Here is a 63,921-nt window from a genome sequence, read left to right as displayed (position 1 = left end):
TTACTCTTCACTCTCCCCCTCTCAGCATCTGTCTTCATTCTTTCTTCATTCTCTTTTCATGCAGGAATCTTGAGTCTGATTTTGGATCACAGTTAAGTCTAATTCAGCGTTTTGGTTTCCCACTCAACAGAAACTCCCCAGGGGATTCCTAACTATGACCAACCTTAGGAGACGCTGCCTTCCAGTGGCCAAACTAAAAACTACACATTATCCCGTAACAATACCAATTTATCTGTATTTGTCAGTTCTTTATGGTAAATCCTTTTCAGTACATGATAAATTTAGAAAATCAAATTTTTTTAAAAACTTAAATCAAATTTTAACTATTCCCTAGTCGATTTCCACTTAAAAAAACTCAAAAACTGCAATTGGGAAATTATTCGAACGCCCATTGACTTTAATGCATTTGGACCAAATAGTCGCGTGTATAAAAATTGACGCTTGCGTCAAAATTGACACACATCAAAATTATTTTGACGCCCATTGACTTCAATGCGTTTTGTGAATTTTTCGCCATTTCACGGATTTTGCAGTAAATTACAGGACAGGTTCGCCCATCAATATACCATCTGAAGGGGTGGCCTCTGGTACGGTGATCCTCTTTTTGGGTAAAAAGGTCCCTTGCTATTTGTCTATAATGTCCTCTAATGTATTTGTAAATAGAAATCATGTTTTCCTCGCAAGCGCCTTTGCTTCACAGTATATCTCTGCACTCTCTCCAGCTCATCCTTCTTATGGACTGGAGTCCAAAACTGCCCCCATACTCCAGATGAGGCCTCACCAGTGACCTATAAAGAGGCAGAATTATGTTTCATCCCTTGAGTTAATGCCCTTTTTTTTGCTTTAGTAGCCACTTAGTGACTCTGCCTAGAGTTGTACTGTCTGCTATCCATCAAAATCCCCAAAATCCATCGCAATTAAGGATACAACTCAAACACCACAATTTAAGTGTACTTATAATTTACAGTAGGGGGTACATTATCCCTTATAATATATGTGCTACTTAAGGCTCTCTGGCCCTGCAGCCTTGAGTCTTTATAAGATCATGAAACTCCTCAATGAATTCTAATATCCTTACCCAACCCTAACCTTAATATTTTACAACAGGGGTTAAAATGTTCCCTACTTATTCGTTTTTAGCATTCAGACTATTTATGGTGGAAATGAAACAGCAGTTTCCCAATGTTCTAGTAACCAAAATAAACTAACTGCCAGATTTAATCCCATTGTTCTCAAAAACCTGGCTGTATTTGGTTTGGCATATTGCCATATATATTCTTTTTGTGACTTCTTGCTGAATATGGCAGAACATGCCAAAAGAGGAACAGGAACAGAGATCTACAGCAGATTCTTGTCACATGCTGAGCTATTTGGGTAAATGAAGAAGTGCTGGATCACAGTTCGGCTGGGGCTTGAAATGCCAGCGACAGCCGTATATTTTTAAGACATGCTTGTTGATTTTCTCCTTCAATTTTAAGGGAAAATTACAGAAAATGTACAGTTTGGTGATGCCTTTTATTGGCTAACTCATTCAAACTCATGAGAAAGTCTAACACCCTAGAATGTGGCCTGAACAGAGACAGGAGTTTTATGTCCAGCTATGACTTTAGCTAAGGGATATGACACCTAGAAGAAAACACAGCTGAGGACAATCTACAACTTAAAAGACACTTTAGTTAATTTGACTGTCACCTCACAACATGGTGCTGACTGTACTAGTGTTGGCTTCCTTGGCTAAAGCTAAAGTGCTCACCCTAGGGGGCTTATCAATATCTGGGCTGAAGTATTGTCTTATCTTTACAGGTCACAATTCCTATTTGTAGTTTATTTGTTACAATCTGGTATGGACGTGTGAAGTGGATAAGTTCTGGTTTCATATGTTTATACCACTCAGTGGAACCCTTACCTGTATCTTTACTTTTCTCTTGTCCAATTCCTAATTTGCGCTGTTTTGTTAACCTTCCCCTATTCTATCTTGTCTAGTTCAAACTATGTGACCTGACTGAATCCAGACCCCTGGACTATTTACAGTGCAATCCATCTCATCTCTATTGGCCATTAATCAATGTAGGGTGCTTGGTATTCCTATAGTTTCCTATAGTTTCAAGCAGGTGTGACTGGTAGAAACCACCCTGCAGTTTTCTCAATTCATGGATTCATGTGATAGAAGCCCTGATAGAGTCACATCAATCGTGCTGGGAATTTTTTACATTTCCCGTCAGTGTATTTGTATTGTACAGATGCTCAGAGCCGAGTACCCATGGCCGTCCCTTTATTAGAACCATTCCGTCTCCCAGTGTTCATGTAGCTTGGTGCCCATATAAACATACATTCATTTTATGTCTTTCTTTATTTTTCTAATAAAAGTACAAGATTTACACACAGTTGTACAAAATTTCCCAGCACAGTATCCTTGACCTGTCACATTTATGTCCAACATGACAAAGAGAATTACTATGAGTCCTGGCATGACACTTTTTTATTAAAGTCCGAATGCTAAAAACTTTAAAAATTCTAGTTTTCTTTACTACAAAATCCAAATTTTTAGTGGGAATTTTTTTTTTGAGATTTATTAAACCCCGAGGATGCAAAAGGTCTGAATCTAAAAAAATCCATCTCAGATCTGCCGAGGTTGTATATAAGTCAGTGGGAGAGGTCCCTATCCTATTTAGAAGTTTCTGTGGTCTGCAGTGAAATTAGCCCAAAAATCCAACTATTTGGGGTTTTTAAAGCAAAAAAATTCAGACTTTGTGGGAAAAAACGTACGATTTGGGAATAAACTCAGAAAAAATAATTTTTTGCTCGATTGTATTGACTTTTTCCCTGATTCAATTATATTGTGCTTTTTTAAATAATCAATAAGGTCAAATTGTGGATTCTCATTTGGTCGGACTTTTTTTAAATAAAATATCAAAAAAATTTGGATTTTAAGAAATAACCCCCTTGTTATAGGAACCAGATAATATGGAAAATGGTCTTTTTTGAAGAAGGTAAAGGTAAAGTAGCTCCTAATTCCACTTGAAATTTTTAAAATACAGAGTTGGCAAGAAAAAAAACAAAATCAAATAGGTTCAAAATGACAATATACAAACGGAGATCTGAAATACTGTACAAAGCAGAAGCACCTTTCAGCAGTGCAGAACTACAGATGAGGCGGTGGCTGAAGTCCTATGACAGAGTCAATGATATAGAGTTTCTGATGGCGTCACACAAACACTGACAACTAGAGACAGTCCTGGATTTTTTCTATACATGCCGCTAATTCCATTTCCCTCAAGACTTTGCAAACTGCATCTCTTTTTGCACCACAGCGTCCCACCCTTTCCTTCCAAGTCAGAAGCATGTCGTATTGCGCATCCCTGTAGCGCCGGTTATCTGTTTCCGATCTCTCAATGTCATTATCACTGAGGCCCAGACGCCTGGCAAACTCCTTCCAGCGGGGCATAGGGATGCTGTCAACTAGTGTGTAAAGTTCCACTGGATCTACAGGCAAAAAAAACAAAAATGAGTTTCATTAGGAGACGGTACTTAATAAGCGACAGTAATTACCCTTATCCGTATAAATGTGGTCACATATGGTCCAATATTGCCTGACAACTCCTGACCAAGTCTAAAGCTTATTGGCCCATGTAGGGGCCAGAATGAGGGATTCCCTGTCTGATATTTTATTGACCAAACACAATTGGGCCTCTCTCAATGGGTCTGCACAGAGCCTCCATTTGATGTAGAGGCTGGATTAATCCCATGTGGCCCATCATCCTCTGTTTATTTGTTGACCATATCAAATGAGAAAATATTAGAATCCATGGCCTACTCATAACTACCTCATATATCTCCCCCTAATAAATCCTCCTTTTGACTCAAATAGTGCTTTCGTATAATGCCTTCTATTGCCTCATATGATTCCTCCCCCTAACTCATTGTATTGCCTCATGTAATCCTTACCCATAATCTCTACTACTGTGTTACTCTTCCTACTCCTGTTGCCTGCTATAATTCATTCCTAGAACTTCTTCTACTGCCTTATGAATAAAACACCATGTTAATGACGTCTTTGAGCTCATTTAACCACTCACTGTATCACCAACATGACCTAAAGGTTAAAGGGGTTGTTCACCTTTAAATTAACTGTTAGTATGATATAGAGAGTGATATTCTGAGGCAATTTGCAAGTAGTAATAATAATAATAAATCTGTAGCCTTACAAAGCCTTTGTTTTTAAATGGGGTCAGTGACCCCCATTTGAAAGCTGCAAAGAGTCTGAAGAAGAAACTATGGAAAATAAAAAATAAAGACCAATTAAAAAGTTGCTTAGAACTGGCCATTGTATAACATACTAAAAGTTAATGTAAAGGTGAACCACCCCTTTAAGTGATCAGCCTTTGATGTTGGACCTCATGCTAGAGACCCTGGTTTGATTCCCTGTGGCAACTTCTTGTGACCTTGGACAAGTCTCCAGGTGTCCCAGTATATTTATTGTGTGTATAATGGCTCTATTGCTTGCTTTGAGTCCCATGGGTGAAAAGATCTATTTAAATGTTTCCTTATATATATATATTTATTTATTTATTTATTTATTTTCTACCTGCTCCTATTGATTGATTGGAACTCCTCTTGTTCCCTTATTTTACCCTTCTATTAACTTACCCTTGCCTTCCATGTGACTCCTCCTCTATGACCAATCCATATACACCTTCGCTAAATATCCTTTTATTTTCCTTTTAAAATTCCTCCCTGTATAATTCTACTTAATTCTGTCTCTGAAAAAGATCTACAATTCTATCCACTTACCCTGAAAACACTGGTGGCGAGTTTCTTGAGTGACATCAGGCAATGGGAGCGACTTACAGAGAGCCCCCTCAGTCACCTGCACACACTCCCCCATATGGATTATGTTTCCTGATATCGAATTCACCGGCTCGGAGCCCTCGGTTTTATTAAGCTATAAATAAAAAGCATGTAATATTAGATCCTGCCACTTTAGTCTGTAATCAGCAGCTAGGGCTCCCATCATCAGGCTGCCCGAAGATGATTATAAGCATCACCATTAAAAAATAAATCCACTATACTTCATATATTCACTTCTATATTTTCTTTTTTTATTTTTATGTTTAATTGTTTATTGTGAGTTCCTCAACCTAACTCTTTTCTAGCTGAAAGTAACATACGCACATGCTGTGAGTCACTGACAGATTTCAGCTGCTCTGACTGACTGACCCCAGCAATTGTCAAGGAATTACTGAAAGATCATGGTTGTTTATATGAAGTAGAAGGTAGAAATAAAGATTGAATATCTATCAGCAGGGCTACCATCAGGAGTGTTATACAAAGTTCATTGGGACCCCTTGAGCAGTACTACGAGTATGGGACTTATCCAGAATGCTCGGTATCTGGGGTTTTCTGTAATTTGGATCTTCATACCTTAAATCTACTAGAAGATCATGTAAACATTAAATAAACCCAATAGGTTGGTTTTGCTTCCAATAAGGATTAATTATATCTTAGTTTGGATCAAGTACAAGATACTGTTTTTTTATTACAGAGAAAAAGAAAATAATTTTTTAAAAATTTAATTATTTCATTCTAATAGAGGGAGTGGGACTTTCCTTAATTCTTAACTTTCTGGATAACGGGTTTCCGGATAAAGGATCCCCTACCTGTATTTCATTATTTTTGGGGGGCACATACAATGCTTTGGCATCTACATTTGTACCTCTTGTACCCCCTTGATAGTTACATAGATACAACCTAAATCCATAAAACAATATGGAAGACACAAGTAGATTACTCACCAATGGAGATTCACTTTGAGACTTTGGATCTACAATAAAAAAAAATGGAGTCTGTAAGAGGAAGGAAAGTTATGGCTCATGTAGTATGAAAACATTATCACAGCAAAGATAAAAGAAATTCCAGTTACTAAAGCTTTAATGTACTTGATATTAAAGGGTTGTTCATCTGCACCCTAAATTATAATGTAGAGAGCGTTATTCTGAGACAATTTGCAATTGTTCTTCATTTTCTATTATTTGTGTTTTATGAATTGTTTAGCTTTTTCTTTTTGTTGTTGGAATTTCAGCAGCTATCTGGTCGCTAGGGTCCACATTATCAAATAAATAGAAGGGGATCTGCATAGACAGGTAAGTACCAATAACAAATTGTAGCATCACAGATCAAGTCAATAGTGGAAAGCAAATAATTCAAAAACTATAAAAATGAAGACAATCAAAAAGAATTGGCCACTTTATAACATAGTAAACATTAACTTAAAGGTGAACACTATGTAAATTGGAAGATTGACAACAATGTAGTCAACTTTTTGCAACACGTGAGATATATTGACTAAGGCCCGTGGATCTTGGGAGCTACTTCTATGTAACAGAAAGGGATGAGGGATCATGTACAAAGTGGCTGTAGATGGTCCATTATCGAAATGGGCAGAGGTCTTAAAGATGCTTTTAGAGTTCTTTTGAACTTGAGGGTGAGACCTGAACTTGAAAAAGTGATAGTCCTGCAGATGGGGAACTTTTGGATATTTTTTAAATTTTCTTGCTGTCTCTTTCTCACTGTAGCAATTTGAATGCTCATAGGCCTCAATATCTACATGCACATCAGCATCAGTTTGGAAGGAAATGTTTCTATCGCGCCACTCACTAGATAATTCTCTGTAGGTGTATTTGCACTTATGATATGATAAATGGGAGCAAATAAGACTCTGGTAGAAAAACTAATTTACAAAAGTGAACATGCACAAATAATTTACCTGTCATGTTACTTGGTGGTGGCACCTTGTAAGTATTCCAAATGCACTTCTTCAAATTACTGCGAACGATGAAAAGTGTTACACCAGCCAAACATATGACAGATAGGAGTCCCAGCAACGCATACAGCCAGTAATGGTTTTCTGGAACACAAAGGGCACTAAACTCAGCCTTGAGAAGGCCACAAAGGGTAAGTCAGTACAACACAAAGTAGAGAACCTGCTATGTAACACACATGCATTTACAGATGTAGGCTTGATTTGTAACCTACAAAGGGCTATGGTATATTGACACCTTGGGGCAGATTCATGAGAATTTTTTAAAACTCCCATAAACTCGAAATTCGATCAATCAAAATTTGATTCGAATTTATTCTCCGAAAAAAACTCAAATGTCAGGATCCTGCAAACAACTTCAAATTGATGCCTGGACGTCTCCCATTGACTAAAACAGCAATTCAGTAGGTTTTAGGTGGCCAATAGTCGAATTCGAGTTCTAAATGGGTCAGAATATGATAAATCTCAAAAATCGAATTTGGCGATAAAAAAAAAATTTGGAAATTCAAATTTTCAATTTGACCCTTGATAAATCTGCCCCTGGGGTATTGATGCCATTCATTAGAGAACAAGAAAAGCCATAGATACTACACTATTTTCATCACCTAAACAAAGCAGAGCAGTGCAGTGGGGTTGATGGGCAACATCTTCTGTAGCTTAATCTTCTCCTGCTCGGGATCACTGAGCATGGGAAGTTTATATCAGCCCAGACCTGGCTTTAACTGTGCACTCTCTATGGGCTACTGTCTTTTATCTATAGATTTCAGTCTCCTTAAAATGTTTTTGTGTTCAAGCACTTTCTTTGTAGTTCCATATAGTTGTGCTACGTGACATTCGGCTGTAATTAATGATGCCTGTTGATTCTAAAGAAGCTACTGGAGCTACTGTCATATTAACCATGGTAGAAATTCCAGGTTTCTCCCTCAAATCAAAGCAGTTAAAAACCCGGTACACAGTGGACCATTTATGAAGGTCATTTTTCCATGTTTATTTCCGGTCAGTTCAAATTTGCAAATTCAGCAGTGCCCTGTGTAGTAGAGGAAAAGCACGGCACCCAAATGAGACGTTCCAGAAGACATACCTTGAGGTGGATTTACAAGCCCTGATGCAGGAGGACAGTGCTGCCGACAGGTTGGATCGTTGCATCTAATAACAAATGATAAATGGTAAGAATACAGTGCAATGTGCTGCTACAGCTTTAAAAGTTACTTAGAGAGGGTTTAGAGCCAAATGAGTAGATCCTATTAAAATGAGGTAAGATGGACCACTTTCTGCTTGCTTCTACCTCTACAACCACCCTGTTTTCCTGTTCCAAATCATGGTTTAAAGGGGTATTGTATACAATTATAGTCATTTAAAGGGGGCATGATCTGCAAAATTAGGGTCCACTCTATGGTAGTGGTCTCGCTGTGCTCTTACAAGGAGAGATAAAAGTAGATTTTAGCAAGGTCCAGTAACTCAATCAAACAACTGGTTGCTTTGAATACTTAGTGGATTCAACAAATACAGAATTGCCATGAAAGATTTGGCCAGCTACAGAAGATGTAGTGAAGATGCAACTGCCGGGTACTTCCCCTTCGTTTCCCCACAGAGTTCCCCACCCACTACCCTTACAGCAGGCAGTCTGTACATCTGATATATTTTCTGTGTTCAGCACTTTAATTAATTAATTCCCCCACTAGAGTCACATGACTGGTATGTTGAATGGGACAAAGTCTTGTTTGTGTTGCATGAAAGTCTGCAGAAACCAAATGTCAATATGGGATACATTATATCTCTTCAGACTAATTTGTCTGCTCCCTGTTTCATCAAACCACAAAAAATTATACATGAAAACTCCACAGATGTGTTTATTTTGGCCCTGTCCAAGAATAATAGAAGTCATGGAACAAAAAGGGTCTCACTTTCCTCTGGCCATTTTCTCCATAAAGAAGAGCTCACTCAGCTCAGTGTTTGGGGGGTATTGAGAGTTGCAATCAACCACAGGTAGGGTTTGCCATAGTGGCCTTAGAATAATTGTATCTTCTGTGTCAATGAAACACCCTACAACTCCTGATTCCTGATTACCTTCTTCTGTTGTACCTTGTATGAAGGGGTCTCCAATCTTTTTTACGCATGAGCAACATTTAAATTAAAAAAGGTTGGAGAGCAACATGATCATGCAAAAAGTTCTTAGTGGTACAAAATATGGGATGTAATTGGCAATTGGTAGCCCTTTGTGGACTGGCAGCCTACAAGAGGATCTGTGTGACACCTGTTTTTTTTTTATGCAACCAGAACTTGCATCCAAGCCTGGAATTTAAAAATAAGCACCCCCAAGGGGTTGGAGAGCAAAGTGTTGCTCAAGAGCCTCTTGCTGGGGATCACTAATCTAGAGGAACATTTGCAACATCTGGAAAGAGCTTCTGTAGCAGAAAGGTGTCGCTGTCAAGAACAGTTAATCTACATGTTTTTGACCACAAGCTCAAGGTTACACATTTATACTCACATATCACAAGAAAGGCATTTCCTGCTTCCTCGATCAAAGTAAAACCCAAAGTGACATGTGCAGATAGTGTCATTGTAACCGTTACCTGCCCCAGATAAAAAAGACAGAATATGTCAGCCTGAAAAGAGAGTCTGCACTCATGAGGTCAGAAATTGGAGGTAATAGAATACCCAGTAATTTGGGGTCAGTTTTGGTTGTACTAACATGGTGCAGTCTGCAATACCTAGTTCTACTACTGACTCCTTGCTTTGTTTTCTGCTTCTGTGCCAAACCAACTCAAAAACTCCTTACATAGGGTCGGAATAGTAACTGAATGTAGCGATATTAGCCATGGATTAGACTTAGAGTACTTACACTATAAGTGGATGTGGTGGATACCCCTTCTAATTGTTGAGATTGACTATTTAAAACAAGGTGGCACTATACCTTGCAATGACAATTCCATGCTTCCTACATTGTGTTAATAGTTCAAGAAGGTCCCTTCACTTTCAGCAAGGTAATCAGTCTGTGCACAAAGTAAGGTCCAAACAGAATCGATTAACCCATTCGGACAATTTTGGGATGCCCTGGAACCCTGACTGTGAACTAGGTCTGATACCCACCACCAGCGCTCAACCTCACTAATGCTCTTGTGGCTAAATGGAAGCAAATCCCACCAGCAATGTTCCAACATCAAGTGGGAACCTTCCCAGAAGAGTAAGTATAGTTATAGCAGCAAATGGATGGAAAACTGCATATTAATCTCCCTTGGTTTGGGAATAAGACAGTAGACAGGCAGGTCTGCACATACTTTTGGCCATATATGCAGCTACAGATAGATAAAGGGCATAAATACATCTTTTTTACATTTTTAAATCATGGCTCCCATCAATCCCATTTGACAAACTAGAACAATTTAGGCTAAACCTTACCTAATCAAAACCTTATCTACAAGGTTGATGTATCGCACCCTACAACAGAGACACAGGAGATTTTGAGGGCAGTGCTCCATTAAGAATGAAGTCCCAGAGATAAGAAGGAACACATAAAGAGAGTGAATGTTACTTACATGGGACACTCACAGTTCCATTCAAGCAGTGGCTGCAGTTCTTGCATATGAAAGTACTGGCAACCTTGAATTGGAACTGACCCGGATGACATCCACACACAGTATCCTTATCCTGGGTGCAATTCTTTACAATCACATGCCCATGTTCTGCAACAAAACCATGCATGTAAATAAGATAAGGCCTAATAGGTTGGTCATGTAAAGTTATTGTATAACAGGTGAGTGTGAAGTTACCACATGGAGTGCTTTTTAAAGGAGAAGGAAAGACATATTTACTTGGGGGTGCCAAACGTTAGGTGCCCCCAAGTGATTGTATCTACTTATCTGACACCCTGGGCCGGTGCTCCTATCAGGAGACAACTGCACCGGTCCAGGGTTTCTTCCAGTGAGCACCATGGTGCGATCGGCTCCCTTCTTCTTCAAATTTCCCGGGGCAGACACATGCACAGTAGAACGACATAACCAACTTCTTTGTTGAAGTTCGGCTTTTCTTCTCACTACTGTGCATGATCACCCACGCAAAGAAGGAAGCCGATTGCTCTTTGGTGCTCGCTAGAAGAACCCCCGGACCGGTGCAGTTTTCTGCTGATAGGAGCGCCGACAAGGGGTGTCAGGTAAATATATACAATCACTTGGGGGTACCTAACTTTTGGCACCCCAAATGAATATGCCATTCCTTCTCCTTTAAGATAAGTCAATACTTCAATTCAAATGGATCTGTGCAATGAGATTATTACGGTGTGGGCGTACTTTAAACTGGAAGCTTTGTATAGGTGCAATACTACATTAAGTTGGGCTTGCTAATGTAAACTCGAAACACCCCTAAAATAAAAGCCATATTATTGCTCTACATAAAAAAAAATAACTCCTTGGAGGAGAGCAGAACTTGCTAATGTTAGAATCCATTGACTTCCCAGGACTCACATTAAGTCTGATTTATGTAACTACTTGCCTTCTCTGGGGAAAACAGCCCCTAAATGACTGATACTGCATACATCATACCAACATCTCACATTATCAGTCGGGCAGCAATGCTAACAATAACCTCTAGTAAGACTCCATTTATTTGCTTTGAACAGGCAGAAATATGATCCGGTCATACTCACGGGAAGTGCATGGAGAGCACCTTCTGCACCTTGTTATGCTGTTGGATACCTCAGTAAAGGTGCCAGTTCTGCAAGGACGACACTGTGTTACTTGGTTCTTTTCAGGACAATGCACTGTCCTATAGAAACCTGTAACAAACAGAGAGAGTGCACCATTTGATAAAGTCCCCTAAAAATCCCATAGAAATGAACAGAGAGTGTTGGGAATTCACTCTGGCAGACTCTAAATTCACTCTTTGACAAACATGCCACCAAGGGTTCTCCAGCTCTGACCAGGCATCAATCATTCTATTCCATCGCTTATCCTAGCTTGGGGAGTCTGCTCTGAATTCTCAGTCATCCAAGGCGACAATCTGTGAAAAGTTTTTCAAAACACAATGGTGACTATGGGGAACTTGTGAAACCAATTTGAACCAGTCTCAGATCTGATGAACCTTTGATATTTATTTTTGATATGACAGTTTACCTTTAACTGTAAGGAGCATGCCCATGCCTAAATTAAGGTGATGGTTACTATGCCCTAACCGCAGTTCTTTGATGTAGGATGAATGGTTGTGATAGCTAGGAACATGTAAATATTTTGCTTTACACAATATTAACTGCTGTTACACCCGCTGTAAAAGGCAAGATCCATCATACATTGGGAATAAATCCAGAGTTATTTTGGTTCCAAGCCTTGTCACGATGTCCTCTTATAACTTTTAACATAAGCCATGGACATTAAAAGGTAGATCCCTGTGTTAACAGATGAAGGGGTTATACTGTTGTTAAAGAACAGGGAAAATGCCACAGGTTTATGGGTTATGTCTTACTGTCCCTCAACTCCCACAGAAGATTATTCCCATGGGTGCTCTCTGTGCATTCAATGATTAGTGTATGGTAGTCTACACCAACACCATCACTGTCATGTTCTTCTGAAGTCCAAGACTGTATGTATTCACCTCTGGTCTGGAGACACCCAAAGCCATCAAGAGTCATGTTCTGGCTCCAAGAGAAATATTGAGATGCTCCAACTAGAATGGATACTGTGCCCACTACTAAAGCCCCACAATAGTCCTCCCTAGGATACATTAATGTAATCACCCAAACTACACAGGTACCAAAATCCTTTTCCTGCATCCCTGTTTTGGTTTTGTTCTCTTTCCTGTACTCAACTGGATTAATAGGGCGTCCCACTTCATTCATCTTTGCCTCTGGACCGGAATGTCCCCATTGCCCAGCACAGGAAAGAGAACAGTACTAGGGATGTAGCGAACTGCCGATTTGGTGTTCGCGAACGCCGTTTGCGAACACCGGCAAAAAATGCAAACGTTCGCGGACAGTTCGCGAACTTCGAACACCCGCTGAAATCGTTCGAATCGAACGATCGAAGGATTTAATCGTTCGATCGAAAGATTTTCATTCGAATCGAACGATCGAAGTCATTCGATTGAAGGATTTTCATTCGATCGAATGCTTACAATCCTTCGAACGAATGGAAATCGTTCGATTTTTAGCGGTCGAAGGAATTCGAATGGTCGAATGGTCGAACGATTTGTATTCGAATCGAACGCGAACTCAAAATGCAAACGTTCCCAAACGTTCGCGAACATCTGGCGGACGCGAACGGTCGAAGTTCGCGCGAACTAGTTCGCGGGCGAACAGTTCGCTACATCCCTAAACAGTACTGGGGTAAGATGGATTTATTTACACAGAGGGGAAATTACCAAGATGACAAATAATGACCTATTTAAAGGAAGTGGTATGGTGGGACATATTGTAGCTCAATGTCTACATTCTAGATACACTTTGCTCCATCTGTAGATTATATGCTGTCATTTAGCTTTTTGGCACTGGGAGCAAGTTCTATTAGTACAATCCCAGTATAAAATAGGACGCATTATGATAAAAGTCCCACAGCAATTAGGTGACAGATTTGGTTGAAGCCTTAGAGCTGTTATGTAAATAGCACTACAGTAACAGATGTTCTCGGTCCTTTTATAGCTTGGGCTGCCAAAAATAACTCAACACATGGACCTGCTCTAATAACTAAGCACTTCACATAAGTGCTGTGTGCTACACAAATATAGAAACCAATGCATTGTGCAGCCCTGCAACATGTTGCCTTTGTAGGTGTTTGATTTGAAAAGGATGAGATGGCAAGGCTGCTCTCAGCCACAGAAAAGCTGTATCAGGATTACAGTAAAAGCCACAACTTGACTGACGGGAAACCTAAGAAGATGAACCTTCCTTTCATTAACCAGAGGCAGGAAGCTCATTCTACACATCTCTCTGGTATTAATACATATTTTAGAACGTTGATTGAGGGTATGTTCCAAGCCCATTCTGGAATGGTACTTAGGATTCTTGTTAACAATACTTAATTCTTTCTGGAAACAGCATTAACTGATCATACACTGATAGATCTGAGAATTTAAAGGATAACTAAACCTTTAAAACAAGTGAATGTAAAATAGATGAGAGTGTTATTCTAAGAACTTTCGCAATTTACATTCATTATTTATTTTCTTTTAATTCCAAGATATTAAGGGATACATATGCTGTTAATATGGATGAAATTTGTTCCAACAGCGCCACCTGCTGGTCATTTTCCCACCATTCTGACCACAAAGTAGTCAAGGAAGTTGTCAGGAGAAAGAAAGAGGCTGCTCTGATGTTCTTCTGCTTAGGAAAACAATTAGAAACCTTCTTCAAATCGTTCCTAAGCAGAAGAACATTGCAAAAGTGCTAAGAATAGCCCCCTCGTCAGTTTTACATTCACTTATTTTAAAGGTTTACTTATCCTTTAAATTAACATGATGATAATGATGCTGAATAACCCTGCTACCATCTAGTTTAAAGGATAAAGAGCCATCAAGACCTGAACATTGCATTCATGGTCTTAACACATTGTGTCCAGTAAAGGATAGTCACCTAATGAGCAAGAGGTCTTTCCATCTCTTCTCCAAGGAGTCACTCACCTGCCAAACACTTCTTGCAGCAATGATTCAGCTCTGGGTGTTTGTATTCATCATCCGCACACTTCTCCTCTTCTGTGACATTCTCCAGGTGGGACCTTCTCTGTCGATTCAGAAGTGATGTAATTCCCACAGGTTCTCCTTTGACCAGTATTGCTGCTGGTAATGGGACGTCGATAGAATAGCTGGGAATAACCCCGAGCCATAACACCTGCATGGAGAAAAATGGACAATTTGTTGAGATGTGAAGACTTGGATTTTAGAGACACTGTGAAGGTGGGGTTTACCCACTTGAGTCTTTGAAGGATTGTGGTCTGGAGGGCAAAGACTATGTCTTTGTTTTGGATGACGTTTATTGATGTGCAAAGACAAGCAATGGTTACAACATTTATACTTCTGGTTGGGTCACTGTGGGGGGTGGGGGCTTTGTTTTATGAAAGTCTTTGGATGAGCAATTATGGCTGCTTCCACTAATAATAAATCCAACCTTGCAGCTTGAATGCTCTAATTGTATAAATCTTGTATTGGGTTTGATGTGGGCACTATGGATGCATCTACACATATTGCAATGATCTTAAACATTTTAATGACAAAGGTACAATCCTTGTTGTCAATCCCCAAACAGGGCACCAATGATACTCAATTAGGGCAAGGGTCAGTTGTGTGCAGGTTGCCAGTGTGTCTTTAAGAAACTGAAATATTATGTATTAATCCGAGCTCTGACTTTCTCATCGAATGAATGGATGGCATTGCAACTGGATTTGGAATATTTGGTTTGAGTAATACCGGGCCCTGGGCCAATTAAGCTCAATAGCACGAGGATGAGCTAAACCACTAACATGCCAATAAAAGCTGCTCTATAAATACAGTTAATGGAACATGAGGCAAAGTGTTGGACTACAGACGGATCAGTCAATAGCACTGACCTTGGTATTTAAAAATACATTTTGAAAATCTCTGCCCTTATTGAAGTTATGTGTACTAATATTATTATATATAGAGGCTACAGTTCGTTAAAGTCACAGCCAATAAGCCCATAACACGTTCTACAAAATTTACAACTGTATGAAAAGTGGATCTCTGGCAGCAACATCTTCACCCATGTAATGGGGAAATATACAGGCAAATAAACATGAAGTCAATGGAAGTTTCTACAGGAATTTGTTTTCCCAGAATATAAATAAATCATAATACGGTGAGGGTCACGGGGTGGGGGCTGCCGGGAGTAGCGTATCCCGAGGGAAGAGTGGGAACATGCAACAATGCTAATGACTAATGAGAACAGATTTCAGAATTTCAGTATCCGTTCAGGTGAGTGTCAGTCAGGGCAGAGTCTTGTTACCCTTTAATGCCATGTTGGATTCTACCCCTCTACCCCCTGTACCCTGAGATTGCAACACATGGAGTTATCCCAGTAACAATAACAGATGCTATATTAAATACAAGGAACTATGCAAATGTCTGTGCAGAATTAGGGATATGGACTACAGCAGTGATCAAATACCAGTGTCTCAGGAGCAATATGTTGTTCAGCAACTTCTTGGATGTTGTGGCCTAAAAACAGAAGCTTTGTTTTGAATTCCAGGCTTTGAGGCAAGATTGGTTGTATAAATACCAGGTGTACTGCCAAACAGAACCTCATGTAGGCTGCCTGTTCACATAGTGGCTACCAAATGGCCAATTGCAACACTTATTTAGCACCCCTGAACATTTTTTCATGCTTGTGTTGCTCCCTAGCTCTATTTATATCAGAATGTTGCTCACGGGTAACAAAAAAAGGTTGGGAATCCCTGGTCTTGTGTGTCTTGATCCCCACCATTACTTCATATGCCATTTGAAATGCCACCTCTTGCCCCAAATTGCTTTCCATGCCCTTGATTAGTAAGAGCCTCAGGTTGCCCAGGGTCCATAATAATCTCAAATGATATCTATAAGTGATCTGGGAGAGATCAGGGGAGAATATAGGAGTGTTTTTATTGCCTCCACAAGTAGTAAGGTATGTGTGTCTCAGTCCTTACCAGTGGTGGAACTAGAAGTTACTGGGCCACAGAGTGAAATCATTTTAGGGCTCCTAAATATTGGGGATGAAGAAATTCTTAATAAACATATATTGAACATAGTTATCCGCCATTGCCCCACTGGGCCTCCTATAGTTCCTGAGCCTCACAGCAGCTGCTGGGTCTGCTTCTATAGTTCTATAGTCCTGCTTTATAGTAACACCTCTTGTCCTATATGTGACATAGAGTGGAATCTATTTTGCACCAGGAAATATTCCATTAAAACCATACACAGTATTCTCACAAACTTTGGGAGTGTAAGTGCAGAGGGAGTGGGAGCCGTGGGGCACGGGACAAGTCCTTGCACTTGACAAACCCAGGCTTAGTCATCTCATTATACAGGAATGATAAGGAAATTAGATATGCGAGCAGGTTAATTCTTCAAGTCTATTGTATAATTGTGTAACTCCCACAATCAAAAGACTTGGAGATCCATGTGCCCCATGAAGACATATAGAAAGGAGGATCATCCTCTAGAAACAAAACTTTCCCTGATCTCAGTTACCCCCACATCTAAAGAGTTTTACAGATTTTATGGGTTATTATAATACAATTCTGGTTACACATCAGTGGAGTCGGTGGGATATAAACAGTAGCCAGTTAATAACAGTGACCATATAGACAATTAAAAGAATGCATTAAGCCTGGCCTTTATACTTGCCTGTGGCATAAGCACTGGGCTGCCTTGCACCTGATTGCACTTTTGCCAGGTTGTTAAGGTGCCCAGTGCAGACTGCAGAAACAATTGCCCCAAGCACAGCAGGTAAGTGCATGAGCCCGAAGGAATACATTTTTGTGCACTTTACTACTCTTGCACTTGCATTCGGGGCAATGGAAAATGCGCCCTTTACACTTTGCACCTTGCCCTGCCCCACTCTCCCCCTGCGGCCCCCCATGACTATTTTCAGAAATGTCTCTTCTGTTTACAGATATTGTTACACAGTGCCTTTGTGTATTAGTACAGCCATAATGATGGTGAAGGAACCCATGGGCCAAACTATCACATCGGTTTTGCACTCCAAACTTGTTTGGTTGATTGCCTCAATAAAAGTTTCTTCAGAACATCTCTCAAGTTCAGAAGATGGTGGTCCAGCCTGATCATGATCAGTGTTTATTTGAAAAATGAATAGCTAAAATCACTTTGAAATGTGAAGAACATAAATCTGTTGTACATAAAGCAGAAGTCACCGTCCCAAAACGTTTCTCATACACCCCCTGTAGTGATTGTGTCACGTTCTGCAGCTCAGGAAATGTTTCTTCTGCTTTCTCTTTCCTGTAAATCCGGCCAATTTCTCTCCCCTTCCCCCTGGGTTCCCTTGGCTGGGATGTAATAACACAGACAGGAAACTTGTGAGTGCTGCTTATTATCGACCCGTTTTTCCTTTAATCATTTCCCCCTTGAACAGAATTATTAGCCAACCTCGAGACCCTTGAAAAAGGGACACCCACTATGAGTAGTGCCTTCGGAAAATTGCATAGAACCTGACAGGCGGTAACATAATTTGCAACTCTATCTATTTTTTTTATCCTCATTAAATGAATTAATGTGTGACATCACAGAGCATTGTGTATGAATTTATATGTAATGTGTATAACACTAATCAACCTAACCACCTGCTGTCCATCACTTCGCCTCCTATGGCTACTTGCTCTGGAGACATGGGAGGAGATCAAGTGGAAAATAATGGAAAAATGGGAGGAGAATGGGAGGATGGAGATATAAAGGAGAAGGGTAGCAGAACTAGGGGAAGAGAAAGACATGGGAAGATATCAAGTGGGAAGATATGGAGACATGGGAGGAGAACAAGGGGAAGAGAAAGGATACATATGAGAGTAATAGAGACATGGGAGGAGAACAAGGGGAAGATAAAGGATACATATGGGGGTAATAGAGACATGGGAGGAGAACAAGGGGAAGAGAAAGGACACATATGAGGGTAATAGAGACATGGGAGGAGAACAAGGGGAAGAGAAAGGACACATATGAGGGTAATAGAGACATGGGAGGAGAACAAGGGGAAGAGAAAGGATACATATGAGGGTAATAGAGACATGGGAGGAGAACAAGGGGAAGAGAAAGGATACATATGAGGGTAATAGAGACATGGGAGGAAAACAAGGGGAAGCACTGAAGGCATGGGAGGAGATTAAGGAGACAGGAGGAGAACAAGTGGAAGAGAAAGACATGGGAAGATATCAAGTGGAAGGATATTGAGACATGGAAGGAGAAGAAGGGGAAGACAAAGGATACAATATACATGTGAGGGTAATAGAGACATGGGAGGAGAACAAGGGGGAAGCTTTGAAGGCATGGAGGAGATAAAGGAGAAAGGTATGGAGACATGGGAGGAGAACAAGGAGAGGGGAAACAGAGAGAGTGGAAAGAAAGAACAGAATAGAGGTCGAGATATGGTTACAGATACAAGGGACCCTCCTTTCCTTGCAGATTCTCACTGGGCCCCTGAAAGCTGTAAATTATATAATATACTAAGTACCGTACTACTAAAACCTATAAAGATATTAGAAGTCTCATTATATATTTATGAATTACAGTGGGGGGGGTATATCATTCAATATATATATATATATATATATATATATATATATATATATATATATATATATATATATAGTGAGAGAGAGAGAGAGAGAGAGAGAGAGAGAGAGAGAGAAAGAGAGAGAGAGAGAGAGAGAGAGAGAGAGAGAGAGAGAGAGAGAGAGAGAGAGAGAATCAAATGAGACATGAGTCAGATGCTTTCAGATTAGGATCCCTTCTTCTATCATTTGAACCCTTTGTGCAAATATATTAACCCAATTTACCTGTGTTGGCACTACTCTTAAAGGCATATTTATAAATACATTGTACCAGGATTGTAATCTTGTCTCTTTAATATCTTATAGTAATAATGATGATCAAGTGCCCACGTCTAGCTATTTTTTTTTCATGTAAGATTTAATTTCTAAATACATTTTTCATGCATTAATTTACCCACATGTTCAAGGTTCTAAATCATGAAGAAGCATTGAAGAATCCGGTGCATTTTGGGGGATCACTAACTCACAGCGCAGAATCTGGATTCCGTGTGTGGTCCCTATTACGTGAATGCAGAGCCAATTCTACCTTGTTCTGTGGCATTTGTGGTTCACCCCAAGAGCAGTTGCTACAGATGCTTAAAAAATGTTGTGTGGGCAAGGGGTTAATCACGTTATCGACACCACGGTGGAGTCAGTGTTTCCCGTGACTAATATTGCAAAAGTGAAATTTCTCACCTTGGTGGTTAACAGGATGGTCACGTATACAACTAATGTCCATTCCAAGCCACTGATGCCCCCGAGTGGAAAGAGAAGAATAGTTCAGTGTTTAAAGGAAATACACTGTTTGTTCTGTTCAATGGAAGTGCTTTTAAAGGAGAAGTAAAGCCTAACAAAAGAACATGGCAAGAGATGCTGTATACTGAACATACTAAACCAGCCCAGAGGTCCCAGAGTCCTATGACAGTAATTATCCAGGCCTTTAAAGTTGTCCCCGTCTTGGATCTTGTTAGGCCATCCTGTGAGTGTCGGTGGCACTGCACATGCTCAGTGTGCTCTAGGCTGCTGATGAGAAGCCAAGCTTTAGATACAAAGATCTTAACTGATCAAGGACTGAGGTGGCATTGGGCTGGTACAGAAACCAAAAACATAAGGTGTAGCATTTCTACTACCTCAGTAGACCATGCAGGTTTAGGTTAGTCTCTGTTAGACTGACACTTTGCAACACCTGGAGTAAACAAGTGCACAGTTTGCTCCATGTCTGGTAACCATAAGCAACCAATCAGATGTTTGATCACTGGACCTTGAGCAACCAAAGCACAATATTCCTATTCGTCCAGTGTATGTCCTGAAGCTATAGTCCCTGAAATGCCCTTTTCTTTATTGACTTCAATCAAGACACTGAAAGATTCAAGCAGTGTTTCCCTGACTTATAGTCATGAGTTGGAAAAGTGCTAAGTTACAAATATAGTAGCTTTGGGGTCTTCTAAACTTGGACCACTGAAATGTATGGATTCCACTAGGACCTTTGCAACAAAAGTAACCTCAGATCCTACAGTATGTAACTATACAAGGATGACAGTGGGGGGTCATTTATCAACACTGGACAAATTTGCCCATGGGCAGTAACCCATGGCAACTAATCAAATTGCTGCATTCATTGTTCTACTTGCAGCTGGCTTCAAAAAGCTAATCACTGATTGGTTGCTATAGGTAACTGCCCATGGGCAAATTTGCCCAGTGTTAATAAATGAGCCCCAGTGTTTCTTTAATGGGCTGGTTTACCTTTAAGTTACATTTTTGTATGTTATAGAATAGCTTATTCTAAGAAATTTTTAAGTTGGTCTTCATTGTATTTTGTATAGTTTTTAAATTATTATCCATCTTATTTTGACTCTTCCAAGCTTTCCAATGGGGGGTCACTGACCTCATCTAAAAAAACAAATACTCTGTAAGGCTACAATGTTATATTGTTATTGCTACTTTGTATTAATCATCTTTCTATTCAGGCCTCTCCTATTCATATCCCAGTCTCTTATTCAATTCAATGCATGGTTGTTAGGGGAATTGCAACCCTAGCAACCCGATTGCTGAAATTGCAAACTGGAGAGCTGCTGAATAAAAAGCCAAATAACTCAAAAACCACAAATAATAAAGAATGAAAACCAGTTGCAAATATCCCTCTCTATATCATACTACAGTTAAATGAAAGTTGAACAATCCTGTTACCTTATAAAAAACCAAAGGGGCCTCGTGTATCTGATCAGATCACTCACCTCTACTTCTGCGGGTGCAGAAAGTCTGCCATAATGGGGGAGTGGTTACAATTTAGGCAGGTTATGATTAAAATGGTTAAAAACAATATTTATGGTCTGCTGTTATTGTTGGTATTTATCATGTGAATATAAATAATCGAACCATTTCTATGTTGGTTCCTGAGTTTTACCTATAGAATTTGAATGGGTTTTTGGAAGGGGGTGATTGGTCCCACGGGGTGTGCACTTGACATTATAAAGCAGTCATCCAGATAAGATCAACCACAACACACACATGTCACATCTCAGTGTGAGTCACACAGGCTGCGCTCCACCGACTGAAGCACCGAGGCGCAACTCTAACCACCAAAATATCAAGTGAGGGAGATAAAACAACCACGGCCCGACACAATCTCATACCAGATACCGGATCTCCTTTGACTGTCGTTTAAATGTATCTTCTATAAACAAGTTTGGCTTTTTGTGCTCATATTCCTCCAGGTGCCACAGTTGTCCCCATAGAGGCAACACATATTCCCATCAGAGTCAGACCGATGCGGATGAGAATTGTTCATTTTTTTTCTTATTTATTTGATAGAAAGGAAAAAACTAATTTTATACACAGTCAGCATGGGGAGAACACTTTATTTTGCAGACTAAAGAGAAGCCCGATAACGGCAAAAATATCAAAGCAGTCGAATAAGAACTTTATCTTCAACATTTGCATTGACTGCAACAAGGTTTCTGTATTTGTTGTATTTGCAGGTGAATCTGTTCACTGTGTAGTCTGACTACTAACAGCCCTATGTTGTCACCAATGATGAGAGACCCCCTCCATATGATGCAAAAATTCCTCCTTCTTAATGAGTTACAAAATCTAAAAATTCCATTTTTTTTTCATAGAGTGGCATGCCACATATAATTAGTTCTTATTTGTGAACAAACCCCATCAGATCATTACAGAGGAGACCCAATTCAGCAAATTTGGATATTCTGTGAATATTTGTGCTTTGCAGCCTGTGTAATAAATGTAGCTGGAAAAAACTGGAACGTTATTCCGTGTTGGACTGGGACACCAGGGGCCCACCGAAAAGCCTTAGGCCAAGGGTCCGCCCAAAAACCTTAGTAGTCTCAGTACTATTATTCTTCATCTCCTCACTCAACCTCTATTCCCCTAGTTTCTTTACATACTATAATCTATTATTCCATCTATTTAGTCTATTTGTTCTCATAGAAATAGGGAATGGCCATGAAATAGGCCAAATATTTAGCAGCATGAGGGGCCACTGACACCTGGACCCACCGGGAGTTTTCCTGGTATCCCAGTGGTCCAGTCCAACACTGGGATTATTACCTGCTCTCTCTCTCTCATTTCCCTACAGAAATAGGGATTGGTAGCACTAGATAGGTACCTAATATATAGAGACAAGAGGAAAGTGTTGGAAGGGTTACTGTCTGCTCTCTCTCATTTCCCTACAGAAATAGGGATTGGTAACACTAGATAGGTACCTAATATATAGAGACAAGAGGAAAGTGTTGGAAGGGTTACTGTCTGCTCTCTCTCATTTCCCTACAGAAATAGGGATTGGTAACACTAGATAGGTACCTAATATATAGAGACAAGAGGAAAGTGTTGGAAGGGTTACTGTCTGCTCTCTCTCATTTCCCTACAGAAATAGGGATTGGTAGCACTAGATAGGTACCTAATATATAGAGACAAGAGGAAAGTGTTGGAAGGGTTACTGTCTGCTCTCTCTCATTTCCCTACAGAAATAGGGATTGGTAACACTAGATAGGTACCTAATATATAGAGACAAGAGGAAAGTGTTGGAAGGGTTACTGTCTGCTCTCTCATTTCCCTACAGAAATAGGGATTGGTAACACTAGATAGGTACCTAATATATAGGGACAGAGACAAGAGGAAAGTGTTGGAAGGGTTACTGTCTGCTCTCTCTCATTTCCTACAGAAACAGGAATTGGCAGCACTACATAAACATCTCGTTTTGGGTTATTAAATTTGCATTCCTTTATTCTTTCAAGCATATCAAGGATTATCCTGCCTGACTACAAAGATTTAACTTGTAAAAATAAACAATGAAATGGTATTTCATAGGATATAACTGTGGATGAATCCATTTTCCTACCCTTTGCTATTGGGTTGAGTGCACAGAAAGGCTTTTTGGTAGCTCCTATGTGGAATGGCAGCCTACAAGAGGCTCTACTTGGCACTATACTTAGTTTTTATGAAATTAAAACTCGCTTCCAAGCCTGAAATTCGAAAATAAGCCCCTGCTTTGAGGACCCTGAGAGCAACATCCAAGAGGTTGGAGAGCAACATGTTGCTCACGAGCTACTGGTTGGGGATCACTGGCCTAGATGAAGACAAATAGAGCCCAAGGCAACCGCACCCCAAGCACAACCTTGAGTAGGAAACCATGAAATACTTTAGGTGATATCACAATACTCAGTCCCACTCTGGCAGAACAGGGGCATCAACTGGAGAAGTGTCTGGATCCTAAACACCAGACATGTGATTGCATACCTCCCCAGTGGTCCAAATTTAGGTGGGACCCCAATCAACCCAATATCACCCTCATGGTGGGCATATCAGTAAAAGTTCTGCTTGTTTGGTGACCCTGCCAAACGAGTAGATCTTTAAATTTATGGACAGTGTAAGATCACAAAAAGGTTGGGCCTAAGCAGAAAGTGGGTGGGTTTTGAGCAGATCTGGGGCTTGCCTGGGTTTAGTAGGGCAGGGATTACAATGTCCCTACATTTGGTTTTAATTTGCTTGAGGAATGCCATTGGCCACTGACATCCTTGTGCCGAGAGAACTGCAATCCAACCATCCACATTTAAGCTCAAAATGTCATACCATCCTGTTTTTCAGCAATGGTTTCACTCCAGTGTTGCCCCCCAAGCCTTAAACCAAACCTCTAGCCTTTAATAGTAATTCATTGTGTTTTAGCCCAAGGGAAGAACCCCCATTAAGTCCAAACATCAGTGGGTTTCTCATTATTCGAAGCCTTTTTCTTTTGCACCAACAGCTGGAGGTCCTGCTCTACCTCTACCATCATCATCCACCAGGCTCTAGGCAAGTAAAGGAGGAAGAAGATGAGGGGAGACTAAAATGAAGTGGGAAGAAGAAATATGAAAAGGGGGAATAAAAATATGACATAGGGGTAGATAACTGAATTGAGAAAGCCAGTTGGGTGACTGATGAAATGTTTTCAAGAAAAAACACAGCAATTCAAGTTGATTTGACTTATTTCTACAGATATACCATGACCTGCATGAATGAGAATCTGAAAGAATCTGAAGGTAGGGAACCAGCAACCGGTTGGCAGTTATCCCCATGCTCCAGAACTAGGATAATGCATGTGACTGCACGCACCTTTGTCATGCTCTGATCTTGGGCCAAATACCTAAACATGTTAAACCCAATCTGGTCCTGAACGGGTGTCATAAGTGGCCAAACAGACACTCAAAGTCAACCTGACCAAACAAGCTCTGTGACGTTCTAAACCTGAAATGACAAAGTGACTTCACTGCCAAAACATGAGGATGTTTTGTAACAAAAGAAGATGCACATACCTAACATACCTGCAAGTTCAACGTAGGCTCTGGGTATGTGGGTTTTTATACAATTTGCATAATTATAGGCACCTTCTACAATGAAGTATGAGGATTAATTAAAGGCTTCTGTCTCCTCTTTAGTGAAGGTAAATCCCTGGTGGTGCAATGTCAGGCAAGCACAGCAGCACACAGTCATGAGAACATAAGGACAGATTATTAGGATCTAGGCTGGGCAGGGGCACAACATGGACATTTCCATGGAGCAGAAGCCAATAAACTGGCATTTAAAAACCTGAACTCAAACCAAAAAAGTTGCTCAGTGGAGTTGGGCAATTTCCTGTTACTGGAAGTCTCCCAAGAAACTAAATGCTAATGTAGACAGACCTCTTATAAGTCCCCCAGTGTCCTGTACAACCACAAAATGCTGGCTTGGAGGACCTCAAAGACGTGCTGTACCCTCAGTAATAACTTGGGAGATTTCATCATTACTGAAAACATTTCTATTTCCTTGCTGAGCTTTTTTATCTCAATCACTAGTATCTGTGCAGCCACTGGGACAGAATGTTCTGTTATACAGATAGCTAGAATCTCAGCTGCCATAAAGCAGGACAGGACTGCTGCTTACAATGGGGATCAGATAGGATCTGTGCAGCCACTGGGACAGAATGCTCTGTTATACAGATAGCTAGAATCTCAGCTGCCATAAAGCAGGACAGGACTGCTGCTTACAATGGGGATCAGATAGGATCTGTGCAGCCACTGGGACAGAATGCTCTGTTATACAGATAGCTAGAATCTCAGCTGCCATAAAGCAGGACAGGACTGCTGCTTACAATGGGGATCAGATAGGATCTGTGCAGCCACTGGGACAGAATGTTCTGTTATACAGATAGCTAGAATCTCAGCTGCCATAAAGCAGGACAGGACTGCTGCTTACAATGGGGATCAGATAGGATCTGTGCAGCCACTAGGACAGAATGCTCTGTTATACAGATAGCTAGAATCGCAGCTGCCATAAAGCAGGACAGGACTGCTGCTTACAATGGGGATCAGATAGGATCTGTGCAGCCACTGGGACAGAATGTTCTGTTATACAGATAGCTAGAATCTCAGCTGCCATAAAGCAGGACAGGACTGCTGCTTACAATGGGGATCAGATAGGATCTGTGCAGCCACTGGGACAGAATGCTCTGTTATACAGATAGCTAGAATCTCAGCTGCCATAAAGCAGGGCAGTACTGCTGCTTACAATGGGGATCAGATAGGATCTGTGCAGCCACTGGGACAGAATGTTCTGTTATACAGATAGCTAGAATCTCAGCTGCCATAAAGCAGGACAGGACTGCTGCTTATAATGGGGATCAGATAGGATCTGTGCAGCCACTGGGACAGAAGGCTCTGTTATACAGATAGCTAGAATCTCAGCCATAAAGCAAGCAAGGACTGCTGTTAGAGATCTTATTTATTACACTATCCTACGCAAGCACACAAATATTTTTATTTTCAAGGCACTCCAGTCACACTGGCACTGGGAATTCCTGGTACCCCTCAGATCTGCTAATCTGACTGCTGTTTTTATCTCTGACTTCAACTATTTCTCAATCTACCAACATTTGAAATAATGTCAGGATTTAACCCCTTGTGTGCCAGACCACTTTGCTCTTTCCATGTGTTGTGTGGCAAGAAAAACACAATGCAGGACGGATCAAATTGAATCTCAGTGCTGGCGGCATGTGAGCACTGATTCTACTTTCCCTGGCACATAAAGGGTCAAACAGAAATTTGCTATAACTGTGCCTACAAAGCTCCCCTTTATAAGAACAGTATGAACCCAGTCGCCTGTGTTTGTTTTAGCTAGATGGGGAAATACAGACTCTTGGCCGCTAGGTCACTGATTCAGTTCAGAACACATTGAAGTCTGTGAAGGTTACAACACGCTGACCCTATACAAATAGAGTGGCCCTGTCTCTGCATATGAATAGTCCGTTAACCCTTGGGGTCAGAGAGAGCCAAAAGCCTGGTATTAACAGTCTCAAAGTGCTAATATCTCTGAAACAAAGAAATGTTAAAGGGTCGTTCACATTTAAGTTAACTTTTAGCTCTGATTCTTCTGAATCGTCAATATGAAACAACTTTTCAATTGGTCTTAATTATTAATTTTTTATAGTTTTTTAATTATTTGGCTTTTTTCGTTGACTCTTTCGAGCTTTCAAATGGGGTTTACTGACACACATTTAAACAACAAATACTCTGTGCGGCTACACATTTATTGTTGTTGCTACATTTTTACCCATCTTTCTATTCAGGCCTCTCCTATTGATATTCCAGTCTCTTATTCAAATCAATGCATGGTTGCTAGGGGAATTAGGACCCTAGCAACCTGATTGCTAAAATGCCTGCCAAATGGAAAGCTGCCAAATAAAAAGATAAATAATTCATAAACCACAAATAATAAAAAATGAAAATCAATTCCAAATTGTCTCAGAATATCCCTCTCTGCATCCTACTAACAGTTAGGAAAACAAACCCTTCAATGTAACTGCAAAAGTCAGTTCATGTTTTTGATTTAGATCCCCTTTAAAGTAGGACAGTCAATGTGATACAGTTAGTGGATATTTAATGAATTACTTTCACAATTAGACATCACCATTTTTCCCATATCTTTCCCTCACCAGCTGGGAGTGTGTTAGTGGAGGCCATAATGGATCCTTGTTGCTGCCTGCCCTGACCTTTTGGCCTGTCTACCAATCACTGCTATTGCCTGCTCTAACCTATTAGACTGCAAACTTATCACTGCTTTTGTAGGCCCCCAAAAAGTTGGTGGTAAAAAAGAGCCACTAAATGCAGCAGTGATCAGCTGGCAGTCAGATAGGCCAGGGCAGGTGGCAGGCAATTGCAGTGATCAGCTGGCAGTAAGGTTGCCACCTTTTTTGGGGGGGGTGAAAACGGGCAGGGGGCGGCGGTGATGTGGGGGGCAGTAACATCGGAGGCAGGCTGGTGATGTTGAGGGGCAGGGGTGGGTGACCTCAAGGGCGGGACTGATGACATGGCGATTAGCGATTGGCTGATCCCCATGTCATTCACATCAATGTCCTGTCCGAATTTCCTAATTTTCACCCGAGCAGTCAAAAAAGCTGGCTGTCCGGGTGAAATCTGGACAGGTGGCAACCCTAGCTGGCAGTCAGATAGGCATGGGGAGGTGGCAGGCAATTGCAATGATCAACTGGCAGTCAGATAGGCCAGGGGAGGTGGCAGGCAATTGCAATGATCAACTGGCAGTCAGATAGGCCAGGGCAGGTGGCAGGCAACTGCAATGATAAACTGGCAGTCAGATAGGCAAGGGCAGGTGGCAGGCAATTGCAGTGATCACACAGTAGGCAGGTCATAAGATCAGGGCAGGCAGCCACAAGGATCCATTATGGCCTTAATTACTAAAAAGAGGGGTATCAGCATGGATCCTAGAGGCACAATAATTAAAGAGTTCATCAGAGGGGAGTTTCCCCGCACTCAGTTCAGCTGTGTAGCATTTTTCTCACTCTCCTCTGACTATTGGCCGATAGGGCAATATAAAGGGCCACCGCTGGGCATCACTGGTACATATTTGTGTTCTGTTTATGCTCTACATAAACATATTTTCATGTGTATTTATTTTCAACAGTTCAAGCTGGTAGTTTTGGGTATTTTCATGCAGGGAAGGCATTTCCGTACCAGATTTGCAATTTACAACATTTTCAGTCCCTCCATTTGTTGTTAAACTACATCTCCCAGCATCCACAAACTACACAGGCGCCCTCCAGCACAAGGCATTTAGTATCTCGTAATAAACAACTGAAATTCTTGTTATTCTGGTCTGCACCCAGAGCACCTTACTATACACAGTCCACTGACACAACCCCACACCCAATGCTGCCTCGCCTTACTATACACAATGCTCTGCAGTTTCAGCCCTTTTGCAGAAAATAGGATATATTTGTGGAACCCATTAAAGTTCCTTTGCTTCCCCTCTGACACAACACAATCTGTGCAGTTTCTCAACAAAAGGTTGTGGCTTCTAGCGAGCACCCCCTCCTTGCCCCCCAAGACAACTTTTCCCATTAGCTGCATCTTGCCCAGAATGAACCTCCTGCTTTCTGCTGCCTCCAAGTCTTTAAGGAAGTTTTATTTCCTCCCCAAGGCTTCGGAGAGCCACCTTCAACTAAGTACCCTGATTAACCCAGGGAGAGAGATATAAACTGCAAGCTCTTCTGCCAAACCCCCACATCTGCAGACTGGAACTCACCATAAGCATCAGGTGGCCAATCATCCTCCAGGTCCCTGTGATTATTTCAGGAGCCCAGTGCAAGAAATCATTTCACTTGTCTCATCATTGCCTTGCAGGCCCGGACTGGCAATCTGTGTGTTCTGTCAATTGCCAGAGGGGCTGCTATAAGGTCCCATACAAAGTCAATATTTAGTGGGCTGTTTGGGCCTCTATGTGAGCTGATTGGGCCTCTGTGTAACTGAAATGCCAGGGCCTATTTTAATTCTCAGTCCGGACCTGTTGCCTTATTACCATCCAATCCCTCATGTCTCTTCTCCAGTGCTGTCACATTCACTCTGTGCCCTCCTCTTGCCAGATGGATATAGTTCCACAGTTCTCTTTGGCCAATTTCCCCTTTATTCAGCTTTTGTGCCGTTGTGATCAGTGCCACTTATAGGCGATCCACATCCTCTGGTCTCTTTATGGTGGTCTCTGTTTGTCTCTCTACTTCACTCTCTCTGATGGCCGCTGCTGTGTCACAGTCTCGCTCTACCTGGTGTCACTCAGATCCTTCAATCCCCTTCCCCTCCCGTCTCTGTGTCTCTCTCAGTAGGGGAAAAGCTTCCTGAATTCAAGTAAAGCAAAGTTTCAGGAAGTGATGACAGAAAAAGGGAGTGCTGGGTGCTGCTGAGCAGTGAGAGAGGTGGAGGGGAGGGAGAGTGCAGGGCTGAGAGACTGCAACTGAGATAAAGATCTTGGAGAGAGAAGTGGAGAGAATCACAGAGAGTGTGGCAGAGACTGTGGATTTTTAACAAATGAGGGTTGGGGAGAAACCTGTAAATATAACAAATTGGAACATTAAAGGGAGAAAAAGTACATCGAAAGGAGAAGTGTAAGAGACTGGAGACAGAAGGACAGGGAGCAGGAAGAGATCTGTATATTTAACAGAGTGAAATTAAGGGGAGACATAATCACAGAGGTTTGGGGGGGACCTAAAAGTATAACAGAGGGGTGAAACCTGTAAATATAACAAAAGGGGAGGAATGACAGAAATGGGGGAGTAACGTGTAATGGTGGCCATGCACAGGCCGATAAAAGCTGCTGACAGACCGAGTACGGGCCCCCCGACGGGCTTCCCCGATCTATATCTGGCCGAAACTTGATGGGACTAAAAATCTTGTCCGCGGTGGGAGCATCTGTTCGTTGATACGGCCCCACAATCCGACCGCCCGTTACCATTTGTTAGGATCCGATCATTGGGCCCTAGGGATCAGCCCGATATTGCCCACCTCAAGGTGGGCATACCGGGGAGAGATCCGCTCATTTGGCGACATCACCAAACAATCGGGTCTCTCCGTGTATGGCCACCTTAAGTTTATCGGAGGGGGATAGAGAGGAGAGAGTGTCACAGACAGTATGGAGAAACCTTTGAGTAGAACAAAGGGAAAAGCAGAAGGAGAAAGAATCACATTGGAGAGAAACCTGCGGGTATATCACAAGGGGAGGCAGAGGGGAAATAAACACAGAGAGTGAAACCATTCATTATAAATGGGATGAATTCAGGAATAAAAATAACACAGATTGGGGAGTAACATGTGAGTATAACAAAGTGAGAATAAAAATGATTGGGGTGGTTTTATGTATAACCGAGGGGAGCAAGGAAGGAACATAGAGGGGAGCAAGGAACATAGAAGGGAGCAAGGAACATAGAGGGGAGCAAGGAACATAGAGGGGAGCAAGGAACATAGAAGGGAGCAAGGAACATAGAGGGGAGCAAGGAACATAGAGGGGAGCAAGGAACATAGAGGGGAGCAAGGAACATAGAAGGGAGCAAGGAACATAGAGGGGAGCAAGGAACATAGAGGGGAGCAAGGAACATAGAAGGGAGCAAGGAACATAGAGGGGAGCAAGGAACATAGAGGGCAGCAAGGAACATAGAGGGGAGCAAGGAACATAGAAGGGAGCAAGGAACATAGAGGGGAGCAAGGAACATAGAGGGTATAGAGACACCTGTAAGAGAGGGTCAGAGGGTGGGGCAGAATCAGACCTGTGAGTATAACAGGGGGGCAGAAGACAAGTGAGGGTCACAGTGGGTGGGGGAGAACTGAGGGTGCTTCAGGCAGAAATAATAGAATATCGGAGAGAGAGAAGGAAGAGGTCTGTAAGTATAATGGGGAGCACTCACCAAGAATAGCACAATAGCACCTGTTTTCCATCCCATTATATACAAACCAAATTTGCTGGAGAGTTGTAGTTAGCATCATGAGCTAAAATACCTACTTCTTTGGGCAATGTTTGCCCCAGTCCAGGTTGGCCATGGTGTTCCTTTAACAGTAAAACTGGCCATAGACGCAAAGATTTTCGGACCGTGTGTGGAGAGTCCCGTCATTTTTCGTCCCACGGAGATCGGTCGTTTGGTGGATCAGACAGGTTAAAAGATTTGTTTGCTGCCGATAATATCTCTGCGTGTATTACTGATCGGACGATTTTGACCAGCTTTGTTGGACAGAACTTTTGTACGATTGTTGTCAGGGGCAGAACATCGGCTGATCTGTTCTTTTACTACTTCATTTGATTGGAATGATTAGTGGCAGGTCGGGAGATGGGGAAGTTGAAGGATTCGAATGATGGGATCTTTGCATCTATGGCCAGCTTAAAGCTTAGTGATGGGCGAATTTGCGCCATTTCGCTTCGCCGAAAAATTCGCTTCACTTCGTTGAGTCTGTTTTTCTGCAACTGAAACATGAGGAGTCAGGGGAAGTGTGGGGGGCCGTGTTGCAGCAGTGGGGGTGAACAACTTGTCCTTTAGTTCTCATTTGACTCTGCTGTTGGCTCTTTTTATCGTCAACATTTTTGTTGCCCTTCAGGCATTTACCATTGTTGCCAACATTTCTGTGTCAGATGACTAAACCCTAGAAAATTTTCAAAATTTTCAATAGGTGTGAAACACGCCTTGGAATGCAGGTGACGCGTTTGGAAACGCAATTCGCAACTTCCAACAATTCAGCTTCTCAGCAAGTTTAAAGGAACAGTTCAGTGTAAAAATAAAACTGGGTAAATAAATAGGCTGTGCAAAATAAAAAATGCTTCTTATATAGTTAGTTAGCCAAAAATCTAATGTATAAAGGCTGGAGTGATTTGATGTATAACATGTCAGTCAGAACACTACTTCCTGCTTTTCAGCTCTCTTGGTTACCACCGATTGGTTACCAGGCAGTAACCAATCAGAGACTTGAGGAGGGGCCAAATAGGTCATAACTGTTGCTTTTGAATCTGAGCTGAATGCTGAGGATCAATTACAAACTCACTGAACAGTTATGTCCCATGTGGCCCCCCTTATAGTCACTGACTAACTCAGAGTTAGAGAGCTGAAAAGCAGGAAGTAGTGTTCTGGCTGTTATGTTACACATCCACTCACTCCAGCCTTTATACATTAGATTTTTGGCCAATTAACTATATTAGAAGCATTTTTTAATTTTGCACAGCCTATCTATTTACACAGTTTTTATTTTTATACTGAACTATTCCTTTAAAGTTGAAACAGTTCGAAAAACTAAGAAAATGAGTTGATTTTTCAGGCTACGTATTCCAGCAGATGCAGTTCTGAACTAGCCGCATTTGGCAAGTGTTGCCTGGAGATGCGAAGGGATTTACATTGAAATCTATGGGGTGGCCGCTATAAATGCTTTGGTGCAGTGTTTTCAGCTACTAAAAAACGTGATGCTTAAAGCGTCCCAAAATAGCTCCATGTGACGTTGCCCTTAAGATATGAAAAGGTAGTTACAGTATGTAAAGATCAAGAACTGGACATCTAATAACTGGAAATTCATTGGATGTTCTCATGGCCAAGTGCCACCCAGAAGATTTGTCATGGTCTGAGTAGAAATGCTCTGGCATTCCCTGCACCCCTTCCCTTCTCTACTGTGTAAGATTTAAGCCAGAGAGTATATTTTGGGTATTTAGGTGCAGTATTGTTCTGAAGAACATGAAGGCAACGTTTGAGGAGAAGACCTCTTATAATAACTCAAAGAACTGGAGGCTTTACTTTATCATCTCTCTCTATAAAGTCTCTGAGAAAACCAAGAGAGTTTCTTCTACTTTTACTGAAAATCCTTTTAAATGTCCCTACCCAACTAACCACACCTACTGATGTTATACATTGTTTTGTTAGGTGATGCCACCTTTGTAAGGGGACTATAACAAAATAGGAGGACTAAGGGCGGCAGGACGTGACTTGTCAGCCTGGAAGATAGAAATGTTCTGCCCATTCTCATCTACAAGACTTCTCTCAGGCTTCTGCTTTTCTCTGGAACTCTCTCCCTTGAGAAGACTTTCTCCTTTTTCCAAACTTTCAAGCGCTCCTTAAAGACCCACCTGTTTAAAGAAGCTTATTCAATGTACCTTAATTAATCAATCATTGCTGTTTCATAAATCACAAAATTGTTTCTAAAAATGTCTCAATTGTACCCTAACCTTTAGTTTGTAAACTAGGACCCTCTAATCCCATTGTACTCTGTAAACCCTTGTTTGTTATCCACCATTTATTCCCTGTTTGTTATAACTAAGGTAAAGCACTGCGTATCTTGTCAGCGCTATATAAATAAATGATGATGAAGATAATGCAATTTTAGTAAAGCCCAAAAGTACTAGATGAGCCATTGGGACCTTCCTAGAACATTGGCCAAGAAAGAAATAGAGTAATTGCTCAATATTCCCATTAGACAAAAGCAAAGGTGAAAAACAAATGAAAGTATATTGCAGGGCGCAGAGAGGGTTAAATATATCCACTTCGTTTTTCTTGTTCGTTTCCTGTGCAAGACAGACCCGCTCCCCCAGGAGGGAGGAGGAGACTGACCGTAACAGATTATGGGGCCCTGTGCCTTGGAGTTATACAAGAACAATTAATCATGAGAGGAAATGTGAGGGGTTTTGCAAGTCGTCTCTAGAAACAAAATGACTGAGCTCTTCTGTTGCCATCTTGTCTTACATAGTGGGGCTATTTATGCCACAGACTTTGGGCAACATTTGTGCAAAGCTTGAAAAGGCTGAGGAAAAGATGAACCTAGAAAAATAGACTCTATTGAAACTATCAGATCAGAATGAATTGGCCAAGTGATTGGAGGACCAATTCAAAGAACTGCTCTTTTGGTGAGGTTGCCGTACAAGCAGATCTTTGTCTGATTAGGATCACTAGACCAAATCAGTCCTTCAAGACAACAATCAGACCTTGCTATGGAGCCCTTTTGTAAGTAGCTACATCATTACACCAATTTGGTCCTAAACCAATGAGATTTCTAACCTGCCAATGGATCTCTGGCTAATTTCCAGCCACATATTGCTTGTGAAGGTTGTCAATACATGGACAAATAAGCTACTGACTTGGTCTGGATGGGCAGAGCCAGTAACATATTTCAGTTGTGCATCACCAATTTCCCAGTTTGATCTAATCCAACTCTTACAAAAAGTGATTGTACTCTACCTTCCATATGATCCCTGTGTGTTTCCTACTTTACCTTTACCCCCTGTGTGTGCCATACTCTGCCTGACCTATGTTCCATTTGTATACCAAAATCTGCCTTTGCTATGCCCTCTGTGTGTGCCATACTCTGACTGCCCTATTCTCCCTGTGTGTGCCATACTCTGCCAGTCCCAGACTCCCTGTATGTGCCATACTCTGCCTGCCCTATGCTCCCTGTGTGTGCCATACTCTGCCTGCCCTATGCCCCCTGTATGTGCCATACTCTGCCTGCCCTATGATCCATGTGTGTGCCATACTCTGCCAGCCCGAGGCTCCCTGTATATGCCACACTCTGCCTGCCCTATGCCCCCTGTATGTACCATACTCTGCCTGCTCTATGCTCCCTGTGTGTGCCATATTCTGCCTGCCCAATGAGTGCCATACTCTGCTTGACCTATGCTTCCTGTGTGTACCATACTCTGCCTTCGTTATGCCTCCTGTGTGTGCCATACATATGCTCCCTGTGTGTGCCATACTCTGCCTGCCCTATGCTCCCTGGGTGCCATACTCTGTTTGCCTAATCTGCTTATTTGTGCCATACTCTGCTTCCCCTACTTTGTCTGCGGTATGTGAGCCTGGGGGTTTATTAGCATTGGGTATTGAGGGTGCTGTGTTATCCACAGTGGAGGAGCAAGCATATGGATTTAAGGGTATGTTTTCATATGACTTAATTTTTTCTCATATGAGTGATGAGTGATATCCCTGCAGTGGCTTCCATTATCTGGCCCTCTTTACCACAGAAGTTGGACAGCAATGACCTAGAGTGAAGGAGACAGGAGTAGGAAGGCAGTGAAGCATAGGGAGGGGACAGGAGTTTGGGATAAAATGTGCAGATGAATGCAGAAGAGCACAGTAAAACCTGAGAGCAGCAGAGATGATCACACTTGGTTGTTGGATGGTACTGGGTTGAGTAACATCACGTTTGCTAACATATCTTTAGAGAGCAAATTGTCTTATTATAGGACTGTAAATACACCTATGTACTTGCTTATACCATTTAAACACTGGCATTTGCATTTTATTGCAAGCTCTTAAGCTCTCTATTGTTTTTGAACTTCAACTCTTCGTGTTGCTAAGCAGCCAAGGTTGCTGAAAGTTGTAGGCCAGCAACAGCTGGAGACTTGGATACTAAGAGCTTGAGAAGGCATTGTGTTTGGTATTAGGGCGGGTACAGTCATGGCTGTTGAGGGCATCATGGACTTTGAGAATCAGTGAGAATTGGGCTTAAGTTCACACATAGAGAGAGTATCAGACTAGAGTTTACTCATAGTGGAGAGACTTTGCAAGACTTATGTTTGCCCACAGGTTTGGCCACTTACACTTGGGGACCTTGTATCATGTCTAAGAGCACTCAAAGGTTTGCTTCCTCACACTTGCTAGAATGCATCAGACCCAAATGCACTCAAATTTTGTTTTTACTTGAGTTAAACTTCTCACACTTGGGAGAGCTTTGCAAAGATATGAATATCAGTGCCATTCTGTAAAGATCACAATTTAAGTCAATGGTCAATTTTCATCAGGAGCCAAAGAACCTGCTTGAGTGTGTACTGAGGAAACTGGGGTACCCAGTGGAGAACCTTTCCAACATGAGGAGAGTATACAAACTCCTTGCAGTTAGTGCCCACATTGGAATCAAATTCAGCATCCAAGTTCTGTGGTGCCACCCACTGACCCACCCATCATCAGGCACAATTTACAAGCCTTGAGTATATTGATGACAGTGGCCATAAGTGCCTTGTGCCACAAAGTTCATTCAGGTAAACTCCAGGGACAGTATCACACTGAGTAATAGTTCACTGTGCCACTGAGTTCATTCCAGTACACAGTATTTGAATAGCAGAGCTCAGCACCATGTGTCAATAGCAATGGACAGAGTACAAGTAAGTGCCAGGCATTGATTATCAAGGCAATAAACTACATCCACACTCACTTATGACCAGTGTGAAGCTGACATAGGCTGCTTCCATATTTTCAAGGCCAGTGAGGATCCCAGGATAAAGTTTACAACAACAGTGGAGTAAGATTCCTTCTCTTTCTTCTCTAACATGGCTACAGTATGTGTATGGCACGAGTATTTATCACCAATAAACCATGGATATTGCTGCGTAGGATGGGGCCACCTGGAATTATTTTGCCTTCCTGCCCAAGGTTTATTAGCTGCAGCACTGCTCTCAATGTCCAGTTTATACCCAAGAGACTTTCAGTGTCACAAGTGGGCATGTCCATTATAAAGGGAATTGTCGATAATTTACAAATTAGCACTTGCTCCCCAATAAGATATCTAATTGAACCCCGCTGGGCACCAAACAACAAACTACCAATAGCAGAAAGGGCAACACACGGGCCATGGAAGAACATCAGAGCACATGGGGCAGAGACATGAACACATAGAATATTATCTCATGAATAACTCTCAAGAATGTTGACTTTCAGTAAAGTGTACCTTAGAATGTCACCAGGACAGTTCCTTCTACCTCCATTCTCCTCGTAGCAGGAACCTTCGAATGTCACCTGGTTACCAGGACAGTGACCCCAGCAAACAACCAAAATCCAATCTAAAATGATTTATTGCTCATTTTTCCATTTATAAGGTTTATCGTTCTGACAAGTCGTTAGGAACAAAACAATGAAGTAAAGCCCAGTCCCAAAACATTGTTGTCTAAAGATATTATGCAAGTTTAATCCGATATAGTGGATTGATATACTATATAATGAAAGCAAAATTTGGGGACCCTACTCTACATGTTTAAATGTTAATTGTAAGGTTGACAGTGATCGATATTGGGATATCTGGAGGCCTTGGTTGAGATATATTCAAACTAATAAAGATTAAAGATCAATGGGTTACTCGAACCCCCCATAACACTAACTCTACCTCAATAGGCGATTGATGTATTATGATATCACTCACATTATCGTTGTACCCTAATTCATGGAATGCTGATTTCTAGATGAAAACTGTATCTGTTACTGATATTTTTTTTAAAAAATGTATGATATAACAATATATGTACATTGCTTCCTTCACCATGTTTTTATATAATTCTAAAATAACATGGATATTGTACTTGCACATTTTGTCTTACCATCCTATGTCTCCCCCCTCCTAATACCCTCCCCTCTTTTATTTCTGTACCCTTTCCCTCCCCCCTTCCTACTTTAAAATTTGAAAATAAAGAATATTTAAAATGTTAATTGTAAGGTGACTACCCCCAATATAAAGTGATTCTAGGCCTGCCAATTAAAAGCTCCATAAACAGGCAGCAAAGTACTTCGAATTTTTCCCCATTCCCAACACATTTCATGCTTTAGATCTCTTGGCTTTTTCCTCCCACCTCTCTCAGTTCCTTCTACCTCCGTTCTCCTCATAGCAGGACCTGTTGCTGCGCATGCTGGATGAGCGAGAGGATAATGTCCCCACAGAGACCAGGTCAAGGCTTTCGTACGCTGGTGGAGGGGTGATATCTGCAACCACAACTATCTGGCGTTGGGAGAGATCATCGTGAGGAATGCGAGGAACTTGCTGTTCTAGATGAGCAAAGGGAGGCACCGGGGATGGAACCACTGTGGTTTCTTCACCTTCCTCGGCTTGTTTAAAGTGATAACGATGTAGCAGAATTAATACCCCAATGATGACAAAATCAATGACCAGCTCTAGCATCTCCACCACTGAAAGAACGGAGGAGCCAAACCAGAGGCTCCACTGGCTGCCCAGCAAGGAGAGAAGCACCACCATCTGGAGAAAAGCAAAAATAAAAACATATGAAGAAGAAGAATGATCCATTTTGAAGAAATAAAGATATGTGGATATTTTATGGATATCTGGCTGCATAATGGTCCAAACACATGGCCCTAAATGCTCTCCATACTAAAATGTATAATGGGGTTCACTGAACCAGAATTCTATGGTGGCTTTGTTGTTAGCTTTATTTCTTTGAAGTAGTGAAATCTTAGATTAGGTTTGTCTGCAGCATCATATAAAAAGGAATTGTTCTCCCTGTACCTGCCTGGCTTTTCTCCGGGTCTCCTGGGTTTCCTCCCACAATCCAAATACATACAGGCATTCTCATTGGCTCCTGACCCTACTGTGTGTGCCCGTGATAGGGTCAATAGCAAAAAATTCATAAAGTGCACTCAAGGGCCACAATAAAATCTACCTAAAAACCATCATTAATATCAACAATATCTCTATGTGCCCTTTGTGCCCAGGCATGACTGTGAAATGGACTTTAGATTGTAAGCTCCACTGGGACTGATGCGAGTGATGAATAATCTCCATGAAACGCTGCAGAATATTTCAGACAATAATTGTCTCTCACAGGTCGCAGTGGAAACTCAAAACAGAAAAGTAATTACAGAAGTAATAAATGTCAGTTTCACTTCTCAGCAAACTTTGGTTTTCTTTGGTGTTGCACAATATTTTGCATAATTCTCCTTATCTACTAAGCACAATGTGATACCGCTACGTTTCTCAAACAGTTGCGCTTTGCCTTTTCTATTGTACTATTCCCCCACCAGGTAACTGCAGAGCCACAATCCCAGTAGGTAGTGTTTATACGGATTCTGCACCCTCTGTAGACTGGGAAACTGAAAAAGGAACAATCCATATGATTTTCCGTTGAGTTGAAATTTAGTGTTTTCATGAATTTTGTTCAAAATGGGCAGGTACAAGGCACAGAGTGCGGGTTTTGTTCCAGCCACAAACACTTTGGGTATTGCACCCTAATGATTTGTTTGGCCTTTGCACCTACCCATAGAAAATAAGCCCTGTATTCAGAACTAAACCCTAAAAATGCATGTGGTTTAAAATGGCATATTTTATATAGTGAACTTATTGCATGAGGCTAAAGTTTGAGCTTGTCAATAGCAGCAATGATCCAGGACTTCAAACTTGTCACAGGGGGTCACCATCTTGGAAAGTGTCTGTGACACTCACATGCTCAGTGGGCTCTGATTGGCTGTTGAGAAGCTAAGCTTAGGGCTCGTCACTAATTATCCAGCAGAAAATGAGCTTCCCTGGCTGTAATATAAGCTGATGCTACAGGTTTGCTGATTATTCAATTCTGATGCTAATTGCACTGGTTTCTGTGCTGCCATGTAGTAATTATGTGTATTAATTACTAATCAGCCTTATATTGTGACATTTCTATTCTATGTGTACTGTATATTGTGAGTGGCTCCCTAAGCTCAGTAAGTGACAGCAGCACAGAGCATGTGCAGTGAATCAGCAGAAAAGAAGATGGGGAGCTACTGGGGCATCTTTGGAGACACAGATCTTTACTGCTAAAGGGCTGTGGTTGCCTTGGGCTGGTGCAGAAGCACAAAACATCATGTACAACATTTCTACCTACTTCTTCAGTTAAGCGTTAGTTCTCCTTTAATTTGTAACATTCCTGTATCTTACCAAATTCGCTTTAGTGTAAATTATTCCATGTGAATGTTTGAAGCCCTTTCAGCCGGCGACGTTGTTAATGGATTTCTTTGTGACTCCTAATCTTCTTTAAATCTAAAGTAAAGGAATGGTAATTCCAGCAGCGCTGGCGTCCTAAAGTGCAGCAACTCAATTGTCCGGTACACAAAGCTATTACGCCAAGCGCAGACTTACATTTATTGTTGGGGATTCCAGGATAGTTTTATAATTCAGTTCTTCAAAGTAAATGTTTAGTTTAGCGATTCCATTTCTGCAAGAGAGAGAAATAGGGAGTTTATAGTGAGACAAAGTGAGACCTTCATACTGCAACACTGACACTGTCACATGACCAGGCCTTGGTTAAAATAATGTCAGCCAATGAAAGTGATCCTTTTATGGAGAATATGTGATGGATATGTCCATATTACCCACTATGGAGGGTGCACAGATCCCACATTTCTACTTTCATACCATCCCTCTGTTAATGCTACAATATTACGTTCAGGCATTCTGTGCTGTGACCATATAAAGGCACAAGGCTGCAGGCTGAGTTATACAGGGAACTCTGAGTATCATTCATGTATTATAAGGGATAATGTACCCCCTACTGTAAATGATAAGGATATTAGAAGTCACTGAGGGGTTGTTCTGTGACCATATAAAGGCACAAGGCTGCAGGCTGAGTTATACAGGGAACTCTGAGTATCACTCATGTATTATAAGGGATAATGTACCCCCTACTGTAAATGATAAGGATATTAGAAGTCACTGAGGGGTTGTTCTGTGACCATATAAAGGCACAAGGCTGCAGGCTGAGTTATACAGGGAACTCTGAGTATCACTCATGTATTATAAGGGATAATGTACCCCCTACTGTAAATGATAAGGATATTAGAAGTCACTGAGGGGTTGTTCTGTGACCATATAAAGACACAAGGCTGCAGGCTGAGTTATACAGGGAACTCTGAGTATCATTCATGTATTATAAGGGATAATGTACCCCCTACTGTAAATGATAAGGATATTAGAAGTCACTGAGGGGTTGTTCTGTGACCATATAAAGGCACAAGGCTGCAGGCTGAGTTATACAGGGAACTCTGAGTATCATTCATGTATTATAAGGGATAATGTACCCCCTACTGTAAATGATAAGGATATTAGAAATCACTGAGGGGTTGTTCTGTGACCATATAAAGACACACGTCTGCAGGCTCAGTTATACAGGGAACTCTGAGTATCACTCATGTATTATAAGGGATAATGTACCCCCTACTGTAAATGATAAGGATATTAGAAGTCATGGAAGGGTTGTTCTGTGACCATATAAGGGCACAAGGAACAGAGAACTGATTCCACATTACACAATGTTTATAAGGATATACAGTATTTTACAAGATGTTCCTGTTTTTTGTTTATTGACGCCATTGCAATTCATCCTTATTGTAATATCTTTACACTTTTTAATAGGGGATAAAATATACCTTAATAATAATAGCAGACATATTACAGGCTGGAATTTCCATTTCTGGTTTTTTTTAGTTTGTTTTTTTTTTCTTAGTTTCTGTCATGGAGGAAGCACTGCTGCTGGCCTTATGTTGTAAGACTACTGAACCGATAAATCACAAACCCCCCAGGCCCTAAACTTCAGATTTAAAATGTGTTAGAAATATGAGATATTGACAATGAGAACAACCTATTCTCCAAAACAGGAGCAACATGTGCTTTTGCCTTTAAGCTGGTGCTGGAATTCTTATGATTAAAGCAAATATATGTTGGCACCAGTTTCCATTTACTAGAAGTGCCTCCGCTTTCCTCCAGCGCTGCGAGATGTGTGATTGGGTTTCCTTCCTCGCAGCCTGAGACAATTCCCAGACTTCCTAATTGGAATAAGTTTAAAAAAAGGCAAATTGGCCTCCACTCACACTTTCCTCCTCAATAATCCCTTTATAGTTGGGAAAATTGGAAACGATCCCCTGGTATCTAAGTGGGTCGTCTGTGATGGTGTGACCCCCAATATGTCATGTTTCAGGGATTGTGGCACTTGTGACTTTAGGTGTGGCTATCAGGGGCCACTAACTCTCTCACACACCATATACACAGGTTAGACTTGCACCACAGCACCCCTAAGCTTGACCAACACCCACAAAATTCATACAAAGAACTTGCTGACACCAATCTCAGGCCTTGAGATACACTTTCAATCATTAAACAACAAACGTACTTGATTCTACAACCGCTAAAGGGTTAATTAGCGCACACACACACACACACATTTTTATTCAGCCTGCAGAATACGGGCCACGGGTCACAGTTAGGGTTGTAACCTGTCCGTATTTCACCCGGATAGCCCAGTTTTCAGAAGGGCTACCTGGGTCAAGATTTGGCAGGATCTCCCCTGATTGACATGGTGATTAGCCAATCATAGCCCCACCCACGTGATGTATGCCCCGCCTGCAACGTAACAAGACTATGATGCTATAACCCTGCCCCCTGCCTGGATGGTGAGCTGCACTAAGGTGGCAACTAGTGATTTGTGGGCTGGGCCAATACCCACGGGCGGGTTTGGGCTCTTCTTCATGGGTGGTGGGTGGGTGAGGGTTGAGCTCTTCTCCTGCCCACCCGCCACCGGGTTTTTCTTTTATAGACGCTGCTCCGGCTTACCCCGCCCTTTTGTGATGTCATCGGTGGGGCGGGTCTATTAAAGCAACCCGGAAGTCGGATGCGGGTGGGCGCAGGCTAAGGGAGGGCAAGTTAGGATTGGGTGCAGGTCGGGGAAATCCCAACCTGCACATCACTAGTAGCAACCCTAGTCACACTTGCACACTTTCGGGCTAGGGTTGTTAAAGGGGATGTAAAGGCAAAAAAATAAAATCTCTTTTTTACTTTCTTTAATGAAAAAGAAACCTATCTCCAATATACTTTAATTAAAAAATGTGTGCCGTTTTTATAAGAAACCTGACTGTATGCAGTGAAATTCTCCCTTCATTTATTGCTGTGGATAGGAATTGTCAGACAGTCCCTAACTGCTCTGCAGGGAAACAATCATACTTATGAACAGCAGGGGGAGCCCCCGCCTTACAGCTTTGTTTGTTTCCCTGTAGAGCAGTCAGTGACTGTCACTTCTATTTGTCGGACATAATTGTCATATGATTGCTGTCAGGCAGAACATCGTCTGATCTGTTCATTTCCTACTTTATTAAATCTGAATGATTAGTGGCAGGTCAGGAGATGGCACCGCAGGATCATTCATCCGATATTGAAAGTATATCTGCACGTCTATGGGCAGCTTAAAGATTCACAGGTTGTGATCCCTTTACACATGGCTGATTTCAGACCTTACTTAGCAGAGGCTTGTTAACTATTTGTTGCTGTAAGTGGCAGAATATTTTTCCATGATACCTTTGCCTGCTTTATTAACTCTTACAGGCCTGTATCATAACAGTGGTTATCTGCAGTTTTGGCCCAAGGGAATGGTGCCCGGAGAAAAAAATTTACAGGCTGAGGCCAGGCCCCCATACTGACACCACTGTATGTCAGCAAAGCAGGTTACACTGTAGAAACAACTATTAATATTGCCATCATTGAAACACATCTAATATACAGAATCTCTAGGTCCTTACCTGTCCGTCAGGTTGTATTGTTGGGACAGTGTGTGAAACACCCAATCCTGTAACATTAAAAAATATTGTAAGCAACAGTCCTGCCCTGCTTTATGGCTCAGGTTCTAGCTTTCTGTATAACAGAGCATTCTGTCCCAGTGGCTGCACAGTTCCTATCTGATCCCCATTGTAAGCAGCAGTCCTGTCCTGCTTTATGGCAGCTGAGATTCTAGCTATCTGTATAACAGAGCATTCTGTCCCAGTGGCTGCACAGTTCCTATCTGATCCCCATTGTAAGCAGCAGTCCTGTCCTGCTTTATGGCAGCTGAGATTCTAGCTATCTGTATAACAGAACATTCTGTCCCAGTGGCTGCACAGATCCTATCTGATCCCCATTGTAAGCAGCAGTCCTGTCCTGCTTTATGGCAGCTGAGATGCTAGCTATCTGTATAACAGAGCATTCTGTCCCAGTGGCTGCACAGATCCTATCTGATCCCCATTGTAAGCAACAGTCCTGCCCTGCTTTATGGCAGCTGAGATTCTAGCTATCTGTATAACAGAACATTCTGTCCCAGTGGCTGCACAGATCCTATCTGATCCCCATTGTAAGCAGCAGTCCTGTCCTGCTTTATGGCAGCTGAGATTCTAGCTATCTGTATAACAGAACATTCTGTCCCAGTGGCTGCACAGATCCTATCTGATCCCCATTGTAAGCAGCAGTCCTGTCCTGCTTTATGGCAGCTGAGATGCTAGCTATCTGTATAACAGAGCATTCTGTCCCAGTGGCTGCACAGATCCTATCTGATCCCCATTGTAAGCAACAGTCCTGCCCTGCTTTATGGCAGCTGAGATTCTAGCTATCTGTATAACAGAACATTCTGTCCCAGTGGCTGCACAGATCCTATCTGATCCCCATTGTAAGCAGCAGTCCTGTCCTGCTTTATGGCAGCTGAGATTCTAGCTATCTGTATAACAGAACATTCTGTCCCAGTGGCTGCACAGATCCTATCTGATCCCCATTCTGCCCTGCTTTATGGCTGAGATTCTAGCTTCTATTATAACTTTGCATGCTGTCACTTTGGCCACAGACTGTTACTATACTAACATTTATACTAACATTTTTCTGGGGATCTGCTGAGGCTGACAGTCCAGGAAAAATACAATCTCTCTAAAAAACCAGACCTACTGTACTGATTGGCTGTTTTGTTTTACTTCTGTTTTCATACTTTGCCTGTTGCATATTTTTTTTCCATGACGTCTTTGAGTTGAGGTGCTGCCCTATATCAGTGTTATTCTCCACCTACATGTGCCCCCAGGGTGATCTAAAAAACCTCTCAAAAGTTTCCATTTCCAGGCAGTCCCTTTCAGCTGTCACTCTTCATAGTGATCATTATTCTGTTCCATTCAGAAATCATAGTGTAAAGTTATCCAGGTAATGTTCGTTGGACATACTCTGTCCTCTAAAATCGAATGCGTCACACCTATTATATTTACTATTTCCGATACATTTAAATCACATCTAGTTAGTGCATAAATATTTTGCATTTACTGTGGAGTAGATTGATGTGTCTTAGATACACCGAATGAGGTCTCACAAGTATTAACTCACCAAGTATTGGAAAGGGTCCAGGTTCACTGCCCTGAACTTTCAGCTAAGGGAGCAGAATAAAACTGTATTGAAATACAGCCCAGACTTACACGTTTCATCGGCTTGATTGAGAGTCTGTGAGATACGAAACGCGTAAGGCTGTCCCTTAGTGTACCACGTAAGCTACAATCCTTTTACACATCTGTCTGGGAGACTGCTCTCTGAGTGCCTGCGGTAAGGATTTCTGTGTCTTGCCAAGATTTTAATCACACTTAAAATATAATATATAAGTATACCTTTCTTCATAAAATATCGATGACCTCTGAACTATTTAATGACGGCAAATTACAAAATGTTGAGAATTTATTGCCTTTATATTCAGTGACCAACTAACCTGGCTCACTCTGTTCGGCCATTTTGAATAGCCTGCAGTCAGCTGATAGTCTGACACCCTGTAGGGAGACAATATAAGCAAGAACATTAGCGCAGCTCTTCCTTCATTAATATGCACAGTGCCTTAACCAATCACATTGGGAGGGTGGGGCACTGCCGGCACAAAACAGGCTGTAGGATCATTTCCTTCCATCCTTCCAGATTAAAAAATATTTTAGCAAATGAATTGATGCCTTTGTTCTACCCATCCTGGTCTGCCACCCAAAGCCCTGCCACTTTATAAGCCCCACCCCTTTGCTCTTTTACTAATAGGAAATATCCACCTACATAAGGACATTTGGGAGATAGATGTCCCAGTCCAACATGTCACTTTCTTACAAGGGATCAAGACAAACTCCACCCACATATTACTAACCCTAAAGGCTTACGATCACTTACAGACATGGTTTGCGGCATTTGGTAAAACAGCCCAGTTTGTTTGAAGAGAATTCAGTGATAAGTTTATAGTAGCAGTGGCCTGTAGGGTAAATAAGGCAAATAATTAGTATGTACCATCCAAACAGTTGTGTGTGCATATAAGAAGTTAAAAGCAGAGTAATATTTTCACGTGGTCACTATTGTAGCCACAGCAAAACTCTCATTGTTCTCTATACAGGCTTTAGAGTTATTCTACTAATGTTAGACATAAAGAATCCCACCTTTTGGAATGTCCATATAGCAATCTCCAATAACACCAACACAACACATTAGCCACTAAGATCTACTCTTGTCTATTCAAAGGATGTTATAACACAATAGGAGGACTATGGGGGAGATAATCAATAATCTATAGCCAAGATTTAAGTGTATCCATATCAATAAATGAATGTATGAGTCCTTAGTGTGGCACATTGATGCATTTACTTTCCTCTTTGGTTTTTGCTCTTTGCTCAGATAAAGTTCTTTGGAACCTTTAGTAATAAGTCATTTCTTTGACACATAAACAGTGGAGAAGGTCAAAGATTCATGTGTCTTATTGAAGCCATATACTGTAGGTTAGACTAGGTAAGGCATCACGTATGAGAATTGAAGCTGCCCAACCAAGGACATTAAATAATTTTTTATACATTTTTTGGCTTTGTACAGCTAAATCAGTTAAAGATTTAAGGGCAGAGACACACGGTTGGATCCGGGGAGATTTAGAGATGGCACTCGAATCGCTTCATTTTCCAAAGTCGCCTCAAACTTCGTCGTGAGATAACTTCGGGCAACTTCGGAAAAACGAAGAGCACCGATTGCCATCCTGCCGGCAATTTACATTCTAGCCGGCAGGAGGCAGTTCGGGGAGATTAGTTGCCCGGCGACCAGGCGACTTATCTCCCCAAATCTGAGCGTGTGCCTCTGCCCTAATAGGGCACTTTATTAAGTATGCAGTTTGGAAACAATGGCTTTGGACTAGATGAGCACCATTTAGTGACTTTTTATACTGTAAGTCACACAAGGGACATTTTCCAACTGAGCTCTAGTAAAGTTCAGGTGCAGTTGTATTTGGGTGGTTCAACAAATCTGTATTTGCTCACTGTGAGTGTAGACTCAAGGAAAAGTCCAAGTTATGAAGATTTACATTCCTGTTGGTATAGACCTGCCTTTATCAAGTGATATGGCCATGACTATGCGGTAATTCCATGCGTCTGTATACACCAAAGTGTTAAGATTCATTTCGTCATAAAGAGGTTTCCACTTACCCCAACTTTTGTGCTTATTGTAATCACAATATTCTTCTCCAGGGGGAAGCGGATAGAAAGCATAGCCGCAGCCACAACTGGCAACCATAGCAGCCTGGAAACATGAACGGACACAGACCTAACAGGGAAAAAATAAAAAAAGAGAGAAATTTAAGGGTCTACAGGGCTTCTTTAATTCAAGCCCAAAACAACTGAAACAACATTAAAATGGAAAATTAGCTTTCTGATTCTGCATCAGAGTTCATTAATGCCACCCTAATCCCACCCTATAACCCTATATTCAGTTTGGCCAGCAGGTGGCACCAATTCCATTTCAGGTGCCTAAATAAGAAGGTGCAGGAACCAGTTACTTCCTCTTTGACATGATAAGATCTGAAGGCAATAGAGACGCCTAAGTCAGACCAGATGGGAGGCCGTACCCTGCTAGGACTAGGGAAGCAGGAGTTCAGGACCATCTCAGATGAGAGAGGCAACTGTATAGGCAGCAAGGGCCGCCTGTGGCCCCGATGGGTACATAGTGATTGGGATTACTACACCTGGAGAGTGTGCTCCAGTAAGGAATTTGAACATTCAGGAGTAGATTAGTGAGGATTTTACAAGCTGTAGTGAGACAGCCGGAAGAAGCTTGTGTGCTGTATGCTGGACATGACAGATAAAGGGGGAAATAGTGTAGGAGAGGAGACCGCTCAATGATTAACTGCACTGTGCTAGTGCCATGCCACCAGTGATGAGCAAATTTATTCACCAGCCATGGAGTCCTGGCGAAATTCTGAATTTTGCCATCTGCGAATTTTCCCGGGAAACTGCGGTGAAAATTGGCCACAGAAATATTTGCCAAGAAAAAACGCCCATAAGAAAAAATTCCCATTGACTTTAATGCATTCAGACAAAATATTCGCCATAAGAAAAACGCCCATTGACTTTATTGCATTAGGACAAAAGAGGTCGCCATAAGAAAAAACGCCCATTGACTTTAATGCATTCGGACAAAATATTCGCCATAAGAAAAAACACCCATTGACTTTAATGCATTAGGACAAAAAAAGTCGCCAAAAGATAAAGCGCCCATTGGCTTTAATGAATTAGGATGAAAAATTTGCCATAAGAAAAAACGCCCATTGACTGTAATGCATTCGGACAAAATATTCGCCAAAAGATAAAGCGCCCATTGGCTTTAATGAATTAGGATGAAAAATTTGCCATAAGAAAAAACGCCCATTGACTTTAATGCATTAGGACAAAAAAAGTCACCATAAGAAAAAACGACCTTTGACTTTAATGCATTAGGACAAGAGAAGTCGCCATAAGAAAAAACGCCCATTGACTTTAATGCATTAGGACAAAAAAAGTCACCATAAGAAAAAACTACCTTTGACTTTAATGCATTAGGACAAGAGAAGTCGCCATAAGAAAAAACGCCCATTGACTTTAATGCATTCGGACAAAATATTCGCCATAAGAAAAAAAACGGCCATTGACTTTAATGCATTTGGGCAAAATATTCGCCATAAGAAAAAACACCCATTGACTTTAATGCATTAGGACAAGAAAAGTCACCATAAGAAAAAACGCCCTTTGACTTTAATGCATTTGGACAAAATATTTGCCATAAGTAAAAACACCCATTGACTTTAATGCATTAGGACAAAAAAAAGTCGCCATAAGAAAAAACGCCCTTTGACTTTAATGCATTTTGAGTAAGAAAAATTGTTGTGTGCGTAAAAAAAAGTTGCTCATAAAAACGCCAATTGACTTCAATATGGTTCTTGGTTTCTTCGCAGTTTCACAAATTTTTAGATAAAGCGAAACGAGACAGATTAGTTCATCACTACTTGCCACATGACAGTAGCACTGGAGGCTTCTGGAGAGAATGGAAATGCTGTGTTAGGGGATCCTCTGGAGAAGTGTTTGTTTTATTTTGTGCAACTGTTGGAGAATGTTGGGCTACCAGTGTTGTACATTGCCATCCCTATGATAAGCTTTTTAATAAATTCATCTCATTCCTTCATGGGAGATGTCTGATTCCTACAATAATGGCCTAGCCAATCCCTTTCTTGTGATAGGAGTTTACCAGTCACGGATAGTCCTGTTATGTGTTGTATTAAACTGAAGTAACTTTATAACATGGGAAACTAAACAAGGTGTTCATGGCTCTAAGGATGTAGTTCATTAAAGTAGCCAACTGGGATACTCTCAACACTTTTACAGAGTTAACCCAGGTAGCCAGAAGCTCTTATTCTATTCTAGTAGGTGCTAGTGAATAATCACTGCGGCCTCTTGAGTTGGCTGTGGAGCCAACATCAGATGGAGTTCCAAAGAGAAATGTCCTCCTGAATATCTTTACATTTATATGGAACTTCTCTATGGGAACCCACAAGGTTTCTGGCATACTGGAAAGTATTATTTCATTGCCCAGGTCCTTCATGTGGTTCATCATTTAACCATCCACCAACTTGCTAGTGGCAGTCCTATTATCAATTACAATACAATTACCAGTTTTACAAGGCAGTAGTCTGGCTTTTTCGTTAACCTACAAATATACATTGGTTTTGAACAATTAATGTATAGAAACAGAACCAAAAAAAGGTTATAGTAAATGTAACCTACAGTAGTGAAGCACGTGTGTAGAAGAGCTTGCACCTACCTGCTCTGTGTACTCGCTGTCAAACAAATTCTTCACATCGACATCACTTCCATCTTCAGAGCAGTCGCTGTATTTCCCACCCAATCGATTGACTGTTTCCTGTGGGGCAACAATGCAAGCACCATCAGTATAATCGGATATCAGCACTCATCCAAAATCTTTAGTATGAGAATTCATCTTATTAGTGTATGGCCTTATCATACAATGTTTTAGGGCAAGACCAGTCATCAAGTATGCTAAATTATGGAGCTTGCATATACCTGAAGAGGCAGCTTCTCCAATGCCTTGCATGATAAACACCTTCCCCTGCTCTGTCGTACTAGCTGCTTTTTCTTAACTGAGGTTTGCCATTTGGATTGGTTCCAACCACCACCACCATGACCATATGAAGCCCAAGACTACGATACTTCAGAGAAAGGCCAAGGTTCATGGCAAGTATTCTAAAGTAAAACTTTTGGCCTTTGGCTCCACTGAATTAAAGCTGACTCAACTGAGGCCTCTACAGTTAAACCACTGGAAGGGGGTTTATAATTGAAACAATAGGGTCATTGGAGTTTGGAGCACCTTGAGGTTAATATATGTGAATGAATGAAGACCAGTAGGCTTAGTATAATGATTATCCTTCTGCTTTTACCTTTTTCATTCCAATGGAGGTCTCCTTCCCAGGAGCGATATTAAAACCATTGTCATCCATGAAGGCTGGTTCTTTGTGTCCATGGACAAGAACTCTTGCTCCAGCCACCGAGGAAAGTAAAGGAATGTAATCGTGCTGCTCAGTCCGAAGGACAAGAGTCAGACCTGAAAGACACCAGCATTTTGATTCATGGTATACATGTCTGCTTTGCTACACTGAGCAAGCTGCAACCCAACATGGACAAGTGCTTGGCTTGGCTGATCAGGAAATTCTCTAATTTGGCCTCCAATTTTGAACGTTAATTAGTGTAGATCTTCTAGTTCTGCAAATGACTAAGGATCTGAATAAGAGGGAGCCCCACCCCCATGCAGGTATGAATAAGAAACATTGGCACCCAAAGAGGGATATGCCTGGGGTCCAGCACAAGAATGGCCAGCACAATGATGGAGGCTCAAGTAAGACCACACCCAAACCTAACTTACACTTCTCAGTGACACACAGCTTATGGAGTGATAGAATATAGTTCTGTTAAACATTGGAAATACTGTATGCGTTGGGGAAGCCCAGGTCCTTGTGCACCGGCACCCACAAATAGACGAAACATGTAAAAATAATGTAAAATATATCTGAACATTCCTAAAATAGATAAATAAAACAACTTGTTTTATAATAATATTTTACATTGCTTGCTAAAGATATTAAGTGATATTCAGCTTCCACACAAACCATTTTTGATTCCGGGCATGGAAGAACTCCACAGGTTGGATTTGCCACTTTGGTTTTGGTTAAAGGTGTAGCAACTCCCATATATTGCGTGGTGAAAATGTGAGTAATTCCTGTTAATAAAATTAAAAAAGGTCTACTTTATTAAGGGTGACAATTGCAATACAGATATCCAAGTGGAGCATATTTCAAAGAGGTGTGTAGACAGGATTGTGGAGAGTTTATAACTATATGCTTAGTGATGTAATTTGGGTTACTCCTAAAATCCTTAGGTTTTGCAATAGGGGGTACATTATCCCTTATGTCCTTTATTGTCCCTGATGAATCACAAAGCTATGAATAACCACACACTCACGCTTTGGTACAGGAATCCTCATTAAATCTACAGGCAAATATGAAGTTCTCAAGTTGTTCCCCATTAATAGCTGCTTCCTCTGGTAGACGAGCGAGGATATTGATATAATGAAAGCGATACCATTCACGTATGGCATCCACACCTGAAGCGTAGGTTTGGTAGAAACAGTCATCCCCAGTCTTGTTGCACTAGAGGAGATAATGAGAGGAATGTTTAGCAGGCACAGAAAAATTAAGTGGTGAAGGTGACTTATGGTACATGGACTAGTAATGCTCACCAGCTTAAAGCCAATATTCCACTCCCTGCGTTTGACTTGTAATTCTTCTTCGAGCACACTCCGGGGCACTCTATGGGTCTCAGATCCTGGAGGCACTAACTCAAGTAGGTATGGGAGTCCTGGTGTATCCCTTTTTACTCTCTGGTTGTTAGGAATCCATCCTTGCACCCCAGTTGAATTATATTTATAGAGCTCATACAAGGTCCTCTGGGTCTCCTTGTCCAGTTCCTGCAGATCATTCTGAATCTCTTCGTACCTAAAAGCAATGGTGAGGGCTTAGTGCACATTATGTCTTTTTACTAATAACAGTGAGACATGAAGGACTATCAATAAGCTGTAAATTCATATCATCTCTACTTGTCAATCTTCATATGGGCATGGGTCTTATCTGGATGGACCCCAGATTAGGTCTGGAGGATTTGTTTAGTGACCACTGATTTAGTTTAGAATCATCAAGGTATTAGTATTCCTTTCTATCTCCTTCCATAGAGGTACATTTCATTCAAGGGGGGTGATGAGACAAATCCCTAAACACATGTGGGACTAATTTTAATTTCCCATCCCACAGTATAAGACTCACTAGCCTCAGGAAGACTGCAAGCTTCCCAATATGATTTTAAGAATGTGAGTTTTTCCCAAGTGGCTAAGGTCACGGCCAGTTCTCTCCAACATTTGCCAACCCCTCAGTTCAGAGCCACAACCAGTTTTGCACAGTCATGCACAAGATCTTTTCCAAAGTTTATGGTAAGCTCCAAAACTTGCTGATCCCTCAGTCCAGGACTTGGGCACAGTGCTTTTTTTAGGGTACGACAGAGAGATTATTTGACTTAAAGGGAACAATGGATGATGGAATATAGTCAGGACCTCCATCATACATCCTGGGGCCCCATACTACATAGTTAGAAGGCCCATGCCCCAATGGATTATTATCCCACAACCAAATACACACACAACAGCCCAAGCTTAGCCCATACCCCTCTAGCCTCACCACTTGTTGGTCTCTAATGTTCTTTCCCTACCATATTTATGAAAGGTTAAAAAGACAGTTCTCAACAAAACATTTCAAGGAATAAGCCAACAGCCTGTAAAAGTCAGCTGTGTTTTGGAGAAAATTACCCCACTGCTGTTACTACAAGTATGGGATTCGTTACCCATTATCCAGAGAGTTCCTAATTACGGAAAGAATCCATTATAATCAAATAATCCAAATTTTTAAAACTCATTTCAGTAGCTTGTACTTGATCCAAACTAAGATATAAATAATCCTTATTGGAAGCAACTGAGCCTATTGGGTTTATTTAATGTCTACATGATTTTCTAGTCGACTTAAGGTATGAAGATCCAAATTACGGAAAGATCCGTTATCCTGATAACAGGCCCCAGTATTCTGGATAACAGGTCCCATACCTGTACAACTAATTGGATCCAGCACTCACCTGTATGGATTTAAGGTGCACACAGTCACAGCAGGGAAAGAAAGTTTATCTGAGTTGACATTGAGGTTGATGCTGACTGGGTAACTGAAGTATTGACCAAAGAGGAGGCCAAACTGCCAGTACATCAGGCCAAATGTAGCCAAGAAGAGGACAAGCCAAAAGGCCGTTTTCATGCGGTTCCTCCTGGAACAGACCAGCCGTATTGCCCCATGGATGGTGGTGTTACTGCAGAAGAACTCAAACAGTTCCCGGTATGAGGAAAAGAACTCAATGAGGGCCTCCTTCTCATTCTTCTTCTCCTTAGTCATCCTGATAAAAATAATTCCAGATTTCAGTTCACTAGATGTGAGAGCTGAATGATCAAATTCATAAGAACATTTAGGGGGTTATTTATTAAAGTCTGAATGCTAATAACTCAAACTTACAATTTTTTTTACTATAGAATCCGAATTTTTCGTGGGAAAAACTCAAATATTTCAAGATTTATTATACCCCGAGGCTGCAAAAAGTCTGAATCCGAAAATTCTCCATGTCAGACCTGCCGAGGTTGTATATACAGTAAGTCAACGGTAGAGGTCCCTATCTTATTTGGGAGTTTCTGAGGTCTGCAATGGAATTAGCCTGAAAATTTGACTATTTCGGGCTCTTCAGACAAAAAAAAAATCCAGAAAAATCGTACAATTAGGGTTTTCACTCAATTTTATAGAGTTTTTCCCCCTATCCGATTAAATCAAGTTTTTTAAAGGAGAATTCAACCATGTGGGAAAAAAACCCATATCCCTCACCCCAGGTAGACCTCCCTCCCTCCTCCCCCCATGCTAACTGCTCCATACTTTCTCCTCACCTCTCGGCGCAGATTCTTGGGGGGGAGGGAGGTCTACCTGGGGTGGGGTGTAAGGGGGTTTTTTCCCACATGGTTGAATTCTCCTTTAAAAAGCTTGATTTAATTGGATCGGGGGGAAAATTCTATAAAATCGAGCAAAACCCCTAATTGTACGATTTTAAATAATAAATAAGGTAAAATCTTGGATTTGGTCAGACTTTTTTAAATTAAATAATCAGAAAGATTTGGAGATTGATAAATGCCTCCCCACATATGAGGAAAGGTTGTTTTCATTTTCAACTGCACTGTCCCAGTGAAAGCTAATTGGTTAGTTGCTCTGTTGGTGTTCCAGTGAGCAAATGGCAAGCAATTACACCTGAATTTTGTCCCACCAGCAGACCATGCAGTGTTGGACTGCCCAGGGGCCACAAGAATACCCTTGAACATAGACCCACTCTTCCAACTATTTTTCATTCTGTCTTCTTTCACTTTCCTTATTCTTTTAGTCACTTCTCCTAAAATCATCTATCCTTTCCTCCATTTCTTCTCTTTGTCCTCCTATATAAATGGGAAATGGCCATGGTAAAGTCATGCAAGGCATATGGTTGGGTGAGCAGGAGCCCACTGACAAATGGGCCCCACTGGTAGTTTTCCTGGATGCCCAGTGGGCCAGTCTGGCGCTATAGTTTCACATGTCATTTGTAATTGATTTTGCAGATACAGTACACAATAGGGGCACATTCCTTTATTCTTAGTTAATGGCTAAAGTAAAGTAGAAGAGAGTTTAGCAACAAGAAGTGCAGGAGTGTCCAAGGGCTAAAGTCTACTGTATTTTTTTAATAAAATGGCTACATGTCTATAAGCTCAATATCAACCCTCTGGTGTCCCCTGCCCATTCCAGATACCCCACCTCCATGAGGATGCACACATGTCCAATGCAGCCTGGTCCTCTCCTCTTTTCTTGTGGATACCAACACAACACCGGCAGGATAGAACAATGACAAACTACAAGCACAAGACTAGAAGGTTGCAATAAGATTATATGAGGTGGGATTAGAAGAAGAAATCCGAAGATCAGATTTTAGCTAATACTGGGTTACCATAGCTGAAAGAACATACAACAGTCCTGTTCTAGAGAATTGCACTGCCAACATGAAATGAAACACCATTGTTTAGTTTAACTGCCAGTTTTGAGTAAATAGTGTTGATAAGATTATAACTCAGGGTTGGGCAACTCCGACAGGGTCGGTCTGGGCTGGTGGGACACGTGCGATGCTGTCACGTTCGGTATCCCAAACCCAAAAACATACGGCAAGGTTCAGGTCCTTTCTTACACTTATATAACAGTCACCTTCCACATCAGAAAGAGCCCTTTGCTACTTGGATAAGATGCCTCCAGGTGAGGATGCCTTTTAAAGTCAGAGAACTAAAGCGAGGGTCCTTGGCCGACAAGGGAACCGCAACTTGTAACAGGAGTAACAGAGAAAGAGCCAAACGTATTCGAGAAAACATTCCTTAAGCTTCCTTTATAATTACATCCATGTCTCCCCCATTAAAAGGGTACAATACTCCAAAAAGTTTCTTACTTACATCTTCATGATTTTTGTAAGAGAATTGAAAGAGTAACTAAAGGGGATTGGAAAAAGACAAGAAGGATTGTCAGCAGAAGTAGTGTCATTGTCTATGTGGCACCAGTGGCAAACTTGAAACCATGATCCCTTCACAGACAACCCAACAAAGGCAACTGCCCTTGACCCCACTCGGGCTCCATTGGTGTCAGGCCCCAGAACCCCCATAGATATATGAGGCACTGGGATGAGGACACAACATTGGTACTAAATAATGTACTATGTAATATTATGAATTTATTGTGCTGTGTTTATATATCAAGTTGCTCCATTTATCATGTGGACTATGAAAAGTAAAATAGTTAGATTTAGTTAGTAAAATAGTAGATTCTGTTTTTGGCTTCGAGACAGAACTCAACATTTGTCTAAGAACACTTGTGTTTATTTAGACAATAAATACACAACCCCATGGTCTACAAGGACACAAGCCTATTGCTGATGTGGAAAGCAATGCATATTTTGCAGGCCATACCATGGCAAGTAAATCCATATAATTCTCATGTTTAAGAAATGTTTAAAAATAATTGCTTGGCATAGAACCACTTAACACATATAAACAAACTGCCAGTAGAGGCCTTTTGAAAGAAGCTCTGAATCAGAAACATAATGGCTGCTCGCACTAATATGAACACACATCATACGCATAATAAATAGAGGCTCCCATGGGTGGGCTTGGAGCAGTGTCTGAGTGGACTTGGCCTTAAACCCAGTTATGGTAAGATTTTGGGAGAATATATTCTTGCTCTTCTAGATATACCTGAAAGTCCAGCTTGAATGTAAATCATGAGGGTGATCTGGGCTGAAAATGAAATTGATTTCCTTGGAACTATGGCTGAAGGACTGATACATTGACCTTTTCCTATATCTGTAACCTTATTAGCTAACGGGGGGCCCTGGGCAAAGGTTAAACTTCCAAAGGTGGCCTGACATGAAGTATTTCTCACAACCACCTGAAACAGAGTCACCTGAAATAGCCTGTATGTGTTTAATTCATTCTCACCACCATGTCCTTCAGAGCCTCCATCTTCCCTACAGAGTAAGGAGACTTGATGCATTGTTGCCTCACATAAACATGAATGTCCCCGGAACAGAACAAGCAATTATTTACTTTATGGTATATATTAAAACAGAAGACAATTTGTTCTTGCTGTGATGAGGTAAGTGCTGAGCCTGCAATTAATCTATTTACAGAGATAATATGGAGCATTAATGTTCCCTTCTGTGTTCTCAGCCCAGCCCTTTTTTAAAAACGATCCCAAATTCATACAGTCACAGTCACAAGTATGCATGACGCAGTCAGGTCACCTGTACACTTGTATCCTGGCTTCTTGGAAGGTTAGTTGGCTTTAGCAAAATACATGTTAATAAAATATTGTCCAACTTAGGCTCATGGCTTGAGTCCCACTGCATAGTGTCAGCATGTGCCATAAGGGGAGCCTTTCCCATTCATTTTAATCTTTAACACGAGTGCACTTGTCTGGCCAGAAATGTAGGTGGAGGAGAACAGTGGGGGGAATTAGCCATGTGCACTTTATGTAGTTCTGCTGCACAGTTGAAAGCATGACCCAGCTCTAGACCCAGCTCTAGACCCAGCTCTGACCCAGTTCTAGGTTATTTGTACATTATTATAGAGCAATATTGTAAGGGTCCAATGATTTAAGGAGAATATTGGATAGGTAAATATTTGGGGGAAGGAAGGCTCCTGGTGATAAACATATATAGAGCTACAATACATTCATGCCCCAACATAACTACAATTTAAGAGGTAATCACGTATTTTAGCAACCTTCCTCCCAGCATAATAGAGAACAATGGACTCAGCTCTTCATACAGTATCTGCTCCATATTCCCTGCCCCTGACCGAGCCCCCACCCCTCAGGCGTAGTAAATGCTCCTTTGTTCCATGGTTTCGATCAGACAAGAAAGGCCTTCATAGCACCTGAGTGTCAGATTTACATCTCTCCCTTACAGAGCTTAGATGACCTGGAAAGCTTTGTCTTGAAGAAAACAAATATGATCTAGAGGTGTTGCCTTTACGCCAGCTCAGGTGAAATGCTATTCATGCTTTAGTAAGCCATACATGTCATACACGCCAGACACGTTATACACGCCATACTAGTCACACAGGCCTTACACGTAGGGATCAAACAGTATAAACTTACTGCTTGCAACAGTGGCTCCTGGTGCTCATACCCCAGACCTTCAGCATACGGGAGTCAGCATCTAGTAACAAAGTAACAGGCAGATACCGATCTGAACCAAAACATGGAATTGAGAAGCCAAAACTGGCTCCTGGATTCCACATTTCAGTTCGGATTGGTACCTGTCTGTTACTACACCACTAGACACGTAGGGATCCTTGGGTTAAACCAGGCTGCTCTACTTTTGCCTTTGCAGAGCAGTCAAGAGAAAACTGCATTTAGGGACCTCATCCAACTGCCAATTGTGCCTGTTATCTATAGGCACAATCTACATTGTTATCTATAGGAACCCCTAACAAGATATTGGCCATCTTCACTGCCAATTTGGCCCCATATATTATCCAATGACGCAGTATGGAGTGGTTAATTCTATCTGTCCTTGTAAAGGACACTGAGAGTTTAAGTTCAAGTACCCAAAGTGGGCCGCAGTTTGGAAAGTTCTAGATATAACCGTGCCCCGAGGCCCCTATAGCCATTGTTTAGACTCCAGTAAGTGTCCCTTCCTCTGTGAAGGAAATATTACATATAAACATATGTCAATTTATAGTGTGAGGGGGGGCCAATGTAATTTAACTGCTCAGTATGTTTCAGTTGGGAGGGCAAAACAGTGACAGGGGAGTCATATTTATCTGCATATTTTTGCTAAGCAATAACCTCTATCATCCTGCAATGGAAGCCAAAGGACTCTGTAAATAACTTCTCTCTGGGGCTGGATAAAGAAAGTGATTTCCCAGGCAGATAAAGATACTGAGCTACAACAACAGACAGTCATCAACGTCAGTGAGATTAGAATCTAAATAGGAGCATATGCCAACCTAGAAATCCAGAATGTTTAGGAGAGAAAACTAACAAATCTAACTGGGACAGGACTGCTGCTTCCAATTGGAACCAGATCTGGGACAGAATGCTCAGATATGATCTGTGCAGTCACTGGGACAGAATGTTCAGTTATACAGATAGCTAGAATCTCAGCTGCCATAAAGCAGGACAGGACTGCTGCTTACAATGGGGATCAGATAGGATCTGTGCAGCCACTGGGACAGAATGTTCTGTTATACAGATAGCTAGAATCTCAGCTGCCATAAAGCAGGACAGGACTGCTGCTTACAATGGGGATCAGATAGGATCTGTGCAGTCACTGGGACAGAATGTTCTGTTATACAGATAGCTAGAATCTCAGCTGCCATAAAGCAGGACAGGACTGCTGCTTACAATGGGGATCAGATAGGATCTGTGCAGCCACTGGGACAGAATGTTCTGTTATACAGATAGCTAGAATCTCAGCTGCCATAAAGCAGGACAGGACTGCTGCTTACAATGGGGATCAGATAGGATCTGTGCAGCCACTGGGACAGAATGTTCTGTTATACAGATAGCTAGAATCTCAGCTGCCATAAAGCAGGACAGGACTGCTGCTTACAATGGGGGTCAGATAGGATCTGTGCAGCCACTGGGACAGAATGTTCTGCTTCCCTCTCTCCTCTGTGGTTAAACTGGACTGAGATCGAACTCCATTTCATTCTGTCAGATTGAGTGCTTAAACCTCTCATGTCCCTCCCTCTCTCATACTTCTTACCTGGGAACCATTCATATACATCTCAAATACAACCAAATAGATTCCAAGTGTTAAACAATGGAGATCCATGTGTTCTGTACAAGATGTCTGGCAGAGTCTATACCAGACCAAATCAGTCTATATTCAGTACCAAATCACATGACAGAGAGTAGTCGAGGTCACAGGCCAGGGTCAAAAGAAACAGCAGCATGGTACAAAATCGGAATCCAAGCAATAGTCAAATACAGGCAGTGGTCGGTTCAGTTGGCAGAATGGCAATGTCAGGAACAGGCAAGGGTCAGGAACACGGATTAGACAAGAGAAGTGCACCCAGGAACTACAGGAATAAACCTTAACGTTGGAAAATGAAAATGGAACATTTGCGCCTTTAAGTATTTGAATTTGGATCCAACCTTGATGATGTCACGTGGCACTCCAAATATAGCCAAAATTAAGCAATTGCCGCGCAAACCCAGAAGTGGTGATGCACAGGAGCGACAGGTGGCAGGCACAACTGCAATGACTGCAGTGGGCATCTCCGCCACCCCCTAGACCACCAGACACTCTAACACCTACCTTGCTACACACGCATCCTCCTCATTCCAACTTGCTATACACTTATACTCCTCATCCCAACTGGCTACACATTCATCCTCTTCATCCCAACTTGCTATACACTTTCCCTTCTCATCCAAACGTCCTACAGACTAGGACTGTCTGGTGATATTCCACTTCGCTCCTACTCCAGACTCTGCTACCTACAACTCCTCTATTACGCCAAGAAAGCCATTCTTATGCACTGGAAGTCTTTAGACCCCCCCTCGTTGCAATATTGGCAAAAGCTGGTAAATGACAATCTTCCAAATGAGAAATTGACATACTTAGCCAGAGGGTGCCCAGAAAAATTTGATGCCATATGGGGTACCTGGTTGAATTTACAGTAGTCTGAAAAAGTTTTAAATCCTGTATAGCCGTATTGATTGCCTTTGCCTCACGTTTTTTTTTTTTTTTTTCTTCTATTTCCTTCTCTGTCTATTGTTGTTAAAACTGTTAAAAATAAAAACTTTAAAAAAAAAAAAACGTCCTACAGACTCATCATCCTCATCCCAACTTGCTACATACTCATCCTCTTCATCCCAACTTGCTACATACTCATCCTCTTCATCCCAACTTGCTATACACTTATCCTCCTTATCCCAACTTGCTATAAACTTATCCTCCTCATCCCAACTTGCTATAAACTTATCCTCCTCATCCCAACTTGCTATACAATTTCCCTCCTCATAAAACTTCCTACACACTCATCCTCCTCATCTCAACTTGCTACACGTGCATCTTCCTCATCCAACTTGCTATACACTTATTATCCTCATCCCAACTTATTACACACACATCCTCCTCATCCCAACTTGCTACACACTTGTCCTCCTCGTTATTACCTTAGCTAAGTAATAATTGACTTGCCCTTTATTGCAATGCAGCCACACAATATTGCTGTGCCAAAAACCAGCATTTCATTGTTCTTCTGCCTGCCTTGCTATTCCCTTCCCTCCTTCCTTTACTCACAGTAGATATTAGTGCCATTGTGTCAAATGTGAAATTACTTTTTATTGCATTCTCACAATTTGTATTCAATTTCAGTGTTGTTAATTGCTTGATTTTCCTTGTAAAATATAAATTGTGCAGTGAGACCAGTAGATTTTGATCACTGATCTCATTGTGCTATATTTTTTTATTTCTTTGAGTGATTTTTATTGAACTTCAAGTGATGTTATTGGTTTCTGCAGCCTCTAAATGCCACATCATTTGAGGAATAACACAGATAGAGTGCACCCATCTATTTCAAAGACCTGTGAGATTCATGTTTAGGCTGATTTTTTTTCAATCAATTATGTAAAAACAAATTCATTAAATTTACCAAATATTTATGGTACAGAGAAATCTATACCTATTTTAAATGTGAAATATATATATATATGCTTTTTATAGTCAATACTGACACTGTATTGTGTTTGCAGGGACAGAAATGTGAACCATGAAAATATCTTATGAATTATGTTCATTTTGGGGTTTTAACATGTCACAAAGTTTGACAAAGTCTGGCATACATACTGATAATGTTATTTCTTTGTACCTAAGGACACGTGGGGGGTAAAAGACTGTAAATACAAACTTTCAGAAATGTCATTTTAAAAAAAAGTACATTTAGCAAAGCTTTGCTTTAGTTTGGGATAGAAAGATATATTTACAAAAATATTTTTAGGGGGTTAACCTGCAGCTAAAGGGTTTTTATAACACATAAAACACAGCCACTTTATCATATTTGTACATATTAAAATGTCAAGTCAAAATCCATATGCATCATTTTATTTTGGGGTCTCTACATGTGATGTAGTATTTTAATCCTATGCATATTGGGTATCAAATTGTTCAGCAGACCCCTGGCATTCATCTTTACTTTGTGTTGTCTTTCTATCCAAGAACATCTGGAAAATAAGATGCTGCAAATTGCAAGTTCTGAATTGATTATCCAGAAAACTGTGCCTATCAAATATTTGTAGTTTATTAATTTGGAGTAAAAATACATAGTTACCCATTTCTAATTTGTCAGTATGTCGGTTGGGGGGGATTAATTGCATTACAATGCAAGTCTCACAGTATTAGCTCATATCTGAGTAACATCAATGAGATTCCCCTATGAATGTCTTGAATGTGTAAGAAAAGATGTAGATGTAACAATGGCAAGACCAGTCACATTAAGGGGGGGCTGAGAGCTCCTCAGCCAGGAATACCAGACAATACCTTTCTGTTTCTACCTGGAAGAAGTCCAAGCTCTGAGCTGTGAAGGAAACACTACACACACTTACACTCCCCTTCTCCATCTCCCCTGCTACTTCAGAATTAATGTAGCATTCCTTGTGGGATATTTCAAATGGCAGAAAAGGTAGGTAAGAGCAGCCACTCACCTGTTTTGCTTTTTTTCTATCTCGGATATCTCCAAGTGTCCTCCAATTGTTTTTACTTAATTCTTCCCCAAATTTCCTTCCCATGGATGTCTCTCCCAGGCACCTGCTCCTGAACAAGTTTCCACCTGTGCTGATCTATAGCCCTGCACCTCTCTCTGTCTCTACAGTAGCACACCTTATCCCTGGCACCTTCCCTCAGTCTGTCCCTCCTGCTCCCTCTCTCCTCTGTGGTTAAACTGGACTGAGATGGAACTGGTTTGTTTCCAGTTCATTCTGGCAGATTGAGTGCTGAAACCTCTCATGTCCCTCCCTCTCTCATACTTCTTACCTGGGAACCATTCATTTACATCACAAATACAACCTAATAGTTTCCAGGTGCTAAACAATGGGGATCCACGTGTTCTGTACAAGACGTCTCACAGGGGTTAGTTGAATTGCATGGACTCTATAGTCTCACTGTGTCAGTGTTATGGACATTCAATAGGAAGAAAAAATAATTCTTAATAAAAATTGACGAAAACCCGTAATCCTGCTATGTGGTTCATAAAATATAAAATACTAAGCCCTAAGTCCAAACCCTTGGTATGAAGCCCAACTTACCTAAGAAGAGCCCAGTCTGACCTGGGACATTGAACTGAGTAGCTCCTTTCTGATTTGCTGCATGTCTATTTAAAGGAGACATACTCACCCCCAATCATGTAAAAAAAGATCTGTGCTGGATGAGAAAAATAGATTGTCTTAGCCAGCAATAGGTTGCTGTATGGTCTGATGGAAATAGGCAGCACATGAGGCTGCAGGTTATGGTCATGTGATGTGCATGAGTGAGTATTGGCATCTTTCTCACACTCATGATATTGTATTGAATGTAGTAGATCAAGGTACTTTACTGTAATTGGCTTAGGCTTGTGTTGAGAGTAGAGAGAGAGTTAGAGAGAGTTGCTACACACTTATCGTCCTCATCCCACATTGCTACAAACCACTTTGCTACACATTCATCCTCCTCATTCCAACTTGCTACACACCTATCCTCCTCATCCTACCTTGCTCTACACACATACTCCTCATCCCAACTTGCTACACACTTATCTTCCTCATCCCAACTTGCTACAAATTCATCCTCCTCATCTCAACTTGCTACGTACATACTCTGCCCCCTCATCCAAACTTGCTACACACGTATCCTCCTCATCCCAAAAGCTACACATTCATCCACCTCATCCTAGTCAACTGAACACTTGTCCTCATCATCCCAACTTGCTACACACTTGTTCTCCTCTTTCTACTTTGCCACACACTCATCTGCCTTAACCTACCTTGTAACTAGTGATGGGCGAATTTGCGAAACGGCGAAAAATTCGTGAAACGGCGTTT

At 41.4% G+C, this 63,921-nt stretch overlaps 2 protein-coding genes across 2 annotated transcripts; both read right to left on the bottom strand.

Moving 5' to 3' along the window:
- Window positions 1-3,223: 3,223 nt before the first annotated feature.
- On the bottom strand, window positions 3,224-29,139 carry tnfrsf1a.S (TNF receptor superfamily member 1A S homeolog). Its single transcript, NM_001114779.1, has 10 exons — window positions 29,116-29,139; window positions 14,420-14,627; window positions 11,460-11,588; window positions 10,354-10,500; window positions 9,306-9,390; window positions 7,899-7,963; window positions 6,764-6,904; window positions 5,793-5,821; window positions 4,792-4,942; window positions 3,224-3,483 (listed from the first exon to the last, which is right to left on the bottom strand). The coding sequence occupies exons 1-10, from the start codon at window positions 29,137-29,139 to the stop codon at window positions 3,224-3,226; spliced, it is 1,239 nt and encodes a 412-aa protein (NP_001108251.1).
- Window positions 29,140-37,143: 8,004 nt separating this feature from the next.
- Window positions 37,144-62,850, bottom strand: scnn1a.S (sodium channel, non voltage gated 1 alpha subunit S homeolog). Its single transcript, XM_018227307.2, has 13 exons — window positions 62,551-62,850; window positions 53,378-53,686; window positions 51,942-52,197; window positions 51,665-51,852; window positions 51,313-51,422; window positions 50,587-50,750; window positions 49,953-50,051; window positions 47,309-47,426; window positions 46,023-46,101; window positions 45,586-45,643; window positions 43,625-43,671; window positions 40,200-40,275; window positions 37,144-38,330 (listed from the first exon to the last, which is right to left on the bottom strand). Exons 2-13 carry the CDS (start codon window positions 53,683-53,685, stop codon window positions 37,935-37,937), a joined length of 1,899 nt encoding a protein of 632 aa, XP_018082796.1. The 5' UTR covers window position 53,686; window positions 62,551-62,850; the 3' UTR covers window positions 37,144-37,934.
- Between the last annotated feature and the right edge of the window lie 1,071 nt (window positions 62,851-63,921).

Source organism: Xenopus laevis, chromosome 7S (genome assembly GCF_017654675.1).
Source record: "Xenopus laevis strain J_2021 chromosome 7S, Xenopus_laevis_v10.1, whole genome shotgun sequence".
Lineage (NCBI taxonomy): Eukaryota > Metazoa > Chordata > Amphibia > Anura > Pipidae > Xenopus > Xenopus laevis.
Note: the sequence above shows the minus strand (reverse complement) of the source record. Positions and strands in the feature narration are given on the sequence as shown.

Coding starts and splice junctions, on each gene's coding strand:
- tnfrsf1a.S (NM_001114779.1), bottom strand. CDS start 29,139: ATGATTGGCCACCTGATGCTTATG. Junction 14,628..29,115: donor TTGGCCACCTGATGCTTATG/GTGAGTTCCAGT, acceptor TTCTCCATGCAG/GTGTTATGGCTCGGGGTTAT. Junction 11,589..14,419: donor CTGCAAGAAGTGTTTGGCAG/GTGAGTGACTCC, acceptor TGTTTGTTACAG/GTTTCTATAGGACAGTGCAT.
- scnn1a.S (XM_018227307.2), bottom strand. CDS start 53,685: ATGACTAAGGAGAAGAAGAATGAGAAGGAGGCCCTCATTGAGTTCTTT. Junction 50,052..50,586: donor CCTCCATTGGAATGAAAAAG/GTAAAAGCAGAA, acceptor GTTGCCCCACAG/GAAACAGTCAATCGATTGGG. Junction 47,427..49,952: donor ACAGCGAGTACACAGAGCAG/GTAGGTGCAAGC, acceptor TTTCCCTGTTAG/GTCTGTGTCCGTTCATGTTT.